General features: G+C 45.6%; 1 long non-coding RNA gene across 1 annotated transcript; it reads right to left on the reverse strand.

Moving 5' to 3' along the window:
* Positions 1–6,176: 6,176 nt before the first annotated feature.
* On the reverse strand, positions 6,177–53,607 carry LOC134970135 (uncharacterized). Its single transcript, XR_010189686.1, has 4 exons — positions 53,498–53,607; positions 52,355–52,429; positions 42,895–43,186; positions 6,177–7,597 (listed from the first exon to the last, which is right to left on the reverse strand). It is a non-coding gene; the product is annotated as an uncharacterized LOC134970135 (long non-coding RNA).
* Positions 53,608–72,089: the final 18,482 nt, after the last annotated feature.

Below are 72,089 nucleotides of genomic sequence, written 5' to 3' on the forward strand. Positions count from 1 at the left end.
TTGCCACAGACAGACGGACTCGGGAGACCTGTGTACTGGATACGCAGTCGTAGATGACAGAGGTATCATAGAAGCTGAGCCCCTTGGCCCACCGCACTCAGCACTAGTTGCTGAGCTGGTCGCTCTAACCAGAGCGTGTGAATAGGCTAAGGGAAAGTCAGCCAATATATATACAGATTCTAGGTATGCCTTTGGAGTAGTGCATGATTTCGGGGCCCTATGGCGCCTCAGAAATGTCATGACGGCAGCTGGCACACCTGTAGCGCATGCATCCCACATAAAAAGGCTTCTAACAGCGATACAAGAACCAGACAGAGTGGCTGTTATCAAGTGCAAAGCCCACACTTACAGTCAAGACCCAGTGTCACTTGGTAACAGCCGGGCAGACGAAGCTGCTAAATCAGCAGCCAGCACCCCCATACAAACAGATATCACATCACTGATGATATTCAACACCGTCAACACACAAAAATTAAGTGAAATGCAAAATTTGTGTTCTCCACAGGAAAAGGCAGTCTGGAGGTCAAAGGGGTATGGCCAGGAGTCCTCAGGACTCTGGACAGATGGACAGTGTAAGCCAGTGGTCCCCAGAGCATATCTTCCAAGCTTAGCTGAGGCGGCACACGGTCTAACTCATCTGGGTAAAGAGGGTATGTGTAAGCTGGTGAGAGCCTACTGGTGTGCGCCAGGATTCTCTTCTCATGCGGGTAAGAGAGCAATGACATGTCTTATTTGCTTGAGGAAGAATAATGAAAAGTCAATACCAACAGAACCATCCCATATCCCGCCGACAGACGGCCCCTTTCAGGTAATACAGATTGATTTCATACAGTTACCACCCTGCAGAAATTTAAAATATGTGTTAGTCTGTATTGATGTGTTTTCCAATTGGGTAGAAGCGTTCCCTCCTGCCACAAATACTGCTACGTTCACTGCAAAGAAAATTGTGCAGGAATTTGTGGGCAGATATGGTATCCCTAGGATAATTGAAAGCGATAGGGGAACCCATTTTACAGGTGAAGTCTTTCAGGTTATGTGCAAACTGATGGGAATTAATAGCAAGCTGCATACTCCGTACCGCCCACAGGCAAGTGCGAAGGTGGAGAGAGTAAACAGCACTATTAAGAACAAGCTGAGCAAAGTGATGGCTGAAAGTGGCTGAAACTGGCCAGAAGCTTTGTCACTTGTATTGTACAGCATCAGAACCACTCCCAGGTCCCCACTTAACCTATCACCCTTTGAGATTCTTTTTGGTCAACAACCCCATGTAATGATTGACCCCCAGGATGATTTGAAATGCAATAACGAAGTGACTGTAAAATATTTGGTTAAGATGAGCCAGCAGCTGAGGAATCAAAACAGAAATCTAAAGCTGGTGATTCCTGACCTACCGAACAGTAATTGTCATGACATTGAACCTGGGGATTATGTAATGATTAAAAATTTTCTACGCTCAGGTTGCCTCATTGACAGGTGGGAAGGACCGTACCAAGTCTTACTAACCAGCACAACAGCATTAAAGGTTGCCGAAAGAGAGACTTGGGTCCACTTGTCCCACTGTAAGAAGGTCGCTGACCCAGAGAGAACCCATGACAAAGAGCAGAGTGTAGAGAACATCGTATCACTGGAGTGTCTTTGTCGGGAAGGCTGAGAGGCAGTACTGTTGTCACGGCACCTAAGCGCGGAGAACAACAAGACCAGAGGCGGTTGTCGCACCAGTTTTCTTTTCCTTTATTTTTATTTTTTTTCTCCATCTCCCATTACCCTCCTTTCCTCCCCCTTCTTGTTCCCTTTCTCTCCCCCTTAACAAGATGGACTTACCCCAAGAGACTGCATTCCGGGTTTTCCTGTTAACCCTGTTGTTGACCAGAACAGTCTGTTTCGGTGAGAGTACCAGAGAGGTCGAGAAAGGATCTGGAATGGGTTCTGATGGCAAGGACGGATTTGTAGAATTCCAAGAGCAACACATCAATCGAGCAAAGGTGAGTATCAGAAAACGATCTGGTAGTCAGGGAACTAGGAGGCACTGTGAAGGGTTATTGGCAGAAGAAAATTGCATTTGTAAAAATTGTGAGAACATAGTTTAGGATGGGTGCCTCCAGAGATGTTAGTCCAGCCTTAATATCAACATGGACCGTCATCCATTGAGTGATTACCACTCACTAGTGGGTAAGGTCTTAAACCAGACAGAATGCTGGGTGTGCTCACAAGTACCTCAAGGTCAGAGCAAGTCAGGATTAGTACCGTACCCTTTAGCAATAGATGAGGTACTCGAATTACGGGGTGGGAGACCGGTAGACAAGAAATTTAATATTTCTAGGCCCCCTAGTTTGAAGCTCCACCAGTATCATGTAGATAGATCCTTAGTGTGTTTCAACATTTCCAATTCCCAAAAACCAGGAAATTGGGAGGTGACATGGAATAACCAAACCATGGCATTTTTGCACAGAGCTAATAGGATACCCGTAGACTCTGAACTTATACGCCAAATAGCCAACAATGGAAGGTATTTTCGGTATAGGTATACTCAAGGAAGCAAGACCATGCGGGTTGGAGAAGTATCACCAGGGTACTGTGCGCATATCATACAGCCAGATACTTGTACTGAACAGATGAGAGAACTAGGGATTGGGTTTTTCACTTGGAAAGTATGTAATATGGTAATGTCATATTCTGTCCCATATGTTCTCCCCGATGATGCCTATTTCATATGTGGGAGGAAGGCGTATAAGTGGCTTGCCCCAAACTCAGAGGGATTGTGTTACATTGGAAGAGTGTTGCCAGAGGTCATGACCATAACCCATGATAAGATGAAAGACGTTCACCGCAGTGCTCAAGCTCCTTATACTCATACTCATTATGAACACATTGTCAAGAGACACCTCATAGATAGGACAGAGCACGTAGCCTCTGATTTGATCCACGAATCCACCGGGATTCAATTCCTTCTCGCATTAGACATCACCCGTACTGCCAGAGGAATTATAAATTATAGGTATATCCATGCGCTAGCGAACCTGATAGATAATATCACTGAGATGTAGGACGACACCTTCAAGTATTTGGGTAGGGAGTTGCAAGCTTACAAAACGGAACTGATCCAGCACAGGATGGTCCTCAATTATATCACAGCCGTGACGGGTGGTTACTGTGTCACTTTGGCAACTCAATATGGTGTGAAGTGCTGCACGTATATTACAAACTGCACTGATGACCCAACCGAGATCATCGATCAAAAGATGGACAATATCTTGCAGTTGAAGTGGGAGTTCCGAAGGAGACACAACCTTACCCTGACTGCTGTGAGTAATGAACTGACCGGCTGGGTCTCATGGTTGAACCCACGCAATTGGTTCTCAGGTTTAGGAGAATGGGCTCAAAATGTTATTATGAATGTAGGAAAGTTTCTCCTTTGTATCCTGGGAGTCGTCATAATTATTGGCTTGATATTTAGGGGTGTTCGAATTTTAACGCGGCGCAAGCACGGCACAAAATTGATGAGTCTAAGGAGCGGGGGCATTGTTACAGCAGCAGATTTAATTTACGACCCATCCATAGAAACAATGTTATGATAAGGATTGCAAATGAGTTCCACGACCCGTTTCTTTCACCCGTTTTTCCTTTGTCTCCCCTTTTGCCCAGATACATAGACCCGGAAAAGACACCAACTACACCCAAGAATGATTACGCAAATGTTATGTGAATGTATTTTTGATATGTGTCTTATCTTCATCTCTACAACCTTCAGGTAGTGACACACATAGTCGACAGGTGATATCCATATATTAGCATTCACATATGTTCCCCCTCCATGTATCATCAACTAAATGTGCACCCCATTTGTTGGAACAAGAAGCCGAAAAGAGCTCGGTAGTGTTTGTTGGCCCACTTACAGACCCTTAATACGGGATAAGAAGGATTTAATGTATACTTCGCAATACCTCGAAGTTTATCTAGAACATATACGGCACGATAATACATGCCCCTCAGACATGAATTCATACATACATGCTTTTACTATCCCACTAGGTCATACATTTCCCACCTACACCTCTCCTCCTACCATCCAATCATCTGTAGATATTGTATTGTATATTTTTCTGTTTAATGTTTAGATAGTGGCAGTTATTGTTGACTGCCAAAGGGTGGACTGTCAAAGTCGAAAAATATTGTAATGCATACATCATGTACTAACCACACACACATGCCCGCTGCGCGTGCAATTTGCATATGGTCGCTCCCGCGATCCTGCGTGTGGTATGGGTATTTACGGCGGAGTTTGTGAGCGCATAGGGGGTTATCAGAACATTACATATTTAACCCAAATAGTGCACATTTTACACATAGCTCCCCTGCACCACATCAGCAAGTATCAACAGTTTAAATGATTCCAGGACTAAGGGATTCACCTTTGCATGATAGGAAGGGACAGACTAAGGTTATAAGGTGATGTCTAGTATCCAGCTGTAGGGTACTTTAAGGGTAACATTCCGGTGTTGGTTAGAGAAAGATTGCATGTTCCTGCGTATAGTTATGTGCAGAAGTAGAATATAGATATAAACTGTATTTACTGTATATTATGTATGCGGCGGGAATCCAGAGGAGACCACCCACAAGAGCATTTGGGAAAGACATTGCCCACCTTTTCAAATCAACCTATGACCTCTCCTGTAATGTAAAGATGCATCTCTGTGTCCAATGAACAAAGGGATTACAGTAACCATTGAATTGTTTATGGAAGTTGTATATAAAAAGCCTGTTGCTGCCTGGCCGGTCAGAAGACTTTGAACGCTATCTACCTGATGAGCGGAGGACTGGTCCAGGTTGCGCAAGCGAATATTCTCACGTATGTATATTGACTGTAGCCATTATTCTGTTGTAGATTTATCCTGTTAGCCTTGTAGTGTATAATTTGTATTGTTATCCCCTGTCAAATAATCCACTGTGGCGTTAGAACCCAGCGAACCCAGCGGTTAACTACAAATCGGTGTTGTGTCCTCATTTCCCTGCTAAGGTTTAAAGCGTATTACATTACCTAACTGTATAAGGTTTAAAAGTGTATTGATAAGGTGTGTACGCACTGCGGGTACTTTGTACCGTCAGCGCTACATAAGGTTTAAGGTGTAACATCATTGCAGTGCTTTGCTGCATAAGGTTTAAAGCGTAATCATATCATTGCATTGTATTACGAATAAGGTTTAAAGTATATCAATTGAGTGTGTACGTGCTGTGTGTACTTTGTAACCCCAGCGCGGCGTTTGTACGCAGAGTACGTACACGGTGCGGGACTCTGTACGCAAATAGCGTACGAAGTACGTAGCGTGAGTATTAAGTCTAGCAGCCGCAGTGGCTCCATGGTAAAGGTGTGATTTAAGGTATAGCTTTGTGTTTTAAGGTAATATCGACATTATCAAACTACAGGGGTGTGTTACACAATTAGGAAGGAGAGGGGAGCAGAATGGGCAGCAGGGCAGCCTCCTAATATTTGTTAGTGTAAGATAGGTGGAATAGGAGTTTGCAGCTCTGCAGAGCAAATATTCAGTTTCTTCACTTCTTTCCAACTCTTGTTAAAAATCCTTGGCTATTGACATTATATTCTTTTATGGCCTTTTCTCAGGTGCTGCAAAACAGATAGTTGTGATTTTCTTTAAAATTTTGTAAATTAATAAATAAAATAAAATGTAATTAAATTAATTAATTAATCGAATAATCATTCAATGCTTTACCTGCCTGCCACTACATACTCCACCTCCATTTACCTGTACTGCCCTGGGGCCTCTTCTTTTGAAAACATTCTTTATGTGGGGTTGTATAGTTTATTAAACTTTTACCCTGTCTGCCATTGCTTTGCCGCAGTGTTTCATAGATGTGCTATATTCTTAAAGTAACTGCAGTGTGTTTGTGCCGCTGCTCTGTCGCTTTGTCTAGTCAGCCAGCCAGCCTTTGGCCTATATTGGTGGTCAATATTGTGAGCTCAAGGTGGTCAAAAATGACTAGAAATGATTAGAAATGTATGTAATTGAGGTAAATAATATTGTAATAACAAACAGGCCCAAGTTACATGATTTTAGCTGTTTAAAAAAAATAAAAATACTGATATAAAATCAAGACCAAAACATGTGAGTGTGGTGCCAAAACCAGAAAACAAAACTGAAACACAGAGGGCTTTTATTCTTTTTGCAAAACCAAAACATCTCTAATATATTGAGTTACCAATTTTGCACTTATATTAGTTAAACAGCAGTTAACATTAACAGATTTTAAACTTAACCTCTCCAGCGTGCTACTTTGTGGATTATACAACCCTAATTATATTTTTACACAAGCATCAGAGCAGAAAGCTTTTCAGGATAACGATAAAAAACAAAAGATTTGATGTTGCTGTTCGTGAAAAGCCCAGCACTCCTTCATTGTGCCGCACACTGCAAATATTGATCCCATTTCCAAGCTAACTGCGCTCTCTCTGCGATAGCCGTCTCTCATTTCCGACATGAAATATTTTTTTTTCATCATATAAATTTTTATTTTATGATAGAAACATATAATTCAACTGCTAGTGTATAAACAGTAAACAGGAGGCTGTAAAGCCAGAATGGTTACAAATACAAAAAATGTCTCTATGAGAGCGGTAAAAGAGTGTGGTGCGATTGATAGAGAAGTTGTGTAGGAGACGAAGAACTGGAAACCAAAGGGTCCAGTGCTATGTAGGAAGGAAGAAAATAAAGGAATAGAACGGTTTCTTTAAGGGGACGTGGGTCCAGGGGAAAGGAGAAAAGAAAGAAGAGGGGGAAAAAAGAGGGGGGGGGGATATAGGGGGAGGGGCAGTAGTTGCGGAGCGGAGTCCGTCCGACATGAAATTTTAAGAGTCTAGGTTGGTCATTACTTCCCAAACATAATTCTGCAATGAATTCAAAATCTGGTTTTCACATAAATAATTTTTTCCCCTTAACAAACACTGAGTGTGGGTATTGAGAAACATACCAAATTAATATAGTGTTTATCAAAACCATCTTAGTCCACGTTCAACCCCAGAATCATTGGTGGTTATCCAATAACTCAGAGTTTATTATATTCATTCTTGTTTCATTCGTTCAATGCTGAATGGCCTTTTGTTTACAAAACAGGTTTATTGGTTTTATTTGGCAAGAGACTGATGTCCGCAAAGAGGCTTATTTCTTACCCTCCTTTCCTCATATGTAATTGCCATATACCACTGCCGAATGTAATGCCTAAAAAATATAAGATGCCACAACAGAACTGCTGTTCTATTGCCAAGCAGCTTCGATTGATACAACCACATATTATGCTGTAGTGATATTCTGTGATAGTCCAAAAATTTTCATTTTATGTTATATGGGGTCATTTTACAAAGAGTGGAGAAGCACAATGAAAAAGCCTAGGTAAAATCACATAGTTACTATAAGTAAAGATCATCTCTTACTACCAACACGTTGCATATAATTCTGTTATACAGAGAAGTATGGATTAACAAATTCAGAAGCTCAGCAGTGGATTCATGTTCTGTAGACTAGATTAGCCTTCAGCTGGATGGTGATGTCTTCTCAGTACCTTCATTACCAAGCTTTTTCTTTAATACCTGGACACAATTATAGACAGTTGTAATATATGTGTTACTTATAGTTTTGAACTTTTATAGTTTCATGTTAAAATTATGTGCTGCAGCATTATTTGTGAGATTCCCCCAAAATATCATCCATTACATTTATAAAGTTTTCTTAGTCATTATAATATGATATCATTTATAAAGAAATATTCACAGGGTTCAATCCATTACTCGTGATGATACATTTACAGTATGGTAACAAACTCACCCTTTGGGCTGCGTACAAAAATCAGAAAATATGAGCTGAGATCAAGGTATGTATTCATGAAGCAGTGAAAAGTGTGGAGAAGTGAGCCAGTGGAGAAGTTGCCCATGGCAACCAATCAGCATTGAAGTAACATTTAGAATTTGCATACTATACAATTGTACGGAGCAGCTGATTGGTTGCCATGGGCATCTTCTCCACAGGCTCACTTCTCCACTCTTTTCACTGCTTCATGAATAGACCCCCAAGTCACAAAGAGCGGGAACTGTGGTGCTGTTGCCTGCGTTTGTACACCTCTGCAATGGCAACTTGCCCCCTTCGCAAGTAATAGGATTGAACCAAAAGAATCTTGTATGATGACCATTATTAATTATTACTGCGAGGATTTCTTTGACGTAATATTTTTTCCTGATTGTATTTTAATTACTAATCAAGGCGATTAAATGATTTTTTATTTTACTCACCCAATTTCACTTGTTGATCAGGCAGCTACAGAATCCCCCCCTCCCTGAGCTGTATATTGGGCACATACTAATGACCTAGAATAGACCTGATTGCTTTGTTCTACTAATTCCTCATCCCTCCTATTTGAGCACAGCCCAATGCAGACCCTGGAATTCCTATAAAATAATTTTTCCTCAAAAGAAAATTGAATAATGGTAGACTCAGACAATACTTGGAGAAGTACAGTACACCAATCATTCGATGTCCCCAGCTGTTATGAAGACCTGTGAAGAAATATAAGACCTACTGATCAAATTTGGAATGTGTGACTTATAAGGGGGACATGTACTAAGCAATGTTAAAAGCGAAGAAGTGAGCCAGTGGAGAAGTTGCCCATGGCAACCAATCAGCTGCTCTGTATATTTTGATAGTATGCAAATTATAGATGTTACTTCAGTGCTGATTGGTTGCCATGGGTACTGCTCCTCTGGCTCACTTCTCCGCTCTTATCACTGCTTAGTAAATGTCCCCAAAGTACCAGCCAACCTGCTCCTAACTGCCATTTCACAGGCTGTGTTTGAAAAATGACATTTTAGAGCTGCTTGGTTGGGACTTTAACTCCGTCTATTTCCTTCCAAGGCTTAGTAAAATAGACCCCTTAGATGGCAGGAATTACATATACTGTAAATTTGAGTTAAACATAACTGTGTGAAACTTTTAATTAAGACAACAAGGTCATATCTTTGTAGTTTTTTCTAGTAATAATTTAACTAGAACACTGGGATTTCTCCTTCAGCAACATGTACAGCCTCAGCCACTGTTACTGAAGTTGCGACACATAGCCCCTTTTGGCGCGCCAGGTCCTGCCAATTTGGCCATTCTGACCGTCTTTCTTTCTAAAAATATGCATCTTATTCAGATAAATAAACAACTGGATGTGACAGAACTACTTTGCTAGATTACACTGTTTAATTTAATGTGTGACATTTGTACATCTGTGTGTGAATGAGTCTTAATCTGTATAAAGCGGCAGTGACTTTTTCTCACGCCGTTGTTCCATTGTGCTTCACATGCGACTTTGTACGCATCTTGCACCTTTTGGCGTATAGACATTAGATGTAGGGTTACCAGCTCATCCCTTTAATTCTGGACACATATTAATTACAAAGGTTCTGTGGCTTATAAAAACCAGGGGAAATGTAGACTTGAAGTCAGCTAGCCAGTAGCCACGGAACCTGTGTAATTAATATGTGTCCAGAATCAAAGGGATGAGGTGGTAACCCTAATTAGATGTAGAGATATGCGGCGGGCACTTTTCGTGTTTCGTGTTTTGGTTTTGGTTCTAATTCCCTGCTCGTGTTTTGGTTTTGGATTGGTTTTGCCAAAACCACCCTTTCGTGTTTCAGTTTTGGTTCTGGTTTTGTATCTGGATTATTTAAAAAACAAAACATAGAAACGGCTAAAATCACAGAATTTGGGGGTAATTTTGCTCCTACGGTATTATTAACCTCAATACCATTCATTTCCACTCATTTCCAGTATATTCTGAGCACCTCACAATATTGTTTTTAAGCCAAAAGGTTGCACCAAGGTGTGTCAGGTTCGGTTTTACTTGTGTCCCCGGAGGGGGCGCTAGTGGGTCAGTGGAGGTAGGATGGAAGAAGTGAGGAGGCTGGATTGGGTTTCTGTGCATCAGCGCAATGGTGTTTTATTAACATAAAAGTTCACACAATAAGGCAGCAGAATAACGTGCAGGAATAAACAATAAAAAGTATGCAATGGAAATGGTGCAGCTTGGAAGCTGAGAGTCTATGGAGGAAATGGTAATGATGGATAAGTTCACTGGTGTGAGAACCAGAATGGTTTAAAACGTGGAGCCAGCAGAGATGGTAATAAATGTGTAGCAAACCTGGTAGCAGATGCAGGAGACTCAGGTGGAAGTCCACAGTGTAGTTCGTTAGGCACAGGCAGCTAGCAAGCTGCTTCACAGGTGAGGTGATGGAATGCACCTGGAGAGAGTCTCTACTGCTGAGGCTGAAGCACACAGTGGTTGTAGATAGGTGTGGAGCCAAATACAAATGCAGGGATTGCTGATGCTTGTAGTTCCACGGAAATGCAGGAAGGTAACCAGGAACACAGAGGAACAGGTAGGTAACCAGGAACACGGAGGAATCCAGGCACATGGGTCGCAGGAGTGACACAAAGTTCAGGACAACCACAGGCTCACCCTGCAGCTCCTGATATACCCCCTGGTGTGCAGACATTGGTTGGAGTGGGAAAAGGAGGTGCGGCCAAGCTCCGGATTGGCCGCCGTACTCTGACCGATGGAGACTGTCATGGCGGCGCCCATGCCGCGGCCCGGCGGGAACGCGGCGTGCTCACACGCCCGCTGTTACAGGAGCGTTCCTAGGCCCAGGATGACGTCTGGTGGCAGAGGAGCGGACGACAGCAGAACGTAGGGACCCCGGACGGAGTCCGCACCGACGGACAGATGTGGCTGTGGTGAGTCGATTCCTGACAGTACCCTCTCCTTTATGGGTGGGCACTGAACACCCACGTGGCTTGGAAGGATGAGTTCTGTGGAAGACACGGACCAACCTTGGAGCATGGACATCTGACGAATTCACCCAACTTCTCTCCTCAGGACCATAACCGGACCAGTCGATAAGGTATTGTAGACGACCGTACCGGCAACGGGAATCCAGAATCTTCTCTATCTCGAACTCCACGCCCCGCTGAGTTCGCACTTTGGGGCCGACTGGAAGAGCTCTTTGGAAGCGATTCAGGACTAACGGTCTGAGGAGAGAGACATGAAAGGCATTAGGTATTCGTAGAGAAGGTGGTAACTTGAGCTTGTAGGCCACAGGACTGATGACTCTTTCGATGGAAAAGGGACCGATGAAACGTGGTGCAAATTTCATCGACGGGACTCTAAGACGGAGGTTCCGGGTGGAAAGCCAAACCTTGTCACCAGGTTTCAGGCTAGGAACTGCACGTCTTTTGCGGTCAGCAAAGAACTTATACCGGCTAGAAGCCTTCTTGAGAGAAGCATGAATCTTCCTCCAGGTTGAAGAGAACTGACTCAAGATAGCAGTGGCAGCAGGAACATCAATGTGAGGAAGTTCTTGAAAATCTGGAACACGGGGATGTTGTCCATATACAGCAAAGAACGGAGTCGTTTCTGTAGCAGTATGGTAGCGGAAATTGTGGGCAAATTCAGCCCATGGGAGCAGGTCCAACCAGTCATCTTGAGAAGACGAAACATAAAGTCTTAAAAAGGTTTCTAACTCTTGGTTTACCCTTGACAATGCTGAATTCCTTTGTCGTATAAAACACCTTAAGAAGTCTAAGAACACTGTACGCTGTTTACTTAAGAAGTACCGTAATGGTACGCTATTTGCGTAACGATCGCTCAGCCGTAGGCGAGACGCTCAAGCGTCACGTTCGCTCGCGGCCCAGTGATCACAGGACACGTTATTGGTTATGTCTAGGGAAATGATTCGCTATGGCGTAGCTTACGCTCGAGACCACGAGGAGGTCACCAGCGATGCCGACGCTCACAACACTATACCTTTATGTAAAACCTTATATCAATGAAATACACTGCATACCTTAATGTGAGTACAGGGTGTAAGTGCAACCTTGTGTAACCTGACTAACTACAAAGCTGCTTGTGCGTCACCGACGCTCAAGTGAACACTTAACACTATAGAAAATACACAGATACTGGTTTAGGGTTCCAAAGCCTATTAACTGTATTATATCTAATATACTTGTAAAAAAAGGATAACAGTACATATGATACACTACAATATAACAGAGACTTCCTAACCACAGAACTAAACAATAAATACAAATAGACAATACTACGCTGACCTAGATACAATACAATACAATACTATATTAGTCTAGGGGAGATATGAGAGAAAGGAGAAGGGAGAGAGAGAGAGAGAGAGAGAGAGAGAGAGAGAGAGAGAGAGATGAGAGAAATTGGCTCACAGAAAAAACAATGATTACGTTACATAAGAGACAACATGGTTGCAGATAAAACTACATATGTGAGAGACAATCGCTGCGCAGTTAGTCAATGCTGAATACAGCATGGGATGGAAGCTAGACTCCATTTTGAGAAACCTCCACTTGATTCCAAAGACCACACCACATGCCTGAAAGGGGGAGGGGAAGACATCCAGCAGCAGCCATTTTAGATTTGCAGGTCCAAACACATGGCACCACAATCACATAGCAGAAAACACAAGACTCCATTTTACTCCAAAATGTCCAAGCCTCAAAACAATGCATATGTTCTGATTTTACAATTCCAAACCATCTAAAACACCTTTCACAATGTAATCCAACTTCCTAGAACCATCTCATAATTTCACATTCCAAATCACCTTTCACAATGTAATCCAACTTCCTAGAACCATCTTATAATTTCACATTCCAAATCACCTTCAGTATCTCACTAACCAGAGCATATTCATCACAAGACCAGATCACAATGTACTCACAAGTATCAGCCTGCCATTGCTACCAGCACATATTCAAAACTACTGCATGGTGGTATTTATGATTAACAAGATCCCAGCTACCATCACAGATTCCACAGGGCACCAACACTAACACCCAACAATCACACAACCAAGCTACAACATCCTATTTAAACCAGAAAGCAATCTGTCTATATTCCCTTATCTAGCCATGTGGATTCAATACTTAGCCTTTGGTGCCTGGTCAGTCCTGGGGATGTAGCCTCCATGCTGCTGGGTGCCAGGTAGCTGTGTGTGTCTGTGTGTGAGTGTAGCTACATTACATCTGTTCTCTGAGGCCACACCTGACCACTACCTTCCTGTTTGACCAGTATCTGGGGGAGGGGTCTCTCTAGCTTTTGTATTGAATCACTGTTCTCTTTGTATATGCTAATCAGGTTCAGACCTGAAAACTTAGTTGATCATCCATTGTTCCCAACAAAGCTGATCTTAACTTTTATACATATAATCATATCTATCCGCTGCAATGTCCCACGACAACACAATAGGTCTCAAACTAAACCACACCTTATTCTGCTTGCTTCAATACCAAACATGATGTGTTTATCTGGTTCGGTTCAAATGATACACATCCATGACATTAATTCATCAGCCAATTCTAAATCTCCATGACGTCTGGTGTTTGCTGTGCTCGCTGCGCATATTTGCAAGTATAGCGGCTTATATGTGTGCAGTTTATATGGTCTCTCTATGTAATATTTTTCTGACTTTGACAGTCCACCCTTTGGCAGTCACCAATAACTGCCACTTCCTAAAACATTTCAAAAAGAGAAAAATATATGTCAGGGGTTAATACATTTCCATGGTTGGGTAGGGGAGGAGAGAGGAGTAGGTGTGAAAAGGGTATGACCTGGTGAGATAGCAGAAGCATGTGTGTATGCGTCCATGTTTGGGGGGGTCATGTATCATCGTGCCGAACGTGTTGTAAATCAAGCTTCGAGGTATTGCGAAGTATACATTTGAATTCCTTCTTATCCCATATTAAGGGTCTGTGGATGGGCTGTCAAACTCTACCGAGCTCATTTCGGCTTTCAGTTGCAACAAAATGGGGATGCACATTTTAGTTGATGATACATGAATGAGGGAAGTATGTGGTTGCTGATATCTGTGCCTGTATTCCCTATCGACTATGTGTGTCATTACCTGAGGGTTGTAGAGATGAAGATAAAGAACACTTATGGAAAATGCAATGATATTCTATGTCAGGGAAATGTACGTTCGTCGATTGAGGTCTTGATTGGTGTCGGTTGATTGGAGTCTTCTTCTTTGTGCTTTTGCTCATAAATCGTGAGTAAAGCAAACAACGTCCATGGATTTACAAAAAATGTTGGGCTAGCGTGATTTTAAAGTTCCTAGGGAAACTGGGGTACCCATGGCATTGTCCATCAAAATCTTGTATATCAGGTCGTCTGCTCTTCTTCTTTCCATCTTTCCGTTGTCGGCCCCTTGGCTCATCAAATCCTTCGTCTACGTGGGTCTTTGTACCTCGGAGGAAAACATAGAAATGGGTGAAAGACGGACCGTATACTCATTACATCATTACGTCATGGTTTCTAGCATTGGGTCATAAATCAAATCCAGGTTAATTACAGTTTCCTCACTCCTCAAGCTCATCACTCTTGTACTTTGTTTGCACCTCATTAAAGCCTGCCCGCATCTAAATATCAATCCAATCGATATAACGACACCCAAGATACATAGCAGAAACTTTCCAACATCCATTATGACTCCTTGAGCCCAGTCTCCCAAACCGGAGAACCTATTTCGCGGGTTCAACCATGACACCCAACCAGTCAGCTCATTACCTACAGCAACAAGGGTGAGATTGTGTTTTCGACGAAATTCCCATTTTAATTGCAGAATGTCGTCCATCTTTTGGTCTATGACCTCTACCGGATCCTCGGTGCTATTTGTGATATACGTGCAACACTTTATACCGTACTGTGTTGCCAAAGTAACACAATATCCGCCTGTTACTGCTGTAAGGTAATTAAGAACCATCCTATGCTGAACTAGTTCTGTTTTGTAAGCTTGAAGTTCTCTTCCAGTGTATCTAAACGTGTCATCATACATTTCAGTGATATTATCTAACAAATTGGCGAGTGCGGAAATGTATCTATAATTCATCACTCCTCGAGCGGTACGAGTGAAATCTAACGCTACCAGAACCTGAATCCCGGTGGATTCATGGATAAGATCAGAGGCCGGATGCTCTAACCTTTCTGACAGTTGTCTTTTAACTCGGTGTTCGTAGTGAGTGTGAGTATAAGGAGCTTGGGCACCACGGTGTATATCCTTCATTTTGTCATGTGTAACAGTCATTACTTCAGGCAATACTTTTCCAATATAACACAATCCTTCAGAGTTTGGGGCAAGCCACTTGTACGCCTTTCTCCCGCATATGAAATATGCATCATCGGGGAGAACATAAGGGACGGAGAAGGACATGACCATATTACAAACCTTCCAGGTGAAATCTCCTGACCCTAATTCTTCCATCTGCTTAATGCACGTATCGGTTTGTACGATATGTGCACAGTATCCTGGTGATACCTCTCCAACCTTTAGTAATCCTATTTCCTAAGGTATATCGATACCGGAAAGATTTTCCTCTACTGGCTATGTGGCGTACGAGCTCTGTATCTGTAGGCATTCTATCTGCTCTATGTGAAAAGGTCATGGTTTGGTTGCTCCATGACACTTCCCAATTTCCCGGTTTTCTAGGATTGGAGATGTTAAAACATAAGAGGGACCTATCCACATGGTATTGGTGGAGCTTCAAACTAGGAGGGCTGGAGATATTAAACCTCCTGTCCACCGGTCTCCCACCCTTTAGCTCAAGTACCTCCCCTACCGTTAAAGGAAATGGTACTAGCCCTGATTTGCTGTGACCCTGAGGTACTTGAGAGCATACCCAACAATCTGTTTGGTTCAACACGTTACCCACTAGAGAGTGATAGTCACTCAATGGATGCCGGTCCATATGGATATTAAGACTGGATTGGCATTTCTTTATGCATCCATCTTCAACCGTTGTCACAGAGCCTACAGATACAGTTTTTCTTTTTTAACTAACAATCCTTCAAAGAAAATGTTTACAGATAACATGGTTGTTAGATCGTGCCCGGTACTCGCCTTTGCTTGGTGATTGGGTTGCTATTGGAAATTTACACCTCCGTCTCAGTCATCAGGACCTTTCTGGATCCTTTCTCGACCTCACTGGTACTCTCACCGAAACAGACTGCTCTGGTCAACATCATGGTTAACGGAAAAATCCATATCACAGTCTCTTGGGGCAAGTCCATCTTACGGGAGGAGAAAAGAAGAAGTTTGTAAAGGGGGTATAAGAAAACCGTCTGAGGGGGAGAGAACTTGTTACGATAATAAGTTCTCTCGTCTTGTTGTTCTTCTTGTTCTGCTGTCCTCTCAAAAGGTGCTGTCTCTCAGTCTTCCAAACGAACATTCTGGTGATGCAATATTCCTTCCCATCCAGCGATCTTTCTGTTAAGGAGCAAAAATCTGGCATTACCATAGGTCCAACTGAGGGGTGACATACCATCTTTAAACCATGGAAACATGAGTGGGAAGAGAGAGACAACAAAAAAAAACAAAAGAGATAGAGAACAATTCATGTGCATATATACATTACATAACTCGACAATAACCACCAATAAGAAAAGAGAAACAAAGCATTTTTAAACATTGTCAACATTAAGAAAACATTGTTAGCATTAGAAAAACATTGTCAGACTTATTAGGCTGTCATATCTATGTGTCTAATGGTCTCCTTGAGCAGTCCCTCCCCACCAGCTCCTGCATTACTCCATTGTCTGTATCTGGCCAGAAATACATTGTGGCGGAGGTTATGCTGGGGTTTGGTAGACTTCTGCAAGGACCAAGTTGATATGCAATGTGTGAATTCTTACCAATACTCGTCATAGATGGGGATAGAGAGAGAGAGAGAGAAAAAAACATTTTTCACAAATACATTTACAACGTTTCACCTGGTCATCCCTGTGTCTTTAGTGAATGACCTCCCACTTTATTAATCGTTACCTCAGGCTTACCATCAGTCCTAATGATCACCTTTCTTGACTATATTTTATGGGTGTGGCCCAAAATTCTTCCTATATGATCCCTGATTATAATGGTGTGTCATATTCATGCTCATTTTCATGTCTAGGGGGTCTAACTTTATGTGGGTTATTACAGTTGTTGGCATAATGCCCTTCTCTTCTCTCAAGATGAAAGTTAGGTAAGTAAGTTATATTTCTTTGCATTTCACTCTCCTGTTGCCATATTTGTAAACAATCATAATGCTTGATTCGTCTCTTTGCTGATTTGATGAGACATATCCTTTGCCTTAAATTATGCAACACCTCTGAGTCAAAACTACCTATCCCGGGAAATGGTGCCTTATCCCCCGCAGTCATTCGTGTCCATTCATCACAAAAGGTCTCAGAGTGGGGACCATATTTCCCCCACATTACTAACCGAGCAGACCCTCGGGGTCTGCAAGCCTCTGGAGTCTGAATCCTGACCTCCGACCGTCTCTGTATTGTGCACTTGGCTGCCATTGTGGACCTTTTTAACACAGAAAAAAACTTCCTAAAATGCACCAAACACAGAACTTCGTTGGAAATCCTTAAAGCTCTTCCACTGAACTTCTTCTGCTCCGGGTATCTCCGTTCCGCCTTCTAGCAGATACGTGTAGCCGTTGCAGGCCCTATCTCTAGAGATTTTCCTGAGAAAATTCCCTTCCTTTTTCTTTACACAAATCACGCTTGCATGTGCTCCCTACAACACGTATGAGGGCAAGATTTACGCATGGATATACGACCTCATATCCCGTTGCGTTATTGGTCACACATACAACCGTGCGGTCCAATCGTACCACTTATAGACACTTGTTGCCCATAAATGGTAGGATCATTGGAGTCTCCCTACTGTGCTCCAAAACAGCCAGAGCGTAATACAACGAAAACTTTATCACACTCTGTTGCACGTTTTCACTCAGATCGTGCTTATCACATTCCACATAGATCACAAATTATCACATAGATCACAAAGTCCACAAAGCGGGATTATCACATAGATCACAAAGTCCACAAAGCGGGATTATCACATAGATCACAAAGTCCACAAAGCGGGATTCAATACACTCATACCGTTTTCAACCCACTATCATTCTTATAGTTTTCTGATCAGAAAAATCATTTCCCGTAGTCTGATAGCTCTCCCCAGAGGTACTACAGTAAAACAAGGTATTTAAACTAAGTTTTGGAAAGCTGAAATCAATTTGTGTTATTTATCGCCTTGCGTTACTTCACTTTTGCGCTACTTATCGCTTTTGCGCTAATTCAACTTTATCACAACTTGAGCTACGTGGGCGTAACCAGACGCTACGTTGCGTAATGTACGCTGCGTGCGTCTGCCTTTCGGATTGCGTACGCTAGTCTTTGTTAGTGACACGTGTACGCAATGCAAAGGATCCACCGTAACACAATATATATTTTATCAATGTAGATGATCCCTGATCATCTACCGCAATCCACACTGCACACTGGCTGCCTCGTCTCTCGGACAAGCCGTGTGTTGTTCTATACTTTAACTATTACCTCTACTTATTAAATAACAGCAAATCTCCTTTTAGCCCTTTCTATCAACTATAAAATTTGGCAGACAGGAATAGTGATATACGAAAATGAAACAGAAATGCAGATATATGCGTGCGTACGCAAGACAAAAGAAAAATAAACAGTTTTAAAAAAGACACAAGCGTTTTGTTCTTACTTCCGGTCCCGGATTCCTTCAGCACTCTTAATCTAAGCGAAAGCAGACGCTTATCCCGTCAGCAACTGCGAGACAACCTCCCACCCTTTGCTGGAGGGATAATGTCTGCTGATCTACCCAGTGCAGATATGAGAAGGATAGGACACGCCCCCAATTGACAATGCTGAATTCCTTTGTCGTATAAAACACCTTAAGAAGTCTAAGAACACTGTACGCTGTTTACTTAAGAAGTACCGTAATGGTACGCTATTTGCGTAACGATCGCTCAGCCGTAGGCGAGACGCTCAAGCGTCACGTTCGCTCGCGGCCCAGTGATCACAGGACACGTTATTGGTTATGTCTAGGGAAATGATTCGCTATGGCGTAGCTTACGCTCGAGACCACGAGGAGGTCACCAGCGATGCCGACGCTCACAACACTATACCTTTATGTAAAACCTTATATCAATGAAATACACTGCATACCTTAATGTGAGTACAGGGTGTAAGTGCAACCTTGTGTAACCTGACTAACTACAAAGCTGCTTGTGCGTCACCGACGCTCAAGTGAACACTTAACACTATAGAAAATACACAGATACTGGTTTAGGGTTCCAAAGCCTATTAACTGTATTATATCTAATATACTTGTAAAAAAAGGATAACAGTACATATGATACACTACAATATAACAGAGACTTCCTAACCACAGAACTAAACAATAAATACAAATAGACAATACTACGCTGACCTAGATACAATACAATACAATACTATATTAGTCTAGGGGAGATATGAGAGAAAGGAGAAGGGAGAGAGAGAGAGAGAGAGAGAGAGAGAGAGAGAGAGAGAGAGAGATGAGAGAAATTGGCTCACAGAAAAAACAATGATTACGTTACATAAGAGACAACATGGTTGCAGATAAAACTACATATGTGAGAGACAATCGCTGCGCAGTTAGTCAATGCTGAATACAGCATGGGATGGAAGCTAGACTCCATTTTGAGAAACCTCCACTTGATTCCAAAGACCACACCACATGCCTGAAAGGGGGAGGGGAAGACATCCAGCAGCAGCCATTTTAGATTTGCAGGTCCAAACACATGGCACCACAATCACATAGCAGAAAACACAAGACTCCATTTTACTCCAAAATGTCCAAGCCTCAAAACAATGCATATGTTCTGATTTTACAATTCCAAACCATCTAAAACACCTTTCACAATGTAATCCAACTTCCTAGAACCATCTCATAATTTCACATTCCAAATCACCTTTCACAATGTAATCCAACTTCCTAGAACCATCTTATAATTTCACATTCCAAATCACCTTCAGTATCTCACTAACCAGAGCATATTCATCACAAGACCAGATCACAATGTACTCACAAGTATCAGCCTGCCATTGCTACCAGCACATATTCAAAACTACTGCATGGTGGTATTTATGATTAACAAGATCCCAGCTACCATCACAGATTCCACAGGGCACCAACACTAACACCCAACAATCACACAACCAAGCTACAACATCCTATTTAAACCAGAAAGCAATCTGTCTATATTCCCTTATCTAGCCATGTGGATTCAATACTTAGCCTTTGGTGCCTGGTCAGTCCTGGGGATGTAGCCTCCATGCTGCTGGGTGCCAGGTAGCTGTGTGTGTCTGTGTGTGAGTGTAGCTACATTACATCTGTTCTCTGAGGCCACACCTGACCACTACCTTCCTGTTTGACCAGTATCTGGGGGAGGGGTCTCTCTAGCTTTTGTATTGAATCACTGTTCTCTTTGTATATGCTAATCAGGTTCAGACCTGAAAACTTAGTTGATCATCCATTGTTCCCAACAAAGCTGATCTTAACTTTTATACATATAATCATATCTATCCGCTGCAATGTCCCACGACAACACAATAGGTCTCAAACTAAACCACACCTTATTCTGCTTGCTTCAATACCAAACATGATGTGTTTATCTGGTTCGGTTCAAATGATACACATCCATGACATTAATTCATCAGCCAATTCTAAATCTCCATGACGTCTGGTGTTTGCTGTGCTCGCTGCGCATATTTGCAAGTATAGCGGCTTATATGTGTGCAGTTTATATGGTCTCTCTATGTAATATTTTTCTGACTTTGACACCCTCTCCGTCTGCCCATTCATCTGAGGGTGGTAGGCTGACGAAAACTTGAGGTTGACTTGCATGGCAGAACAAAGGGCTCTCCAAAATCTTGCCACAAACTGAACTCCACGGTCAGATATAATTTCAGTGGGTAGTCCATGTAAGCGGAAAATCTCCCGTAGGAAGATTTGGGCAAGCTTTGGTGCGGAAGGAAGACCCTGGAGTGGTACAAAATGGGCCATTTTGGTAAACCTGTCAACCACAACCCAGATGGTGTTGAATCCTTGAGAAGAGGGAAGGTCAGAGATGAAATCCATGGACAAGTGTGACCAGGGACGGCTGGGAACAGATAATGGTTGTAACTGACCTGCTGGAGATTGTCGAGGAGTCTTGTGCTGCGCACACTTCGGGCAGGATGCCACGAAATCTTTGATGTCAACTTTCATCTTCGGCCACCAGTATGTCTCAGAGAGGAACTTGAAAGTTTTCAGGACACCAGGATGCCCAGTGAATGTGGACTGATGAGCCCAAGACAGCAACTTGGAACGGAGTTCTGGGGAAACAAAAGTCTTACCAGGAGGTGGAGCAGGAGAAACTTGAGACGAAGCAAATACCACTGGACTCAGGATGGAATGCGGAACCGAGTCGGACGTCTCCTCTTCGGACTCCATAGATCGGGATAAAGCGTCTGCCTTGATATTCTGAGAACCTGGGCGGAAATGAAGCTTAAAGTTAAAACGAGAGAAGAACATAGCCCACCGGGACTGGCGAGGATTGAGGCACTGGGCTGCCTTCAAATAAAGCAGATTTTTATGATCCGTATAGATGTTGAACGGAAATTTGGCCCCTTCCAGGAGATACCTCCATTCCTCAAGGGCCAGCTTGATCGCTAGTAGTTCTTGATCTCCAATGGAATAGTTAGCTTCTGCAGGGAGGAATTTACGAGAATAAAATCCACAAGGGTGAATCTTCCCATCAGTTCCCTTCTGGGAGAGAACAGCTCCCACTCCTACTGTGGAGGCATCCACCTCCAACTCGAATGGCTTGTTTACATCCGGTTGAGAAAGAACTGGAGCAGACATAAAGGCCAGCTTGATCTTTTGAAATGCCGCTAAAGCTTCTTCTGACCAGTTGGAATGATCTGCCCCTTTCCGAGTTAAGTTGGTAATAGGAGCGATGAGAGTTGAAAATCCTCGGATAAACTTCCTATAATAATTGGCGAATCCCAGGAATCGCTGAATAGACTTGAGACTACTTGGAATGGACCAATTGGCAATGGCTTCCAACTTTGTCGGGTCCATCTGGAGATCCGATCCGGAAATTATATACCCCAGGAAGGGTATGGAGGGAACTTCGAAGGTACACTTGGATAATTTGCCGTAGAGACAGTTCTCACGAAGACGTCGGAGGACCTCACGGACTTGCAGACGATGAGAAGAGAGATCTTGGGAGAAGATGAGAATATGGGCCCTCATTCCGAGTCGTTCGCTCGGTATTTTTCATCGCATCGCAATGAAAATCCGCTTAGTACGCATGCGCAATATTCGCACTGCGACTGCGCCAAGTAATTTAACAATGAAGATAGTATTTTTACTCACGGCTTTTTCATCGCTCCGGCGATCGTAATGTGATTGACAGGAAATGGGTGTTACTGGGCGGAAACACGGCGTTTTATGGGCGTGTGGATGAAAACGCTACCGTTTCCGGAAAAAACGCAGGAGTGGCTGGAGAAACGGGGGAGTGTCTGAGCGAACGCTGGGTGTGTTTGTGACGTCAAACCAGGAACGACAAGCACTGAACTGATCGCACAGGCAGAGTAAGGTTGAAGTTACTCAGAAACTGCAAAGTAGTTTGTAATCGCAATATTGCGAATACATCGGTCGCAATTTTAAGAAGCTAAGATACACTCCCAGTAGGCGTAGGCTTAGCGTGTGTAACTCTGCTAAATTCGCCTTGCGACCGATCAACTCGGAATGAGGGCCATCATCCAGGTAAACTACGAGGTATTTGTACAGAACGTCACGGAAGATTTCATTAACAAAGTGCTGGAACACTGCTGGGGCATTGCTCAACCCGAATGGCATTACCAGGTACTCGTAATGACCATCTCGAGTATTAAAAGCTGTCTTCCATTCGTCACCACTACGGATTCTGATGAGGTTGTAGGCACCGCGGAGATCTAACTTGGTGAAGATGCGGGCTCCCTTAACTCTATCAAACAATTCAGTGATGAGTGGTAATGGATAACTGTTTTTGATGGTAATGTCATTGAGACCCCGGTAGTCAATGCATGGACGTAATACTCCATCCTTTTTTTTAACAAAGAAGAAGCCCGCACCAGCGGGTGAAGATGAGGGACGGATAAATCCTTTCTGTAAGTTCTCCCTGATGTAGTCGCTCATCGCCTCAGTTTCAGGAACGGATAACGGATAGGTACACCCCCTTGGTGGTTTCTTGCCGGGAATGAGGTCAATGGGACAATCCCACTCTCTATGGGGCGGCAGAACATCAGCGGCCTTTTCACTGAAGACATCAGAGAAATCTTGGTAAGCCGCAGGAAGATTTGACTGAGTTTTGACTTCAGAAGACTTGATAGGACAAACTTGGGCTAAGCAGGACTGGCGACAATGCGAACCCCAGGAAGTGAGTTGTAACGTAGACCAATCAATTTGCGGATTATGTAGTTGGAGCCAGGGCATTCCCAACACGATCTCCTGGGTTGCCTGAGGAATAACTAAAAACTTTATTAATTCAGAATGCAGGAACCCGACTCCCAGAACCACTGGTCTGGTTTGGTGAGAGATATTCCCCTTGGAGATTCGGCTACCATCTACTGCAGTGATGTAGACTGGATATGAGAGTTCGCAGATAGGCAAACGAAACTTATCTACCGCAGCTTGAGTGATGAAGTTTCCTGCGGCTCCAGAGTCCACTAACGCAGATGCAGACTGAAGACCATCTGTAGTCTCTAAAGTCACAGGAAGAATGAGGTCTTGGTTTGAAGGAGCATGTCTAGAAGATCCCAACTTGACTCCTCCTTTACAAGTCAGGATCTGGCATTTCCCGAACGCACTGTACAAGAATTGATCTGGTGACCTGCAGCCGCACAATAAAGACACAATCTCTCACGGAGTCTTCTTGACCGCTCCTCAGGAGTTAGACGGGACCTATTGATTTGCATAGGCTCATCAGAAGGTGGAGACTGAAATTGTACTGAAGGTACCATTCTTGACTTGCGCGGCTCACTACGAGCACGCTCACTGTTGCGTTCGCGGATGCGAGAGTCCAACTTGATGCATAGAGAAATCAGTTCAGGCAATTGCTCAGGGACATCGCAGGTTGCCAGTTCATCCTTGATCCGATCTGAAAGTCCATGCCAGAAGGCTGCTACCAGGGCTTGATTATTCCACTGAATCTCTGCGGCTAACGTCTGGAACTGGATGACATATTGTCCCATACTCAGGGTACCTTGACGAAGCTGAATAAGGTCTGCCGAGGCTGATGTTGCACGACCTGGCTCGTCAAAGATACGTCTGAAGGTTGACACGAATTCAGCGTAGTTGTTCATCAGAGGGTCAGCACGTTCCCACAGAGAAGACACCCAACTCAAGGCAGAACCAGAGAGCAGTGAGATAATGTAGGCAACCTTGGATCTTGACGTGGGGAAATTGTGTGATAATAATTCAAACTGGATTTCACAATGGTTAAGGAACCCGCGACATAACTTCGGACTGCCATCATATTTGCTAGGCACGAGCAGGTGCAAGCGTGACACTGGAGCTGATGCAGCCGGCGTAGAAGAACTCACAGCACTTGCAGGTGCTGGGGTAACTGGAACTGGAGTAGCAAGTACACTAGGCAGGGTTTGCTGTAGTGTATCAATCCGGGAGGACATCCCTTTCAGAAACTGGAACATCTGCTGCTGCACAGCCTCTTGACCATCCAAGCGGGAGACCAGATTTTGTAAGGCCCCTGACCCCACACTCTGACCACCGTCCGAGTCCATCGGTCCTGAACTTACTGTCAGGTTCGGTTTTACTTGTGTCCCCGGAGGGGGCGCTAGTGGGTCAGTGGAGGTAGGATGGAAGAAGTGAGGAGGCTGGATTGGGTTTCTGCGCATTAGCGCAATGGTGTTTTATTAACATAAAAGTTCACACAATAAGGCAGCAGAATAACGTGCAGGAATAAACAATGAAAAGTATGCAATGGAAATGGTGCAGCTTGGAAGCTGAGAGTCTATGGAGGAAATGGTAATGATGGATAAGTTCACTGGTGTGAGAACCAGAATGGTTTAAAACGTGGAGCCAGCAGAGATGGTAATAAATGTGTAGCAAACCTGGTAGCAGATGCAGGAGACTCAGGTGGAAGTCCACAGTGTAGTTCGTTAGGCACAGGCAGCTAGCAAGCTGCTTCACAGGTGAGGTGATGGAATGCACCTGGAGAGAGTCTCTACTGCTGAGGCTGAAGCACACAGTGGTTGTAGATAGGTGTGGAGCCAAATACAAATGCAGGGATTGCTGATGCTTGTAGTTCCACGGAAATGCAGGAAGGTCACCAGGAACACAGAGGAACAGGTAGGTAACCAGGAACACGGAGGAATCCAGGCACATGGGTCGCAGGAGTGACACAAAGTTCAGGACAACCACAGGCTCACCCTGCAGCTCCTGATATACCCCCTGGTGTGCAGACATTGGTTGGAGTGGGAAAAAGAGGTGCGGCCAAGCTCCGGATTGGCCGCCGTACTCTGACCGATGGAGACTGTCATGGCGGCGCCCATGCCGCGGCCCGGTGGGAACGCGGCGTGCTCACACGCCCGCTGTTACAGGAGCGTTCCTAGGCCCAGGATGACGTCTGGCGGCAGAGGAGCGGACGACAGCAGAACGTAGGGACCCCGAACGGAGTCCGCACCGACGGACAGATGTGGCTGTGGTGAGTCTATTCCTGACAAAGGTGGCTGTATGACTACGCTAAGTGACACAAGTGTGCTGCAAAAACACCTGGCCCATCTAGGAGTGGCACTGCAGTGGCAGACAGGATGGCACTTAAAAAAACTAGGCCCCAAACAGCACTTCATGCAAAGAAGAAAATAAGAATTTACTTACCGATAATTCTATTTCTCATAGTCCGTAGTGGATGCTGGGGACTCCGTAAGGACCATGGGGAATAGCGGCTCCGCAGGAGACTGGGCACATCTAAAGAAAGCTTTAGGACTAACTGGTGTGCACTGGCTCCTCCCCCTATGACCCCCCCCCCAAGCCTCAGCTAGGACACTGTGCCCGGACGAGCGTACACAATAAGGAAGGATTTTGAATCCCGGGTAAGACTCATACCAGCCACACCAATCACACCGTATAACCTGTGATCTGAACCCAGTTAACAGCATGATAACAGAGGAGCCTCTGAAAGATGGCTCACAACAATAATAACCCGATTTTTGTAACAATAACTATGTACAAGTATTGCAGACAATCCGCACTAGGGATGGGCGCCCAGCATCCACTACGGACTATGAGAAATAGAATTATCGGTAAGTAAATTCTTATTTTCTCTAACGTCCTAAGTGGATGCTGGGGACTCCGTAAGGACCATGGGGATTATACCAAAGCTCCCAAACGGGCGGGAGAGTGCGGATGACTCTGCAGCACCAAATGAGAGAACTCCAGGTCCTCCTCAGCCAGGATATCAATTTTGTAGAATTTTACAAACGTATTTGCTCCTGACCAAGTAGCTGCTCGGCAAAGTTGTAAAGCCGAGACCCCTCGGGCAGCCGCCCAAGATGAGCCCACCTTCCTTGTGGAGTGGGCATTTACAGATTTTTGGCTGTGGCAGGCCTGCAACAGAATGTGCAAGCTGAATTGTACTACAAATCCAACGAGCAATAGTCTGCTTAGAAGCAGGAGCACCCAGCTTGTTGGGTGCACACAGGATAAACAGCGAGTCAGATTTCCTGACTCCAGCCGTCCTGGAAACATATATTTTCAGGGCACTGACAACGTCTAGCAACTTGGAGGCCTCCAAGTCCCTAGTAGCCGCAGGCACCACCAATAGGTTGGTTCAGGTGAGACGCTGAAACCACCTTGGGGAGAAACTGAGGACGAGTCCTCAATTCCGCCCTGTCCGAATGGAAAATCAGATAAGGGCTTTTTCAGGATAAAGCCGCCAATTCTGACACGCGCCTGGCCCAGGCCAGGGCCAACAGCATGACCACTTTCCATGTGAGATATTTTAACTCCACAGATTCAAGTGGTCCAAACCAATGTGACTTTTGGAACCCAAAACTACATTGAGATCCCAAAGTGCCACTGGAGGCACAAAAGGAGGCTGTATATGCAGTACCCCTTTTACAAACGTCAGAACTTCAGGGACTGAAGCTAGTTCTCTCTGGAAGAAAATTGACAGGGCCGCAAATTTGAACCTTAATGGATCCCAATTTCAGGCCCATAGACACTCCTGTTTGCAGGAAATGTAGGAATCGACCCAGTTGAATTTCCTCCGTCGGGCCTTACTGGCCTCGCACCACGCAACATATTTTCGCCAATTGCGGTGATAATGTTTTTGCGGTTACATCCTTCCTGGCTTTGATCAGGATAGGGATGACTTCATCCGGAAAGCCTTTTTTCCTTCAGGATCCGGCGTTCAACCGCCATGCCGTCAAACGCAGCCGCGGTAAGTCTTGGAACAGACAGGGTCCTTGCTGGAGCAGGTCCCTTCTTAGAGGTAGGGGCCACGGATCCTCCGTGAGCATCTCTTGAAGTTCCGGTTACCAAGTCCTTCTTGGCCAATCCGGAGCCACGAATATAGTGCTTTCTCCTCTCCATCTTATCAATCTCAGTACCTTGGGTATGAGAGGCAGAGGAAGGAACACATACACTGACTGGTACACCCACGGTGTTACCAGAGCGTCTACAACTATTGCCTGAGGGTCTCTTGACCTGGCGCAATACCTGTCGAGTTTTTTAATCATGTGGACGACTTCTGGGTGAAGTCCCCACTCTCCCGGGTGGAGGTCGTGCTGAGGAAGTCTGCTTCCCAGTTGTCCACTCGCGGAATGAATACTGTTGACAGTGCTATCACATGATTTTCCGCCCAGCGAAGAATCCCTGCAGCTTCTGCCATTGCCCTCCTGCTTCTTGTGCCACCCTGTCTGTTTACGTGGGTGACTGCCATGATGTTGTCCGACTGGATCAACACCGGCTGACCTTGAAGCAGAGGTCTTGCTAAGCTTAGAGCATTGTAAATGGCCCTTAGCTTCAGGATATTTATGTGAAGTGATGTCTCCAGGCTTGACCCTAAGCCCTGGATATTCCTTCCCTGTGTGACTGCTCCCCAGCCTCGCAGGCTGGCATCCGTGGTCACCAGGACCCAGTCCTGAATGCCGAATCTGCGGCCCTCTAGAAGATGAGCACTCTGCAACCACCACATGATGGATACCCTTGTCCTTGGTGACAGGGTTATCCGCTGATGCATCTGAAAATGCGACCCGGACCATTTGTCCAGGAGGTTCCACTGGAAAGTTCTTGCGTCGAATCTAACGAATGGGATTGCTTCGTAGGAAGCCACCATTTTTTACCCAGAACCCTTGTGCATTGATGCACTGAGACTTGGTTCGGTTTTAGGAGGTTCCTGACTAGCTCGGATAACTCCCTGGCTTTCTCTTCCGGGAGAAACACCTTTTTTCTGGACTGTGTCCAGGAACATCCCTAGGAAACAGAAGACAAGTCGTCGGAACCAGCTGCGATTTTGGAATATTGAGAATCCAATCGTGCTGCCGCAACACTACCTGAGATAGTGCTACACCAACTTCCAACTGTTCCCTGGATCTTACCCTTATCAGGGAATCGTCCAAGTAAGGGATAACTAAAATTCCCTTCCTTCGAAGGGATATCATTTCGGCCATTACCTTGGTAAAGACCCGGGGTGCCGTGGACCATCCCTACGGCAGCGTCTGAACTGATAGTGACAGTTCTGTACCATAACCTGAGGTACCCTTGGTGAGAAGGGTAAACTTTGACATGAAGGTAAGCATCCTTGATGTCCCAAGACATCATGTAGTCCCCTTCTTCCAGGTTCGCAATCACTGCTCTGAGTGACTCAATCTTGAATTTGAACCTCTGTATGTAAGTGTTCAAAGATTTTAGATTTTAGATTTAGAATCGGTCTCACCGGGCCGTCTGGCTTCGGTACCACAATAGTGTGGAATAATACCCCGTTCACCGGTTGCAGGAGGGGTACCTTGATTATCACCTGCTGGGAATACAGCTTGTGAATGGCTTCCAAAACTGCCTCCCTGTCAGAGGGAGACGTCGGTAAAGCCGACTTTTGGAAACGGCGAGGGGGAGACGTCTCGAATTTCAATATGTACCCTTGAGATATTACCTGAAGGATCCAGGGGTCTACTTGCGAGTGAGCCCACTGCGCACTGAAATTCATTGAGAACGGGCCCCCACCGTGCCTGAGCTTGTAAGGCCCTAGCGTCATACTGAGGGCTTTTGCAGAGGCGGGAAAGGATTTCTGTTCCTGGGAACTGGGTAATCTCTTCAGCCTTTTTCCTCTCCCTCTGTCACGAGCAGAAAAGAGGAACCTTTTGTCCGCTTGCCAACAAAGGACTGCGCCTGATAATACGGCGTCTTATTTTGAGAGGCGACCTGGGGTACAAACGTGGATTTCCCAGTTGTTGCCGTGGCCACCAGGTCTAAAAGACCGACCCCAAATGTCCCCTTTCAAAGGCAATACTTCCAAATGCCGTTTGGAATCCGCATCACCTGACCATTTTACTGGTAGAATTGGACAACGCACTTAAACTTGATGCCAGTCGGCAAATATTCCGCTGTGCATCATGCATATATAGAAATGCATCTTTTAATGCTCTATAGGCAATAATATACTATCCTTATCTAGGATATCAATATTTCCAGTCAGGGAATCCGACCATGCCAACCCAGCACTGCACCTCCAGGCTGAGGCGATTGCTGGTCGCAGTATAACACCAGTATGTGTGTGAATACATTTTTGGATACCCTCCTGCTTTCTATCAGCAGGATCCTTAAGGGCGGCCATCTCATGAGAGGGTAGAGCCCTTGTTCTTACAAGCGTGTGAGCGCCTTATCCCCCCTAGGGGGTGTTTCCCAACGCACCCTAACCTCTGGCGGGAAAGGGTATACAGCCAATACTTTTTAAGAAATTATCAATTGTTATCGGGGGGAAACCCACGCATCATCACACACCTCATTTTATTTCTCAGATTCAGGAAAACTACAGGTAGTTTTTCCCTCACCGAACATAATACCCCTTTTTGGTGGTACTCGTATTATCAGAAATGTATAAAACAATTTCCATTGTCTCAATCATGTAACGTGTGGCCCTACTGGAAATCACGGTTGTCTCTTCACCGTCGACACAGGAGTCAGTATCCGTGTCGGCGTCTGTATCTGCCATCTGAGGTAACGGGCGCTTTAGAGCCCCTGACGGCCTATGAGACGTCTGGACAGGCACAAGCTGAGTAGCCGGCTTTCTCATGTCAACCACTGTTTTTTTATACAGAGCTGACACTGTCACGTAATTTTCAACAGTACATCCACTCAGGTGTCGACCCCCTAGGTGGTGACATCACTGTTACAGACACTCTGCTCCGTCTCCACATCATTTTTCTCCTCATACATGTCGACACAAACGTACCGACACACAGCACACACACAGGGAATGCTCTGATAGAGGACAGGACCCCACTAGCCCTTTGGGGAGACAGAGGGAGAGTATGCCAGCACACACCAGAGCGCTATATATATATATATACAGGGATAACCTTATATAAGTGTTTTTCCCCTTATAGCTGCTGTATGTTTTAATACTGCGCCTAATTAGTGCCCCCCTCTCTTTTTTTAACCCTTTCTGTAGTGTAGTGACTGCAGGGAAGAGCCAGGGAGCTTCCCTCCAACTGAGCTGTGAGGGAAAATGGCGCCAGTGTGCTGAGGAGATAGGCTCCGCCCCCTTTTCGGCGGCCTTATCACCCGTTTTTCTGTATATTCTGGCAGGGGTTAAATGCATCCATATAGCCCAGGAGCTATATGTGATTTATTTTTTATTTTTTTTGCCATGTAAGGTATTTTTATGTTTTATTGCGTCTCAGGGCGCCCCCCCCAGCGCCCTGCACCCTCAGTGACCGGAGTATGAAGTGTGCTGAGAGCAATGGCGCACAGCTGCAGTGCTGTGCGCTACCTTATTGAAGACAGGAACGTCTTCTGCCGCCGATTTTTCCGGACCTCTTCGCTCTTCTGGCTCTGTAAGGGGGCCGGCGGCGCGGCTCCGGGACCCATCCAGGCTGAACCTGTGATCGTCCCTCTGGAGCTAATGTCCAGTAGCCAAGAAGCCCAATCCACTCTGCACGCAGGTGAGTTCGCTTCTTCTCCCCTTAGTCCCTCGATGCAGTGAGCCTGTTGCCAGCAGGTCTCACTGAAAATAACAAACCTAAACTAAAACTTTCACTAAGAAGCTCAGGAGAGCCCCTAGTGTGCACCCTTCTCGTCAGGCACAGAAATCTAACTGAGGCTTGGGGGGGGGGGGGTCATAGGGGGAGGAGCCAGTGCACACCAGTTAGTCCTAAAGCTTTCTTTAGATGTGCCCAGTCTCCTGCGGAGCCGCTATTCCCCATGGTCCTTACGGAGTCCCCAGCATCCACTTAGGACGTTAGAGAAAAAGAGGTTCAATGAGGTAGCTGTATGACTAAGCTAAGCGACACAAACAATTGGCCCATCTAGGAGTGGCATTGCAATGTCGACAGAAGGGCAGATATAAAAAAAGGCCCCAAACAGCACATCATGCAAAGATGAAAAAGAGGTGCAATGAGGTAGCTGTATGACTAAGCTAAGCGACACAAACAATTGTCCCATCTAGGAGTGGCATTGCAGTGTCAGACAGGATGGCACTTAACAAAAAATAGTACCCAAACAGCACATCATGCCAAGAAGTAAAAGAGGGCAATTAGGTAGCTGTATGACTAAGCTAAGCAACACAAGTGTGCGGCACAAACACCTTGCCCATCTAGGGTTGGCACTGCAGTCCCACTGCACTAATGGCAGATACCGGACACGCGTCTAACACCAGCATAGTTGTTATGGCCTCAGTAATCTGCTTTGCAACAGGGTATATATATATCTATATATACGGCAGTATCACTGAAATTATATGGCAGTACCACTGGACATATACGGCAGGATCACTGGAATTATACGGCAGGATCACTGGACTTGTACGCCAGTACCACTGGACATATACGGCAGTATCACTGGACTGGACTTATACGCCAGTACCACTGGAATTATACGGCAGGATCACTGGAATTATGATGCAGCACAATTCTCCACCATTGAACTGATGCAGCACAACACAGTACCACTGGACTGGACTTATACAGCACCACTGGACATATGGCAGCAGAGGACACCACCACTGTGACTGAACTGATGCAGCACAAGACACCACCATTGAACTGATGCAGCACAACACAGCACCACTGGACTGGACTTATACAGCAGCACTGGACATATGGCAGCAGAGGACACCACCACTGTGACTGGACTGATGCAGCACAAGACACCACCACTAGACTGATGCAGCACAACACAGCACCACTGGACTGGACTTATACAGCAGCACTGGACATATGGCAGCAGAGGACATCACCACTGTGACTGGACTGATGCAGCACAAGACACTAACACTGAACTGATGCAGGACACTGAGGACGGAGACACGTCCTCTCGCTACACTCTCCAATGCCGGAGTGAAAATGGCGGCGACACGCGGCTACTTATATGGAATCCAAACCCTGCGAGAATCCGACAGCGGGATGATGACGTTTTGCCTCGTTCTGGTTTCCGAGTTAGGTGGGAAAACCCGAGCCTGACTCGAATCCGGGCTCGGGCAGTGAAGTCCGGTAGCGTTCAGTTCTCAGGGAACCGAATCCGCTCATCTCTAATTAGATGTAAGAGGACACATCTGTAAGTTAGTACAATTCATAGAGTATATTCATACATACGGTGTCATCTGTGCATAAAATGTAATTCTTTTAAATGGAAAATACATAATGTATATACTGTATGTACACCATTACTTACATGAACCCATTCCCTAACTATGACTCTAACCTTTGTTAAGCTCACCCAATTATGACAGTACCTGGCAATAGTATAAGATTCATCTTGCTAGAGGGAGTTAGGGCCCTATTTATTATTTACAGTATTTATTTTCCCATTAAATAATGCATCAATATAATTTTTTTCAGAACAGATTTATTGGTAGTGGTACCATTACAATGCTTGCATACTGGGACAGGATATCTGAAAAAGAAGCTGTCCTGGTGATCACTTTACCCACTTTAAAGCATTTCAACTGAAGACCCCGATGCCCTGACGGCTGGGGCAACTAAATATGCGCACAGACCACTGACGTGTGGTGGGGTGAGGCAGAGCCTTTCCTGTCATACTCCAGTATACTCCACAGAGTTTTTACAATAAAAGTATATGAAAAATACAAAGGAATATATTAGAATTAACTTATTTGTATTATTCTAATAATTTTTAGTCAAAACTCTGGAGTAAAAAGTCTATGACAGGTGAGGCACTGCCTCCCCTGCCTACCGCACATCTCTGATCAAAACTCACCAAATTTTCAGCACTATATACTGCTGCACCTGTGTATAATGCCTACAGGAACCCTTGGGATCATATATTGTGTGTAAATCTGTCTCTGGTACTAGCTAGTGCCTCCTGAGCAATTTACCTCACCACAGTCACTGGCACAGACCAGCTGCCAGTTTGGGATCTGAAGAACTCTCTCCAAAGAATCTCGAGCCAGAAAATGGTGTTATTTACCTGGTCAAGCTCTGAAAAGGTAACTCAGTTAAAGTGACCATACCACAGTCTCCATATCTGATATTTCCCACGTCATGCTCTTCTTATTTTGACCCACTACTTAAATAATGAAGAATCAAAGGCGTTTCTATAATGGGTACAATGTTTGCGGTGCACATGGGCCCCTGGGTCCAGGGGGGCCCAAACCGCACACATATGTTAATACTAACGTCTCCGTAGTCCAGCGCCAGGTGCTGCAGCCACAGCCGTCGTGACAAAACATCACATCCAAAATGGCTGCCGCGCACGCGCAGTACGAATTTTGTCTCTGGAACATGGTTGGCGCCATGTTTCCGGAGACCTGTGCATGTGCAATGCCGGAGCCTACGGTGCTGTGGAGAGGAGGGGGCCCACCAGAAGTCTGCACATGGCCCCCTCCTTTCTTAAGACGCCCCTGTGCAGAATCTACCGATTACACATGATTTTAAGAAAAAAGAAGTTACTAAATACAGTAGACTCCTTAATGTGTTTATAGGGCTAGACATGCTAATAGTACAAACTGAAGTATTTATTGAGACATAACCATTTTTAAGATTAAGTAATTCAGAGGTAAACATATTAATAATATGCAAATAATTCTGTTGTGGTGCAAGTTGGTGAGTACGTAGGGTCAGTACGTAGTTAGCACTATCAGCTAACAAATTTGCTGCTGCGATCAACTCTGAATTACCCCCGTAGGGTAAATATATCAAACCTTTTAAAGGAAATAGGAGAAGTTGCCAATAGGAACCAATCAGATTGTACTGATAAATTTATAGAATGTTGTTGATAAATGATAGCTAGAATATGATTGGTTGCTACAGTATGTACAACGCCTCCACTTGTCCTCCTTAGAAGGTTCAATACATCTCCTCCTTGGTCTTATAATTCTATAGCTAATGGCAGTGAAATTCTGGGGATACAAACAGAACACTGGCCCCTCACTCCAACCAACATTGCCACGCCATAAAGCACTATAATTCTTGACGATGTGATCATGTGTACAGCCAAACATCACAACTGCACGTCGCTGAGAATTGTGCCCTAAAGGCCCATACACACTTGACGATGCACACATCGTTAACGACCGTCGTTAACGACTTCCCTTGAACTTTCCTTGAACAGCTGAGCAAACGACATGAGCATACACACTACCAACGACCAAAGACGAAAGACCAAAGACGAAAGACCAAAGACCATAGACCATTCATCGTTGAAGCATCCAAGCTGAACAGTTTATTAAAATAATGAGCTGGGAACAGGGCTGGTGAACAGTGGCTTGGTCGTTGGTCGTTGGTCTTTCACACCATACACATTCAACGACGTCTCTGGTCGGTAACGACCATAGTGGAAATTGAGCATACATGCTCCACAGATAAGCGAGGGTCGTTAACGTCCCGCGGGGCCACGCATTGGTGGTCGTCGGATGCATACACACTTGACGATATAATGAGCGACGTCGTTGATGAGGGCTGAAATGAACGACGTCGTTCATTTTATCGTCAAGTGTGTATGGGCCTTAAGTGTATAACCATGCATGTAATTGATGGAATCTCCATTTACTCCATTCCCACCAAAATACAATTGGAACAAAAGAGGCTACTCCCAGGCCAGAACAACCTAGTTTATGACCTAATCTACCCAGCTGCTTTAGTAAAATCCTGCCTCCAATCTAATAGTGCCTACCCCTTTCACAACAGCTGGGGGCTATCGTTCCTCATTCTACTGTATATAATGGGGCTGATTCTGTTAATGTTTGTGTTATAAAAATATGTATGATGACTTTGAGCATCAATCACTGGCAGCAGGGTCGGACTGGCCCATAGTGGCATAGGGGGAAACACCCGGTAGGCCCCACTGCCTGGGGACACATCCACTCTAGTGATCAATTTCCAGACTGTGCACTTAAATTATACTGTACATATACGTTACGTTATATTGCACAGTACTATGGTGTATTCTCTACAGTGCATTGGTGTTATTATCTGCTACATGATCATGCATGCACTAGCAGTATTTACTCTATTTACTCTCTCTCTCTCTGTATATATATATATATATATATATATACACAACTCCAATGCACAAACGGCAGTAAGAGGATACGGTGTACTTGCACAATGACGGTGTATTCATATGGTCTACATTTCAGTGCCTAAGCCCCTTCAACAGGACATACCATCAGCATTACTGTTGTTAGTGTGTCCTAATGAAGGGGCTTAATGTGCAAGTGAGTGCAGTTTGTCCATTGGAATGATTCAGGCACCGGGACCAGTTGTTTTTAAGAAATGAGTGCCAGCAGTGCTGGAGTAAAATAAATAAAATGAGTTTTATGGTAAGAACTTACCTTTGTTAAAACTCTTTCTGCGAGGTACACTGGGCTCCACAAGGAAAGACATAGGGGTGTAGAGTAGAATCTTGATCCGATGCACCAACAGGCTCAAAAGCTTTGACTGTTCCCAGAATGCATAGCGCCGCCTCCTCTATAACCCCGCCTTTCTGCACAGGAGCTCAGTTTTTAGTTAACCAGCCCAATGCAGCAGCAGGAAAAGAGACGACAATGGTTAGTAGCCACATACACCACACTCTCACGACAGGAGAAGTGTCAGCAGCTAATGCCATACCAACCCAAAGAAGCTAAGTGCGTCAGGGTGGGCGCCTTGTGGAGCCCAGTTTGCCTCGCAGAAAGAGTTTTAACAAAGGTATGTTCTTACCATAAAACTCGTTTTCTGCTGCGGGGTACACTGGGCTCCACAAGGAAAGACATAGGGGATGTCCTAAAGCAGTTCCTTATGGGAGGGGACGCACTGTAGCGGGCACAAGAACCCGGCGTCCAAAGGAAGCATCCTGGGAAGTAGCAGTATCAAAGGCATAGAACCTTATGAACATGTTCACTGAAGACCACGTAGCCGCATTGCACAATTGTTCAAGGGTCGCACCACGGCGGGCCACCGAAGAAGGTCCAACAGACCGAGTAGAATTGGCCATAATGTGAGCAGGAGCTGATAGACCAGCCCTCATATAAGCATGTGCAATCACCATTCTAATCCATCTGGCCAAAGTTTGCTTGTGAGCAGGCCAGCCCCGTTTGTGAAATCCATACCGCACAAAGAGAGAATCAGATTTACTAATAGAAGCAGTTCTCTTCACATAGATACGGAGAGCCCGTACCACATCCAAAGACCGCTCTTTGGGAGACAGATCAGGAGAAACAAGTGCCGGAACCACGATCTCCTGGTTAAGGTGGAACGAAGAAACCACCTTAGGTAAATATCCAGGACGGGTCCTAAGAACCGCCCGGTCACGGTGAAATATCAGATATGGGGAACTACAAGACAAGGCACCCAAATCCGACACTCTTCTAGCTGAAGCAATAGCCAGCAGAAACACCACCTTAAGGGAAAGCCACTTAAGATCAGCTGAACCAAGAGGTTCAAACGGAGACTCTTGTAACGCCTCCAAAACCACCGACAAGTCCCAAGGAGCCACTGGCTGGACATAAGGAGGTTGGATACGCAACACACCCTGAGTAAAGGTATGCACATCAGGTAATGTCACAATCTTTTTCTGAAACCACACCGACAAGGCAGATATTTGAAGCTTGAGGGACGCCAGACGCAGGCCTAAGTCCAGGCCCTGCTGAAGAAAGGCCAACAACTTGGCTGTACTAAACTTGGAAGCGTCATAATTGTTAGATGCGCACCAAACAAAGTAAGAATGCCAGACCCTATAGTAAATCCGAGCAGAAGCCGGTTTCCGGGCCCGCAATATAGTTTGAATGACCGCCTCAGAAAACCCTTTAGCCCTCAAGACGGAAGCTTCAAGAGCCACGCCGTCAAAGACAGCCGGGCTAGGTCCTGGTAGACACAGGGGCCCTGAACGAGGAGGTCTGGGCATTGTGGAAGTAGAATTGGACGCTCTGACGATAGGCCCTGCAGGTCTGAGAAGCGGTGCCGTCTGGGCCACACTGGAGCTATGAGAAGCAGAATTCCTCTTTCTTGCTTGAACTTCCGAATTACCCTGGGCAGGAGTGACACCGGAGGGAACACATACGGCAGCCGAAACCTCCACAGCACCACCAGTGCATCCACGAATGCTGCTTGAGGATCCCTTGACCTTGCTCCGAAGCCCGGAACCTTGTAAATGTGTCGAGATGCCATCAGATCTACGTCTGGAAGGCCCCACTTTTCCACTAGGAGTTGAAACACTTATGGATGGAGGCCTCACTCTCCGGCATGTACGTCCTGACGACTGAGAAAGTCCGCTTCCCAATTCAGGACTCCCGGAATGAATATTGCCGATATGGCCGGTAGATGGCGTTCCGTCCAATGTAGAACCTGTGAGACTTCCTTCATTGCCAAACGGCTTTGAGTGCCACCTTGATGATTTATGTAAGCCACTGTGGTGGCGTTGTCCGACTGTACTTGAACAGGACGGTTCTGAATTAAATGCGGGGCCAGGTTTAGCGCATTGAAGACCGCCCGCAATTCCAGAATGTTGATCGAGAGGAGAGATTCCTCCTTGGTCCACCGACCCTGAAGGGAGTGTTGCTCCTTTACCACTCCCCAACCTCTCAGACTGGCATCTGTTGTCAACAGGACCCAATCAGATATCCAGAAGGGACAGCCCCTGCACAATCGTTGGTCCTGGAGCCACCAGTGCAGCAACAGACGGACCTCCAAAGTCAATGAGATCATGTGAGACCTGATCCGGTGAGGCAGGCTGTCCCACTTGGCTAGAATCAGCCTCTGGAGGGGGATAGAAGGAAATTGAGCATACTCCACAATGTTGAATGCTGATACCATGAGGCCCAGCACCTGCATCGCCGAATGTATCGACACTTGCGGACAAGAAAGGAAGCAACGAATCCTGTCCTGAAGCTTCAGGACTTTCTCCTGAGACAAGAACAACTGCTGGTTGTGAGTGTCCAAAAGCGCTCCCAGGTGCACCATGCTCTGAGCAGTGACCAGGGAGGATTTCTTCCAGTTGATGAGCCACCCGTGGGCTTGTAGAAACCGGACAGTCATATCCAGATGACGCAGGAGAATTTCTGGGGAATTTGCCAGGATTAACAAGTCGTCCAGATACAGCAGTATCCTGACCCCTTGACGGCGGAGTACCACCGTCATCACCACCATAACTTTGGTGAAGACTCGCGGAGCCATAGTTAAACCAAAAGGTAATGCCCAAAACTGGTAATGGAGGTTGCCAATCGCAAACCTCAGGTATTGCTGATGTGACACTGCTATAGGAATATGCAGGTAAGCATCCTGTATGTCCAGGGAGACCATGTAGTCCCCAGATTCCAAGGCCAGAACTATAGAGTGAAGGGTTTCCATACAGAACTTGGAAACTTTCACAGACCTGTTCAATGCCTTGAGATTGAGAATGGGCCGGGAGGACCCGTTCGGTTTCGGGACCAGAAACAGCGGAGAATAGTACCCCCGGCCCCTCTGAGCAAGAGGCACCTGTACTACGACTCCTGTATCCAGGAGGGTCTGTACCACCGAATGTAGAGTGTTTGCCTTTGTCTGGTCCAAACGGGACGTCTGTCCGGCAAAATCGATGAGGGGGTCGGTTTTTGAAGGCTATGGCGTAACCTCAAGTGTTGACTTCCCGTACCCAGGCATCTGAAGTGGTCTTCAACCATTCCTGGGTATACCCTAGAAGCCGGCCCCCCAGGGGGAGGCCCGCCCCATCATGCGGCAGGCTTATCGGTCTTGGAAGCTGGCTGACGGGCAGCCCAGGCTCTTTTGGGCCTCGGCTTACCAGGTTTGGAAGTGCGGGCCTGCTTGTTGTACGCCTGACCTTTTGCTTTACCTGAAGGACGAAAGGGGCGAAAGGAAGTACCTTTAGCCTTCGACACAGAAGGAGCAGTACTCTAGCCACATGCGAGTCTACTGGAGGAGGCTTTTCCCAATTTTTAGACAGCTCTGGGGTGAGGGGATAGAGAGCCAGCATCTTCTTTTGAGGCACAAACTTCTTTCCCGGGTTTCCCCAGGGTTCCTGACGTATATTCACTAGGTGGTCAGAGTGAGGTAAAACTTGTTTAACCACCTTCTGATGCTTGAACCTATCTGGTTTCTTAGGAGAGGCGGATGGCTCGGGATCATCCGTAATCTGTAAAATTAACTTAATAGCCTCCAAAAGATCAGGAACATCCACATGTGAACCACCCTCCCCATCAGCAGTATCTGTGTCAGAATCTGTGGGGTCAGTGTAAGCGCCATCTTCATCAGACGAGGTGTGAGTGACAGCAGTGGATTGTGAGGAGATAAGAGCTCGCTTAGAGGACCCCTTGGTCTTAGGCGAGCGAGGGTCAGACTTTTTAGTAGTCAACGACTGGTTCAACTTCTTCAATTGAGCAGATAAATTGTCCGCCCAAGGCGGGTTAGCTGCGGGGACTACATACGGTTGCACCAGCATAGGAGGTCCCATAGTGGGTGTTAGTTTAGTAACTAGCGTATGTAGAAGCGTGGAGAAAGTAGCCCACGGTGGGTCATTATGTACCCCCGTTGCCACAGTCCCACTGGGGGGCAAGGAGCCCCTAGAACCAGAGCCCACAGCTGCTATAGTCTCCTCTTAGGGGTCTGTGGCTTCAGCAACACAGGCAGTGTGTTCAGCCCCAGAACCGTTACCTTCAGAAGCAGACATGATATAACTTGCAGTATCAGGTAACACAGTACAATTGGCAGCAGCACAATACCTCTTACCAAAACCCCTGCGCAGTGTAGTCAGCACAAGCAGAAATACAGGAGAGATAAGGTGACTAAAATCACAGAGAAAAATAGGTATTGGAGTATATCTTTGTGAAAATCCTATATAATTTTAAAACCTGACGCACCAAGCCCCTTCAGGTTATAAAAATAGGGATAGCAAGTTGAGTGAGAGACACGAAATGGAAACCACTCAGCAAGCTAATGCACACACATATAGTCACATGTATTTAATGCAGAGGTTATTACTAACAATAATACTGCACTGGACCAGCTTATATAGCTATGTAGTCAATAGCTATAACACTGCACAGTAAGAACTGGATGTATATCACAGAGTACTTGTACCAGAGAACCCTGACTAAATGCACTCTTTCTTAACTAACACTGTCTAATTGACATGTAGAATACTTAAGTGTCAGCGCTGACAACCAGGCGGCTTTACACAGGAGAATTTGCCCAAGCAGTCCCAGGAACAGTGTAGCTGAGAGAAATGGCGCCCAAACACTGACAGGGAGTGAGGGAGAGACAGATATGCAGCTCCAGGGCGGGAACATTTGCTGGAAATGGCGCCCTGGGGCTGGGGAGGGGCTCCAGGTCTAAGCCTTATCCCCCTGCTGGCAAAACCACCGGGTACTGTGGGCTACTAATAAAATGGTTTTAAGGGAAAACCTGACCTGCACCCATGCCCTGGTGATCTAGTGGCATCGCCTGTACTGCCACAGTGTCCACCGCCAGCGCGCGCGGCCCGCCTCCCACTGACCGTGCCAGATCGTGATAAAGTACGGGTCCTGCGAGCAGGACCCACTCACCACCTCCCGAGCGCAGCCACGCGATTCAGGAGAGCCCCCGTCGTGTGTGCCTGACTTTAGAAGAAAACCGGAGCCTCCTGCTGTAGTTCCCCGGCAACCAGGGCTCGGGAGTGTACAGCGCCGCTGGGGAGAGATGGAGCTGCAGCAGTGAATGTCACTAGACATGTACACACTGCTGCAGCCCTTGAAGTCTTCACTTTTCTTCTCAAAAAGCTCTTCTTAGGGCTGCCCAGAGCAGCCCCTCTGTTATGTGCCTGCTATCTGCGGCACCAACTACAAAACTGAGCTCCTGTGCAGGGAGGCGGGGTTATAGAGGAAGCTTTTGAGCCTGTTGGTGCCTCGGATCAAGATTCTACTCTACACCCCTACGTCTTTCCTTGTGGAGCCCAGTGTACCCCGCAACAGAAATATATATATATATATATATATATATATATATAGACATATCAAGGGGCTTTGACCATGCACTCTCTAATAGTTAGCTGAGTCTCTGTGGTGGCTGTCCACACCCCTAAGAATGGGTCCCTACCACTGTATTCCACCGGTGGACCCTTCATGCTCCAATCCGACACTGACTGGCAGTATTTTTTTTTTAACTCAAAAACATTTTCCTTTTTGACACACGGTTGTGTTCTCCTCTACCTGACCTCTACTGATCTGAAACGATTTGAATGGTGCAGGCTGCTTTCAGAAAACTTCAACCTGCTGCAATAATCTCAAATAAGATATATATTGCAACTGGTAATGCGGTCAAAGAAAAAATGGTTCCAACTTTTAGACATACTTCCATACATTGGAGATTTATGAAAGCTTGGAGAGAGATAAAGTGGAGAGAGATAAAGTACCAACCAATCAACTCAGGGAGGAATTCAATTGCTTGTGGGAAAATTGAAGAGTTTTCCAATTCAATTAGTGGACTGAAAATGGGATACAGTGTCTATTTTCTCGTATTTCTAGAGCACGTGTGAGTTCTCCTAAAATCATTATTTTTATGAAGAATCACCGGGACTTGCTTTGGCACCCCAGTGCTCCCCCCTCCACCCCCAACCCTGGGGACTAATTAAACAATTGGAAGTTTCCAATTAGTTTAGTCAGTTATTACTCACCTTCTGAAGCGGTGTCTTCTTAATCTAACATTGGGAGACGGTCTCCTACAGCAGGTTGAGTATGTGAGTGATGCGTGTGAGTCCCTGAGTGTGTGTAATGTATATGAGTGTGTGAATGTGCATGAGTGTGTGTGTGACCCCCCCCCCCTCATCCTCTTCCTGTGTAGCGTATCCCCCACCCCCGGGGCTAGCCACTGGGAGAACTACATCTTCCAGCAGCCCTTGCGCCTCTCAGCAGCTCAGAGCCTCCCAGCAGCCCCCTCCCCAGTGTGAAGGTGGCGGGGATCCCACCAGGAGCACCAGAGGGAGTTTCCATTTTTTTACTCGCACCTCAGGGTTTTTAGTGCTGAAAACCCTGCAACCATTTTTTTCAATTTGGATGCAGAGGATATTGGGAGCACACATACCCGCAGTTAACCAAAATTGAGCACGAGGTACACAAAGTTTTTTTTACTTACGTCCAATTGAATTCCCCCTTAGTATCTGATTGGATGTGCATCTCTCTCCAAGCTTTGATAAATCTCCCCCATTGTATAGCGTGTTAAATAACACAAAGGTGGGTATGAGACCTAACACTTTAATTTATACTTTTCGTCATGTAGACGTTAAGTTACTGTATATACAAAACAACATTGTATTTTCCTACTAACCTTAATGCCGATATAAGCTTTCTGTCCCTTGCGTGTTCTTCATACTCAAAAGAACAGACATATATGATGTTTGTCTTCACCGCTGTGTTGTTTTCGCACAAGTTTGACAGCCAAAAAAATAATGATGATGATAGCTACAGCTTTCTCCATGCCAGTGATGTAACACGCATTACATCATTCCAAGAGATAGATTCTGCATTAACTTCAAGAAAACAGGATGCTTTGATTTCCTATGTTTTCTCTTAAAAGAGATCTGGTGCAGTTGTTGATGTCCTTCCATTTTCTGAAAAATCTGAAACATATAACCATCAAAAAGAAAATAGATATAAACATGATCTAGAAGAGCCAAGTGCGAATCTCCTCTCCCTGGAAAAAAAACAAAAATGGAACATATTGCCGTGAATTACAAGCGCTAGTGGCAATGACATTGTTAATATTTATTACAGACATATGCCATTACATTAAAGGCAGGTTATTTAGTTGGATGAAAATAAAGATTTCCTTTCTGTGAGCCAGGCCTAGAAATGATTAATGCCAAACACTGCATAAGTTATGCTGGATCATACCTAAGAGATAAAGCACAAAGGTACAAACAGAATGTGACACCATAAAACAGCAAAACTGAACACTGTAACTCTTCACTGCCTAGATCTTTATACTTTCTGCGTTCTTATACCTTTTATTGTTACATTCAAGCTATTCTCCGCTGTTATCTGGCATATTAGACCCGAAAAGACCTGAGTGGAGTTACCAATAATATATATACTCTGATATAAAGATGGAGTTTATAGCTGTGGCTAAAGGACCTTGGGGGCCATTCCGAGTTGATCGCACGCTAGCTGTTTTTAGCAGCCGTGCAAACGCATAGTCGCTGCCCACAGGGGAGTGTATTTTCACTTTGCAAGTGTGCGAACGCATGTGCAGCCAAGCTCTGCTAAAACAGTTTGTGCAGTTTCAGAGTAGGTCTGAACTTACTCAGCCCTTGCGATCACTTCAGTCTTTTTGGTGCCGGAATTGACATCACACACCCACCCTGCAAACGCCTGGACACGCCTGCGTTTTCCCACCACTCCCAGAAAACGGTCAGTTGACACCCATAAACGCCCTCTTTCTGTCAATTTTCTTGCGATCGGCTGTGCATATGGATTCTTTGTTAAATCCATAGCTCAGCAACGATCCGCATTGTACCCATACGATGCGCGTGCGCATTGCAGTGCATACTCATGCGCAGTAGAGACCTGATCGCAGCGCAGCGAAAATCGGCAGCGTGTGATCAACTCGGAATGACCCCCCTTATTCAAGTTTTCTTTAGCAAACCAAAAAAGTTAGCAATTGGTCAAAACCATGTTGCACTGCAGGTGGGGTAGATGTAACATGTGCAGCCAGAAATATTTAGATTTGGGTGGGTTATATTGTTTCTGTGCATGGTAAATACTGGCTGGTTAATTTCTACACTGCAATTTAGATTTTAGTTTGAACACACCACAGCCAAATCTAAATCTCTCTTACATCTGCCCCACCTGTAGTGCAACATGGTTTGCCTAGTTGCTAACTTTTTTTTGGTTTGCTTACAAACCTGAAAAAGGCCTGTAGTACCAAAGAACAGAAAATAATTTGTACTTAACATGAATTTAACATTGAAACATAGAATTTGACGATCGGTAAGTGCCACTTAAACCATCTAGTCTGCAAACAATTGGGTTATTATTTTTTGTTGTTGTTGTTGTTGGGAGCCATTTAACCTATCAGTATATTTTTGTATTGTTGAAGAAAACCAGAGTACCTGGAGGAGATCCACGCAAGCAGGGGGAGAATATACAAACTCCACACAGCGAAGCAGTAATGCTAACCATACACTATCTTACTGAATATCCTGAGCTAAACACAGCTAAGCTAATCACAGATCCTTTGCAATATATTCTCCACTTAACAAAGTCCTATATAAATCTGGTATTGACAGCAATCATCCATGAGAGGTTTTTTAGTGCCGGAAAGGTGTCATGTGATTGGTTGTGACCTGTACCAATAAACACGTCCCATCTTTCAAATTTCTGTCTATGGTCTCGATCAAAACTGATGCGCTGCATTTACCGCAAGGGGTGTTGACATTCCTGGTAATCCTTATTTATGGTCTATCATTTGCTGCAGTAACCTCTCCACCATGTACATACATATCAAACATACCTTCTCTCATTGCAAAACACTTCCTTCACATCATCAGTCCTGATACATTTCTGTTACATATTTATTCTGGAATAGGTATTGCAAATATATAGTTCTACATAAATCCCCTTTAGTACTTCTCATTCAGTATACAAATATCACGATGGCAGAAACAGAACCACTAATTCAAGGACCTATTTGAAAACAAACCAGAATAGTAAAAAAGGGGGAAGGTTTGTCATCTAAATGAATGTGAGCTGTATCTAAATGCTTACTGTACTTAATGAGTCAGCCAAAGAATACAATACGGTATTGACTAAGTGTGACTTAGCGAGGTGCGTATTGGAAGGTGAAATGTTCCGTAAAGGACAAAGTTTTAGATACAGTGCCATTACCCATCAACAGCATATTAGTTAAGTTGACGCCGTCACAGACGTCTGTAAAAGAATCAATATGTCAGCATGCAAGTATGGAGCACACATTGAGGCAATCACGTAGGGATAATATAGCAGGAAACAAATATGAGTCTGATTTCTTTCATTACACAGTTTTTGCCTGTTCTGTCGTGCTGTTTCCTATGAACTGCTGTTTGAAGTTAAATTGAATACTTTACCGGATAGAGAGCGATATCTATATTTTTATTGGAGAAGCAAGAACAAAATAGCACTGTTTACCGTATGGAGAAAAAAAAATCTGTGTATTAATTGTCCTCACTTGAACCAGTGTGGTTTAACCTGCTCTACGTAAGAGGTCTGAATAGGGCTGTCATATCACAAAAAGATGCCATTTTTTTGTAGTCCTCATTCAACCCGTTATGCTCAGTTATAAAAGTTGTTGAATTTTCCTGCTTCTGAGATCTTGCACTGGGACTGGATATAGGGTCAGATTCATCAACAAGTGATATTCTTGTTATCACTCATTACGAATGTTAAATTGTGCTCCAGCCAATCAGCTCTTGTCATTTTTCAAAACATGAGAGTTAGGAGCTGTTTAGCTGGAGCACAATTTAACAAGTGATATTACTAAGAAGAATATTACTCATTGTACAATCTGCCCAATAGTCCTGCTTGAACCTTTGCTGTCTCTCATCCTGGTTTCGGATACAGGTACTGTACAAGGAATAGTGAACATAAATTCTGATTTATAACTAGAGATGAGCGGGTTTAGTTCCCTGGATTCAATATAAGTCACCGACATTTTGACTCCGGCATTGGAGAGTGTAGAGAGAGGACGTGTCTCCGTCCTCAGTGTCCTGCATCAGTTCAATGTTAGTGTCTTGTGCTGCATCAGTCCAGTCACAGTGGTTGTGTCCTCTGCTGCCATATGTCCAGTGCTGCTGTATAAGTCCAGTCCAGTGTTGCTGTGTTGTGCTGCATCAGTCCAGTGGTGGTGTCTTGTGGTGCATCAGTCCAGTCACAGTGGTGGTGTCCTGTGCTGCCATATGCCCAGTGCTGCTATATAAATCCAGTCCAATTAACTTTGCGGTTAACCGCAGACCGCAATCCTCGCGATCCTCCATTCTAGCCGCTGTGCTCTGCCTGATTGACAGACACAGAGACGTGGAGCTCCCTGATTGACTGGCGGGTTCTCCAGTGACAGTAGTCACGGGGGGTCCCGGCATTCGGAAAAAAGGGTTTCATGTGTAAACATGGAACACCTTTAGTGCGTGGGTTCATTTTTTTCCCGACTTTTTTTTAACCCCCTGTATGCTACATGGACTGAAGAGGACCGAACTTTACCGGATAATAGGTAAGTATTTTGGGCATTTTTTGACAGGTCCACCATGGATTCTACTGGACAAGGGGACCGAGGATATCCGTGGGCCACTAGGTAAGTATGTGTGTGTAAGTGTGCATGTATGTTAATTAAAGCTTTACTTTCGCGGTGTGTGTTTTCTGTTTTATTTGGGTATTTTTGTTGTTGTAGAACTACAGGTACAAGCGGGCCCGTTATTTCCCCACATGCTGGTACTTGTGGTTCTTAAAGTATCAGCTTGCGGGGGAGGCTTGCTGGGACTTGTAGTTCTATGACAAAAAACAATACTCTTTTTTTACACAAAGGCTGTCAGCCCCCCATCCACCGCCCAGGGATGGGGGGACAACCTCGGGCTTCACCCCTGGCCCTTGGGTGGCTAGAGGGAGTGACCCCTTGATTTAAGGGGTCCCCACTCCTCCAGGGAACCCTGGCAAGGGGTGACTAGTTGGGGGGGTAATGCCAAGGGCGCAGGGACCTATATAAAAGTCTCCCCCAGCTGTGGCATTATCTCTCTGGCTAATGGAGTCCGGTGCTGGTTTAAAAAATATGACGGACCCCTAGATCTTTTGTCCCCCATATTAATTGAACAAGAACCGGACGCAGAGCCCGGTGCTGGTTGTTTAAATATGGGGGGACCCTACGCATTTTTCCCCCTGTATTTTTACAACCAGAGCCGGCTCAGGAGGGGGGACCCCACACAATTTAAAAAAAAAATTTTTCACTCTTAAAAACTACTCATAATGTACACAATGAAGCCCTGCATGGATCTCACTGATCCGGCCGGGCTTCATTGTGTTATGTCCGGCAGTGTTTTACTCATCACTCCCGTAAAACACTGCCCGACAATACGAATCACATTGACATCGGAAAACACGAAAAACGAAAATTCGGCAGCTTAGTAAATTTCCGAAAATGGATTCAAAAAGTCGCCAAATCTTACAGGTTTTGGACCTGGTTCCGACAATGTCATTCCAACTTTTTTTAAAGTCGGACTGACAATGTCGGTACCAGGGAGATGAAACGGGGGACAGGTCAGCGGGGACGGGACCATGTGAGGAGATGAGCAGGGATGGAGCAGCGTGGATGGGTGAGGAGCGGCTGTCAGGACGGAGTGACTTGGATGGGTGAGGAGCGGCTGTTGGGACGGAGAGGCGTGGATGGGTGAGGAGCGGCTGTCGGGACAGAGAGGGTTGGATGGGTGAGGAGCGGCTGCCGGGACGGAGAGGTGTGGATGGGTGAGGAGTGGCTGCCGGGACTGAGCGGCATGAATGGGTGAGGAGCGGCTGTCGGGAGCGGCCAAATCAGACAGTTGGATTTAGTCAGCTCATTGAATACTGACCTGTCGGATCGACAGGTATTGAATACACCCTTAAAGGCTTGTAGTCTCTGGAAAAGCTGGTGAGTTTCATTTTCATCTAAGGCTAGATATGAGGAGCACTACTGCATATGGCTTGCTGAGCGTTATTTGTACTAAACATGTAAAAGAAAATTCTTTATTTTTTTACTTAAAGGTATCATTTTTTTATTTAAAAAAAACCTGCTTAGATATCACGTTGCAGAAAGCTGTAAAGTTTTCGTCATTTCAAACAAGTGTTTCAACGATAGATCTACTCTAAGGGGGAATTTACTAAAGCTCGATTTTGGACGATTTGTAGGTTTGCTGTGAAGAAGATGCGATTTTGCTGATCTCTAATTTACTAAGGATAGTAACAGTCTGCTTCTGTCTGTAACAGACACCCCCCATCAAAGGCATATCCAGCACCGGGCTCTTTGAGCCAATCACGGTTAAAAAAAATACAGAGGAAAGAAATAACCGAGGTCCCCCTGTATTATTTCAAGCAAAACCGACTCAAAGAGCCTGGTGCTGTTTATGCTTTTGGGAGGGGACACCACATCTATTTTATAATATTTTTTTAACTCTTACTTTGCGGTTACAGACAGAAGCATGCACGGATCTTACTGATCTCTGCATGCTTCTATCAAACATGCACATGTTACAGGTGCATTGAGGTGCGATTTTTGTATGTCTTTTTTATTGTGAGCTGAGATGGGATTTCTGCAGGAAAAACAACAAAATCTCACCTATACACACACGTTACAACTTACAATGTGACAAAATACAAAATCGGAAGACAAAGATGCAAGTGAAAATACTTGTTAGTAAAATGTCTGTTTTATGCAATTTATGGTAATTTGTTAAATTGCCCAACATCAATTCTTAGTAAATTGCCCCTTAAATATTATTTTACAAATATTTAAATTAATAAAATGTTATTTTTTTTATGTCCCGTGCCTTAATAAAGAGTAATTAAAAAAAATAAAATCAATTTTCTGCCGTTACAAGATCTGAAGTAAACATACATTGTTTTATAAACCTTATTTATTTATTTATTTGTTACCCTATTGTAGTATATATTATTATACCCTAAATGTAGCGTTCACCCACTTCAAACTGTTTTGATTTAAACACCCTTCTAACGTTTTCATATTAGTACAGCCGAAACAATGAAGCATAATCCAAAATATAGCACAGAATTGTTAGAAATTAATATAAAACAAAGCTATAAAAATATTTTACAATAATTTTTTGTATTAAAAATACAAAATGTTAACCATATTTAAAAACTCTAATATTCTAGTGTGAGAAATAATTAAACATCTAGTGTTATTATCTCTCATTTTATAAATATGCTGAGAGTTCTTTTATCTAATCTTACAGTATGATAGAAATGTGTCTGGTGTCTGTACTTTCTATTGTGTTTCTGTAGACCACAGACAGAAAGGACTCTTTCCCATGTTCAACTACTGAACTATTAGTTAAAGGAGTCTTTCTTTTCTGACTTTTGCGTAAGAGTTTTCTTCACCTACAGTACTGTATATCACATTTAAAAAGTAAATAGCACACTTACAAAGTAGGTTTGCACTAGAAGCAAGTCAAACTGACAAATAGAAACATAGAAACACAGAAACATAGAATTTGACGGCAGATAAGAACCACTTGGCCCATCTAGTCTGCCCCTTTTTTTTTTTTTAATCCTTTAGGCAATCTCAACCCTTTTTGAACCTTAATTCTTTGTAAGGATATTCATATGCCTATCCCAAGCATGTTTAAATTGCTCTACATATAATAGTATACAGTTTAATACTCCTTTTTGATCAAAATAAATAATATCAAATAACTGTAATAAAAACTTGCACTTGAACATTGAACATTTGGGATTATTCAGATGTGGAAGCAAACCAAAAAAGTAATCAACTGGGCAAAACCATGTTGCACTGCAGGTGGGGCAGATGTAACACATGCAGAGAGATTTGGGTGGGGTGTGTCCAAACTGAAATCCAAATCGCAGTGTAAAAATAAAGCTGTCTGACATTTGTGGGCTACATGCAAAAGCAGTCAGTATTTACTCTGCACAGAAAAAATGAAAATGTACTTCCTTCCGTTTCTTCCAGATGCAAACTTACGTGTTTTTTTCTGCCTTGTTTCCAAATCCAAATCAGGTCCTTTGTGAATCGATTATGAAACTGATTCAACAAATAGATACAAAAATTCAGAAATGTGCTGCAACCCTTCAATGCATATGGCAGACACAACAACATGCAAATTTTGAATTGCAAGTTGAAAAATCAGTCTCTGTACTGTTGATGATTGTACAGCAAACATGTTCAGATCCATTGAATGAATCCGAATGCTTTGAACATCTCTGTTATTAGGTTTAAGACCTGATTCAGAGATCATGTTCTGTCCTTCATTAGCATACCACAGGGCACTAGCGAAATCGTCAGGTGATGTGCAGCACATCAAACCTGATGACATCACTAGCGAACGCAGGCCCCCACATATTGGGCAAACATACTGCCTGATATGCGCCGTTGTGAGCGATATGTCGGTCAGACAACATATAGTTCAGTGTGTACTCTACCTAACCTTCCTGCCCACAGCCTAACCCTAATGTCTACATTCTGACAATGTCCATATTTCACATGACAACATTATGAGAATATCGAGAGGTTGTTCTGTTGACATTTTAACAAAGCTGACATAATAACTATTGACATTGTGATGTCATTATTATGAATGCTAACATTGTCAACGCTGACCTAATAACTACTTCCACAATAAGGAAAAAGAATTGGGAACCACTTATCAAAAAACCCTTTCCGAACAGCAGCTATGACAGACGCCAGTCCCAGGCTGGAAGTAACGTTGTAGGTTCTCATTATACGTCACTCCTGACTAGCACACCTGTAAAATGTGATAGCCAGGTGGGAGGAGCATGTAGGCTCCGCTCCATAAGGATAAAGCGGCTAGCTGACCGCAGTCTATAGAGACTGTTCCGCGGAACACAGTATGTACTTCATTCTGCTGTGGATTTCACGTGTTTCTCTGTCACAACATTGCTTTAGGCATTCTGCATGGCATTTCCCCAACCACAGATCAGACTGAACGGCCCATTGTCTTCCCAGCTCTATTTTTATACAAAGTGTGAACTTACAAATGCATTGTGAAACTGCAAATCTGCGGAATGGGCTAGCAAGAGCTGCACTAATTTACTCTACTGCTGGAACTTTTCACTTCTGCAAAATCTGCTGTGAAATTTGATTTGCACAAAATGTTGTTGTAAATTTTTTCATCTCTAAGAATATATTTTCCCTTAAGACTTAAATCTCAGTTTGGGTATTCAGAAACTGAAGGGGGATACACACTAGGCGATTTCAGCCTAAAAAATAAATGATAACGACATAAATGTCATTATCATTTATTGTTAGGCTTTTATCGTCCAGTGTGTATGGGGCAATATCAGTGACCGATGAACGATGCACGCTCCCGCACGACATTCAGTGATCACCAATATTGAGCTGATATGCAGCTCAACCCATTCAGACCTGATCGTATCCGTGCAAAATTCAGCCACCCTGACATGTGGGGTGACGCCCAGTGCGATGCTTTTGTACCTGAAGCTACCCGTCGCTCTCCAGGTCGCAGCGGCTGTGTGTGACACCACGCAGCCGCCACGGCCTGCCCCCCGCATGGTCCGGGCACGCTTGTGTTGCCCGGACCGTGCCCCCAAAACGGCAGCCCAACGTCGCTGGCCCGCCCCCTCCCGCCCAGAGAACACCTCTGCCTATCAATCAGGCAGAGGCGATCACTGGGCTGAGATGCTGCTAGCATCTCTGGCATGCGCCGGTGCACTGCGGCGCCTGTGCATGCGCAGTTCAGACCTGATCTTCCGCTGTGCGAAAACGCACAGCAGCGATCAGGTCTGAATTAGCCCCAATGTCGGGCTGAGCTGCATGTCTGGGAATGCCGGCGATGATGTCACTGATCATTATCGTTGAACAATAACATTCAGTGTGTATGCGATATATCATTGAACGCTACTGTATATCGTTCAACGATATAGTCGCTCATCGCTGGCATTCCTGCATTGGCTAGTGTGTACCGGCCTTAAGCAAACACCTTGTGCTACCAACATGGAGCTACAATAGTTACCATTTCAACAAAAAAGTAAGAAAAATAAAACACAGATTGTTATAATACCTTTACAATGCGCACTGGCGGGAGACGTCTCTCAGTGTAACAGAATAACATGGGAGCCAGGATACAAAGGCAGCCCTGTAAGTGTGGAACTGAAGTTAGACTCTCAGTGACTCTATAATCATCCAAACTTGTTAAAGAATGAACTTTCATCTCAGCATCCTGCGTATCGTTATTCCCTGTCTCTTCTCCAGATGTAATTGCTTTTAGTCCGTTAAAACCACATATAATTCCAGACCAAGAAATATTCCTTTAAATTACATCTGGAGCAGTAGAAGTATTAGTATCTCTGGCATGACAGTGATGTCCTAACAATCTATACATATTGATTTAGGTTGATAATAAACAATTTGATTAGCCTCTATCTATTGTGTGTCATTTCAATCACTGTCACAGGGCCAATAGAGTGGAAGGGAAGCTTTGCAAACACCTAGGCCGAGATTTCTCAAAATAAGAAACTCTGTCCTGATTAGAGGCCTAGATTCAGTGAATTGGACAAGACAGTTCAACTGCCAGGTTATTAACTCCCTCAGAAAATACTCTGCTTTTTTCCCCCAAGGCCGAGCTGAATATTCTGATCTGGATCGATAAGCAATCTCCACAGTGTAGAAAATGCCAAGCAGAATCATTTGTCTCGATGTATCTTTCCTACAAAGGATGGAACACCTGCGAGGGGAAAAAAAATGTCCTCTGATCCCCTCTCGTCTCTGCACATTTTAAATAATGACCCGCCACCTCCAACACAATAACTAAATCCATTTTATCAGGGAAAATGTTCTCTAAGGTTCTGTCTGCCGATATGTAATAGCAACCTCTCAATCTGATAAAAATTATATCAGTCTTTGTATCCCGATGGCATATTTATGGGAGTAATGTGAGTAGCGTTGTAATGACAAGTGTACAGATGTCACACTAACTGCGCCCTTGGCTAGGAGATATTTCACCATGTCACTATTTTTTATTAAACAGTCATAGCGTCTGTACAGTTTGTGGATATTACGTTTTCGTCTGTGGAACCCATCAAATGCTTTATCACGTTGCCTCACAAAGAGTATTGAAGGCGCTGGGTGCTTACCATGATACATTTCTCAAGATATACTAGTGGGATATAAATTGCATTCCAGTGTATACATTTATCAGAATTACCTTTTATTTATTGGTGCAGGTCACTTTGCTTTGTACACACAGAGCTGTGCAGAGGGAATTGTAGGAAGCAAATTCACACTGGAAACAGAATAGAGTGCTATCCAATGTCTTGGCTGCTAGAATGAAATGTCAATGTTATGTAGGATAATGCACCCCCTACTGGGAAATATAAGGATACTAGAAATAGTGGCATTGTTTCTGCCCGGTATGAAATTGTCATTGATTTGCAATGTGAAGATGTCTGGGGTTTTTTTTTTTTTATGTTTTAAAAAAGTTTCCTGCAAAACAAGACCAGGGTAACTTGCCCTGTGCGACAGATCCAGCGATGAAGCTCCCAGTCCTGACGTCAGACATCCGCCCTCCAAATGCCTCGACACGCCTGCGTTGGACTCACCACGCCTGGAAAACGGTGAGTATCCACCCCGGAACGCCTCTCGCCTGTCCATCTTCTCGCAATCGCCGCTGCGATCACATTTTTCGCTGGCGGCGGCGTTGCCCAGCGACGATCGTCACCAGGCAACGATGCACGTGCGCAGTGCGTCAACCGTGCATGCGCATTTCCAACCCGTTCGCACCGCAGCGAAGAACCTCAGAGTGCAAACGTGTCGTAATAACCCCCATTGTACAGAAACCAATGTCAGCAATTATGTAGTATAATTAGATCTACATTGCATAGAAAATACAAGGCATTAGCATTTCATAAATACCTTTGGCATTCACCTGCAAGGAAGTGGAGCTTATTTGAACACCTGCAAGAGATGGCACAGCTTAGAGGGCTGCTGGGGAAGTCAGTGAAGCATAGCTCAAGCCCTTCGCTTTCAATGGGAATAAGAGCTGCCAGGTATGTGAAGTGTGAGGTCAGAAGGAGCAGGGCTGGAAAGAGAAGTGATTGTGCTTGGTGGGACTATCACTGCAGGTGGCAAACACTCCGACTGAAGCAACTAAGGGACCAGTGAGGAATGAAGCAAAGAAGCTATTGTTTAAATAAGAGATGAGCGCCAACACACATATTTTGGTTTTGGATCAGTATTAACTTTGGGCCTAATTCAGAGTTGATCGCAGCAGCAAAATTGTTAGCAGTTGGACAAAACCATGGGGGTCATTCCGAGTTGTTCGCTCGGTAAAAATCTTCGCATCGCAGCGATTTTCCGCTTAATGCGCATGCGCAATGTCCGCACTGCGACTGCGCCAAGTAAATTTGCTATGCACTTAGGAATTTTACTCACGCCATTTTCATCGTTCTGGCGATCGTAATGTGATTGACAGGAAATGGGTGTTACTGGGCGGAAACAGGCCGTTTTATGGGCGTGTGGGAAAAAACGCTACCGTTTCCGGAAAAAACGCAGGAGTGGCTGGAGAAACGGGGGAGTGTCTGGGCGAACGCTGGGTGTGTTTGTGACGTCAAACCAGGAACGACAAGCAGTGAAATGATCGCAGATGCCGAGTAAGTCTGGAGCTACTCAGAAACTGCTACGAGGTGTGTAATCGCAATATTGCGAATACATCGTTCGCAATTTTAAGATGCTAAGATTCACTCCCAGTAGGCGGCGGCTTAGCATGAGCAAATCTGCTAAAATTCACTTGCGAGCGAACAACTCGGAATGACCCCCCATGTGCACTGCAGGTGGGGCAGATATAACATGTGCAGAGAGAGTTAGATTTGGGTGGATGGTGTTCAAACTGAAATCTAAATTGCAGTGTAAAAATAAAGCAGCCAGTATTTACCCTGCACATAAACAAATAACCCACCCCAATCTAACTCTCCCTGCACATGTTATATCTGCCCCACCTGCAGTGCACATGGGGGGTCATTCTGACCTGAGCGCTCGCTGCAGTTATTCGCAGCGCAGCGATCAGGTCAGAACTGCGCATGCACCGGCACCGCAGTGTGATGCTTTTGTACTTCAGCAATAGGGCAGGGACTGACATGCAGGGCGGGCTAGCCCTGTGCTGGGCGTCTCCCCGCATGTCTGTGTTCCTGATCATAGTTGTGCTAAATTTAGCACAGCTACGATCAAGTCGGAATCACTCCCATGGTTTTGCCCAATTGCTAACAAATTTGCTGCTGCGATCAATTCTGAATTACCCCCTTTGTGTTTTTGTTTTGCCAAAATTGCCCTCACGTGTTTTGGTTTTGGATCTGTATTTAAAAACAAAAAAACAGATAAAAACAGCTAAAATCACATTTTTGTTCCTATAGTATTATTAACCTCCTTAACATTCATTTCCACTCAATTTTGACCACCTCACATCTCACAATATTGTTCATGAACATAGGGGGTAATTCCGAGTTGATCGCAGCAACAAATTTGTTAGCAATTGGGCAAAACCATGGGGGTAATTCCAGGTTGATCGCAGCAGGAAATTTTTTAGCAGTTGGGCAAAACCATGTGCACTGCAGGGGAGGCAGATATAACATGTGCAGAGAGAGATAGATTTGGGTGTGGTGTGTTGAATCTGCAATCTAAATTGCAGTGTAAAAATAAAGCAGCCAGTATTTACCCTGCACCAGTGCCAGATTAAGGACCACATGGGCCTGGAGCTGAAATTTATGAAGGGCCTATTGCGTACCGTCACAGGGGCAGTGACCAGCAACAGCAGGATTGTGACTAGGGGTTGTGTCACGCAGGGCCCGCCACACATTGTCCTTTGAGTCAAAGCTGCCAATAATTACAGCAGCCAGTCTCAAGCCCACAAGTAACAGCAGATACTTTTTGGCTTGAGAGTGGCTGCTGTAATTGTTGGTGGTCCTGAAATTGGTCCGGAAGGGGACCGAAGCATTGACAACTGTTACCACAGCATGTGATGCAGGTTATACTATTTCTGTTGGTATTACATTTCCATTCTTCTATCTTTCTCTCTCTCTCTATATATAATAGGGTTGGGTATGTGTTACTGGCAGCCGGGATACCGGCTACGCTCGCCACAGGTTCTATTTCCACTCTACGGGTGTTGTGGATACCCACAAGTGGAAATAGTCCCTTTTAGTCGACATGCCAACTGTTAGGATTGTCAGGGTTTGGGATGCAGGGGGAGGTATTGTGACCGGCGGTCACACAACTACATTCCATATATATCTATAGCTCTATCTCTTTATTTTTATATATATATATATATATATATATATATATATATATATATATATATATATAGCTCTCTCTTTCTATATATACGCTGGTATATTTTATTAGTAATAAATCAATACAATTCAATCCAATCAATGTATTGGCCCAGAAGTGAGTATCAAAACGATCTAAAAACCTATTAAGGTTGGTGATATAGGTGCTGGCCAGTGTCTAATAGATGTGCTAGAATGTAATATTTGACAGTATTCAGGGTGGATGTGTGAGGGAAGTGTATGAAGACAGATATGGGTGTGGGGAGCGCCAGCGGTAAGTAGAAGTTCACTAGGGGAACACTTGTATAGCACTGTCCTTGAGATAATAGCTAGACGTCTGGCTCTGAGTGTGGGCTTGCGGTGTTGTGGTGCCTTGCTGATGTTATATGCCGGCTGACAGGTGGTATAACTTACGGTTGGTTGGAGGTGCATGCCTCTGTCTGTGCAGCAGTTATTTATCCCGGCTTCCCTTAGCAATAAGCAGCAGCCAAATAGCTCAGTCACGATCTCCCGGGCCATCTTCACGGAGCTCCTTTTATTCACGTTATGCCACATAGAGCCCCTTTTATACACGTTACACCAGGTAAAGCCCCTTTTATACATGTTGCCCCAGGTAGAGCCAGATATACACAATGCGTCAGGTAGAGCCATTATACAATCTGGCCCAGGTAGAACCCGTTATACAAACTGCGCCAGGTAGCCTCTTTTATACACTGCGCTAGGTTGCCTCTTATACACACTGTGCCAGGTAGCCCATTTTACACACTGTACCAGGTAGCCCCTTATATACATTGCGCCAGGTAGCACCTTAAACACATTGCACTAGGTAGCTTCTTTACACATTGTGCCAGGTAGCCCATTATACAAATTGCACCAGCTAGCCGTCACTCACCATCCGGCGCATGTGGTCCCGCGGCTCTATGCTCTCCTCATACTTCTGCCCAGCATGAAGCTGAAGGGAAGTAAGTAGTGGCAGGAGGCGGCCGGCAGGAAGCGTCCAGGAGAGGGGGGTAGTCGGCAGGAGGAAACGGTGAGGTGGGGGCAGTGTGAAGTGGCCAGTACAGGGGCCGGCTGGCCGGCAGCAGGAAGTGGTGGGGGGGTATTGCAGTGCAGGCAGCAGACGGGTGCGGATGGCGCTGGTGGGGTGACTGCAGCCTCAGGCCACAGCGCCCTGGGTGCCTGCCCTGCTAACCCACACCTAAAACCGCCACTGGCGGGATTCCCTAAGCTGGATGACCAGCGACCCTCCCCGCATCCCCTTCCCCCGCAGCCAACACTCCAACGTCGACAACAAAGCCCCTTCCAGTGCACATAGTGCAGCCAAATGCACGGGGACCGAGTGTCCACAGACATGCAGATCACCCACCCAAGCATAGCCTCCAATGTGAGGTATTCAGTCTGTGAATGCAACTAATCCCAGCAACATACCCATGTCACCACAGGCACACAAAGCCTGCCCCCCCCCCCCTACCTACACACACACACACACACACACACACACACAGACTGTTTCCCCTGTCCCTACACACACCACACACATACAGTACATACATACAGACACACAAAGCCTGCCCCCCCCCCTCCCTACACACACACACACACACACACACACACACACACTGTTTCCCCTGTCCCTACACACACCACACACATACAGTACATACATACAGATGCACAAAGCCTGTTCCACGCAGCCTGTCCCCTCCAATCACCATATACACACTCTCACCCTGTTCACCCCAGTCACTACACAGTCACACACCCCCAGCCTGTCCTTTCCAACACAAAATCCCTGTTCCCCACAGCCCTCCCACTCTCCCCCATTACCCCCAGTCACTGAGCCTTCCGGATCTGGACACAGGAGCACTAGACAAACCGGGGGCGTGGCCTAATCACGGCCCCGTGACCACGCCCCCTTTGAGGGAAAACCCTCCTACCATTAAACAAGCATCACTAGCCGGCCCTGCACGGGGAACACGGGACCAGATAAGTTGCTAACAGGCTGTATCCCGGCAAGCAAGGGGAGGAGAAGAGAAATGTTCAGCGCAGGATGGCTTTCTGGTACTACTGACTTGCTGGAACAGGAAAAACATTTTTCCTGTTTCCAGCAGCAGGGGATGCTGTGGGCCTATTTTGATGGGGTGGCTTGGAGCTGCAGCTCCATCCGCCCCATTGTTAATCCGGCTCTGCCCTGCACAGAAATAAAATAACCCACCCAAATCTAACTCTCTCTGCAAATGTTATATCTGCCTCCCCTGCAGTGCACATGGTTTTGCCCAACTGCTAAAAAATTTCCTGCTGCGATCAACTTGGAATTACCCCCCCATGTGCACTGCAGGGGAGCATAGGCGTGCACAGCACATTTTATTAGGGGGTGCACCATTGGAGGGGTGTGTCTAGCACCGCCTTTTGGGCGTGTCTAGTACCATCTATTGATGGTCAACGCAATATAAGATATCCACCCTTGTACCAATCCTAATAATGCAGATGCATTGTCAGATGTTGTGGTGTGCACCAAACAAACACCCCTGATGGCACTCACTGCAATTACACTGCTCCTCCTCAGCCTGGTCTGGCTCCCTCTCTCTTTCCCCTGCAAGCTGCAGCAGCTTACTTACAAGTCAGCCACTCACTGACACTGACAGTCACAGACTAGTACTGCTGCTGCTGGAAAAACGAGTGACGTGTCAATTCTGCTGCTGACCGCCTGCCAGTATTGAATTTGTCTTCCTAAGAGGAACGCTGGCTGCATTCTGATCCTCATCAGTGGCTGGCTTTGGCATAGCATAGAAGGAAAGAGGTGGGCGTGTGGCGGGTGTGACGGGTGGGCGTGCGAGCAGCATGACGTCATCACGTCACATAACGCTGTTTTTGTACATGGAGGTGGAGCCGGGAGTTTGAAAGCCGGTGGCATTGGCACCCTTGATTAACCTAGGTGTCCGGTCAGTAATGCAGTCCTGACAGGGTGCAGCGCAGAGGGGACAGTAATCAGCCTGCCTGGCAATCACTGCATCAGGCATGTGAGATCGGGGTGCTGGACATTAGGGGGTGCCTGTGCGCACCAGGCACCGCCCCTACGCACGCCTATGCAGGGGAGGCAGATATAACATGTAAAGAGAGAGTTAGATTTGGGTGGGGTGTGTTCAAACTGAAATCTAAATTGCAGTGTAAAAATAAAGCAGCCAGTATTTACCCTGCACAGAAATAAAATAACCCACCCAAATCTAACTCTCTCTGCAAATGTTTTATATGCCCCCCCTGCTGTGCACATGGTTTTGCCCAACTGCTAACAAATTTGCTGCTGCGATCAACTCAGAATTACCCCCATAGTCCAAAGGCTTACTGGCTAAACTAAGCAACAGAGCAGCCGCACAAACACACGGCAGCTATTTCTGTTTAAAAATACTGTGAAAATTAGTACTGTATTAGCAATAACCTATTAAACCAATTCCAGTTGCGGATCTTGCCACAGGCAAGCAGGACTTTTGCCCGGGGCGCCGCCTTCCGGAGGGCGCCGGCGCCATCCGGAGGGCGCCGGCGCCATCCGGAGGATGCCGCACCATGGCAAGATCCGCTGCTGTGCCCCCACGCTGTGTCCCGCTGTGTGTCCCGCTGGTCCCCCGCTGTGAAGGGAACTAGATGCGTGGAGAGGACCTTTGCTGTGCGGTGCGCGATGACATCATCGCTCCGCACAGCATTGTGGGACTGACAGACGCTAGGGGTCATATTTGACATCTAGTGTCTGTGTATGTTGTGCTATGGGAGAGACGTCATGACGTCTCTCCCATAGATCCGAGGAGAGGAGCGGCACCGGCGAAGATCTGCAGCGGTCAGGAGCGGGGATTGTAAGTATTTTTTTTGTGTGTGTGTGCAAGCAGCGCTACGCTACAGGGGGCACAAATGGGGGCACAACTCTACAGGGGGCGTAACTGACCACGCCCCCTGTATGAAGCCACGCCCCTATTCTCCACCCGGGGTGCCAAAAGAACTACAAACAGACCTCACAGACACCCAAGTGCTGTCTGTGAGGATGATGATGATGGTCTGAGAGTTGCAGTGTATACAGTGCTCTCTCTGTGCATGTCAGCTCAGCAGCAGCAGCTTCTGGATGGATGAGAATGCAGGGAGACTATTGGTTGAGAGCTGGGTCCACTAGGAGCCTTGGGCACTCCAAGAATTTGATAGTCTGTGCTGGCCCCTCCCTCCAATCCCTTCTCACCAGACCCAGTTCAGGAAACTGTGCCCGAGGAGATGGACATACTTTGAGAGAAGGATAGATAAGGAAACTGGTGAGATTACGAACCAGCACACACAGAACAAATGGAAAGCCATGCTAACCAAACTTGAAACCAGGAACAGCGACCGCTGAACCAACCAGAATGTTTAACGTAGTAACAGTGCAGGGAGAACGAAGCAACGGGCTGGTGCCCAGTATCCCCTACGGACTACGAGAAAAGGATTTACCGGTAGGTAATTAAAATCTTATTTTCTCTTACATCCTTGGGGATACTGGGATTCCATTTAGTACCATGGGGAAGTACCAAAGCTCCCTAAACCAGGTGGGAGAGTGCTGAGGGTCCTGCAGAACTGATTGACCAAACTGAAGGTCCTCAGAGGCCAAAGTATCGAACTTGTAAAACTTTGCAAACGTGTTCGAACCTGACCAAGTATCTGCTCGGCAGAGCTGTAAAGCCGAGACACCCCGGGCAGCCGCCCAAGAAGAACCCACCGACCTAGTAGAGTGGGCTTCTTGTTACCGGCAATCCTGCCGTGGAATAAGCATGCTGGATAGTGAACCTGATCCAGTGTGCAATAGACTGCTTTGAAGCAGGACACCCAATTCAAACAGCCGTTCAACTTCCATGCCGTTAAACGTAGCCATTGTAAGTCTTGATAGATGAATGGGCCCTGTTGCAGAAGATCCTCGTGAGGAGGTAAAGGCCATGGATCTTCGATCAGCATCTCGAGAAGATCTGCGTAGCAGGCCCTTCGAGACCAGTCCGGAGCAATGAGGATTGCTTGAACCTTTTCCCTTATTATTCTCTTTAGAATTTTTGGGATCAGAGGAAGTGGAGGAAACACATACACCAGCTGGTAGACCCACAGAGTTGTAAGAGCATCTACTGCCACTGCTTATGGGTCTCTCGACCTGGAACAAAACCGCTTTAGCTTCTTGTTGAGTCGAGAGGCCATCATGTCGATCTGTGGATATCCCCACAGATGTGTCAACCACCGGAACACCTCCAGGTGGAGGCCCCACTTCCACAGGTGCAGGTTGTGTCTGCTGAGGAAGTCTGCTTCCCAGTTGTCCACTCCCGGAATGAAGACCGCTGACAATGCCACGACATGTTTTTCCGCCCAGAGTAGAATTCTTCACACCTCTAACATTGCTGCTCTGGTTTTCGTTCCGCCCTGTCGGTTTATGTACATTACCGCCGTCACATTGTCCAACTGGACTTGAATGGCCTTATTCCGAAGTAGAGATGAGGCCTGCAGAAGGGCGTTGTAGATTGCCCTGAGTTCCAAGATGTTTACTGGAAAGACGACTTCCCGACTTGTCCATCTTCCTTGAAACTGCACCACCTGAGTGACTGCTCCCAAACCTCTGAGGCTTGCGTCTGTGGTTAGCAGAATCCAATTCTGAATCCCGAACCTCCGACCCTCGACGAGGTGAGAAGTCTGTAGCCACCAAACAAGGGAGATTCTGGCTCTTGGTGACAGACAGATTCTCTGGTGCATGTGAAGATGCGATCTGAACCATCTGTCCAACAGATCCAGCTGGAAGGGCCTCGCATGAAACATTCCGTACTGAAGCGCCTCGTAAGAGGCCACCATTTTCCCCAGAAGGCGAATGCACAGATGCACCGAGATCCGGGTTGGTTTCAGGACAGGCCGAACCATCGACTGGATTACCATAGCCTTCTCCAAGGGAAGGAATACTCTCTGAGACTCCTGTATCATTCCCAGGAAGGAAGCCTCTGTGTCCATTCCAGGTGAGATTTTGGTATGTTCAGAATCCACCCGTGATCCAGGAGTAGTCTGATTGAGAGGCCAATGCTGTCCAACAACCGCTACATGGACGGTGCCTTTATTAGAAGATCGTCCAGGTACAGAAATATGTGCACTCCCTGTTTGCGGAGTAGAAACATCATCTCTGCCATCACTTTGGTGAACACTTTCTCTGCCGTGGAGAGACCAAATGGCAGGGCCTGGAACTGGTAATGACAGTCCTGCAGTGCAAACCATAGATAAGCCTGATGAGGCGGCCAGATCGGAATGTGAAGGTACGCATCCTTGATAGGATTTCCCCCTCCTCCAGACCTGAGATCACCGCTCTCAGAGACTCCATCTTGAATTTGAACACTCGTATGTATGGGTTCAACGACTTGAGGTTCAAAATCGGGCTTACTGAACAGTCCGGTTTTGGTACTACAAACAAGTTGGAATAATACCCCTTGTTTTGCAGATGAGGTGGAACTGGAATAATGACCTGAGCCTGTACTAGTTTTTGAATGGCATCCTGTAAGGTTATACTTGCTTCTTGCGAAACTGGTAAGCCTGATTTGAAGAATCTATGAGATGGGAGCTCCTGAAACTCCAGTCTGTAGCCCTGGGAAATAAGATCTATGAACCAGGGATCCTGGCCCAAACCTGTCCAGATGTGACTGAAAATTTTTAGTTGGGCTCCTACCCGCCAGTCTTCCAGGAATCGCGGTCCACCGTCATGCTGAAGGCTTTGAGGAAGCAGAGCTTGAGTTCTGTTTCTGAGAACCAGCAGTTGCTGGTTTGCGTGGTTTACCTCTAGCGCCTCTGGTGGCTGTAGAAGAACCTCTGGTTTTTCCCTTAAACTTGGCATTCCAAAAGGACTGTAGATTACAGTAGGTCCTGAGTAGACCTTCCTGGCTGGGGGAGCTGCAGAAGGAAGATATGTGGACTTACCCGCAGTAGCTTTGGAGATTCATTTGTCTAGTTTATCTCCGAAAAAGGCCTATCCTGTGAAGGGTAGGCCTTCCACGCCTTTCCTGGAGTCCGCGTCAGCAGTCCACTGGCATAACCATAAGCCTCTGCGTGCTGACACTGCCAGAGCAGTGGTGCCTGCATTAAGCAAGCCTATTCCACCATAAAGTTTGGAAAGTCCTGTATATGTTGCAGGAGTAAAATAATCTCCCCCTGAGGCAAGGTATCTAACCTCTCAAGTAGGTTACCGGACCATTTGGAAATGGCTTTAGTAATCCACCCACATGCTATAGTGGGTCTCTGGGCCACCCCAGCAGTGGTATACAAGGATTTGAGGGTAGTCTAAATTCTACGATCAGCTGTGTCCTTTAGAGAGGCTGCACCCGGGACAGGCAAGACAATTTTCCGTGACAGCCTGGATACTGCTGCATCCACTATCGGTGGATTTTCCCATTTTTTCCTATCCTCAGGAAGAAAAGGAAAAGATGATAGCAACCTTTTAGAGATTTGAAATTTCCTATCAGGCTTAACCCACGGTTCTTCAAACAGGGCATTTAGGTGGTCATTCCGAGTTGATCGCTAGCTGAAAATGTTCGCTGCGCTGCGATTAAGTGAAAAAACGGCACTTCTGCGCATGCGTATGCGGCGCAATGCACACGTGCGACGTACTTTCACAATGGCCAATGTATTTTCACACAAGGTCTAGCGAAGCTTTTCGGTCGCAATGGCCGCCGCAGAGTGATTGACATGAAGTGGGCGTTTCTGGGTGTCAACTGACCATTTTCAGGGAGTGCTCGAAAAAATGCAGGCATGCCAGGAAAAACGCAGGAGTGGCAGGAAAAACGCAGGCATAGCTGGGCGACCGCAGGGCGTGTTTGTGACGTCAAATCCGTAACTGAATGGTCTGAAGTGATCGCAAGCGCTGAGTAGGTCTGAAGCTACTCAGAAACTGCATAATATTTTTTTGTAGTCGTTCTGGGTTGCATTCGTTTGTGCTTCTGCTAAGCTAAGATACATTCCCAGAGGGCGGCGGCTAAGCGTTTGCATGGCTGCTAAAATCTGCTAGCGAATGATCAACTCGTAATGACCCCCTTAGTTCCATTGACACAGGAAAAGTGGCTGAGGATTTCTTTTTTATATTAAAATAAGATTCCTCAGTCTCCTCTGTTACCTTATCAGGGATATGCAGAACTTCTCTGATAGCCTCTATGAGAGCCTCTATTCCCTGTGACAGAGTAGCCTCCATCACCCCTGAGTACACCTCCTCCTCCTCCATGTCTGACCCTTCATCATCAGAGTCAGACGGCAGGATATGGGCCAAAGTACGTTTTTGCGGACAAATGGCAGGGGACGCTGGTTTGGGTACTGAGTTTCTTTTCATAAACTCTGCAATCGATTGTCTTAAGTATTGCGTCTCTTTCTCATTGGGGACAATTTAGTAGAAATATTGGAAATCATTCCCTTAATTGGGTCCAGCCAAGCTGGCTCTGCCCCGCTAGCCTGGGAAGGTACACTGCACTGAGTACACAGTAGTGAACCCCCCGGAGAAGAGGCACACTGGTGGTCATTCCGAGTTGTTCACTCGCTAGCTGCTTTTAGCAGCATTGCAAATGCTAGGCCGCCCCCCTCTGGGAGTGTATCTTAGCTTAGCAGAATAGTGAACGAAAGATTAGCAGAACTGCTACTAAATATTTTCTTGCAGTTTCTGAGTAGCTCCAGACCTACTCCTAGATTGCGATCAGCTCAGTCCGTTTAGTTCCTGGTTTAACATCACAAACACGCCCTGCGTTCGGCCAGCCACTCCCCCGTTTCTCCAGACACTCCTGCGTTTTTACCTAACACGCCTGCATTTTTTAGCACACTCCCGGAAAACGCTCAGTAACCTCCCAGAAACACCCTTTTCCTGTCAATCACTCACCGATCAGCAGTGCGACTGAAAAGCGCCACACGAACACCAGCAAATCTACGCATGCGCTTTTAGCTGCAAATCGCAGCATAGCGAAAATCGGCAACGAACGAACAACTCGGAATGCCCACCTAAGTACCTAGATTAGGGACTCAGTACACTAATATTCGCTACCCCCCCTGCTATGACCCCCTGGTACCGCTGAGGTAATCTGGAGTCTCTCCGGAGGAGCTGCGCGTACCTGCCAGTCAGTGTATGTGTCCACTGCAGAGGGAAAATGGTGCTGGTGAGCTGCTGGATCCACTCATAGTGAAGCCCTGCCCCTTCAATGGCGCGCGGTCTTCCCCCTTTTTTTTTATACTGGCTGAGGTAATTTTGTGCCTAAAATGGAGTCGGACCCCTTTTAAGTCTGTGATGCCAGTCTGGGTACTGTGTACACATATAGTGTACTGAGACTCAGTTCGCCCCCTCAGAAGCTGTGCATTTGCACTGTGTACTGAGTCTGGAGACCCAGCTGCCCCATGTAGAAGCTGTGTGTCTCCGTACCCTCATGCCGGCATAATGGCCGGCGACTCGCTAACCGGGACGCCGGCTTAGTACTCACCACTCTTCTATCTTCTGGCTCTGTTAGGGGTGTCGGCGTGCTGCAGGAATGTACGGTCACCGTGGTGTGGCTTGCGAATAATTCCCTCGGGAGCTAGTGTCCTGTCAGCGGGGAACGGGACCATTAACCCTTCAAGAGGTTGGGCAGTCCCCCCCCCCCCTAAGTCCCACGAAGCAGGCAGGCTGGTGCCCAAGGCTCCTAGTGGACCCGGCTATGCCCCATGGTACTAAATGGATTCCCAGTATCCCCAAGGACGTAAGAGGTATGTAAAAATAAACATGTCCATTATGTATGAGCTACATGCAGAAGCTGCCAGTATTTACCCAGCATGCAAAAAATATAAAATGTTTATACCCCTTGCATTGCAACATGGTTTGTTCATAGTGCAAAGTTACTGTTTTTTATTTTACCCCCAACTCAGAAGCACCACTTTGCTAATCTTAAAGAACTTCTTTTTAATATTCTTTCCTAACAGGGCATGGTTGTTAGTATATGGTGCACTCTGTACCTGTCTCCTTCTGTGTATTAGTCTATAGATGCATCCCCTAGTGTTAGACCTCTAGAGTCACTCAGAGGCGGAGTCATATGATGTAAGTTCCTGTTCCTCCATCTCAGAGACAGAGGGGCAGATTTATTAAGCTTGGTGAAGTGATAAAGTGGAAGGTGATAAAGGACCAGCCAATCAGATCCTAACTACCATGTCACAGGCTGGGTTTGAAAAATGACAGTTAGGAGCTGACTGGCTGGTGCATTATCACCTTCCAATTTATCACTTCACCAAGCTTAATAAATCTGCCCCAGAGTGACACACATACTGAGAGACAAAGTCCTGGTGTACACGTGTGCAGAGCTGAGACTGGGAGCAGATTTCAGCTACAGAGACTCACAGGGGTAGGAGTTCTAGTTAAGATGGGATGTTGCCCATAGCAACCAATCAGATTCCAGGTAATATCTTTTAGAAGGTGCTAGATAAATGAAAAGTAGAATCTGATTGGTTGCTATGGGCAATATCCCATCTTAAATAGAACTCCCATCTTAGTAAATTTACCCCACAGTGTTCCAGTGCATGCATCATCTTCTCTACAGTGGGAGTCAGACTGCACGGCTGTGCAGTCCTCCATGCTTCACCACCACAGACATCTACTGATAACTACCACTGCCTAATGCTGTTACCTTGTGTGATATATGGGCTCCTGATTACCGATATCAGTGTTACATCTGAGTCACCTGTGTTCACTAAATAAACCTGCATTACTGATAAAGTTACTGACGTCACTGCACCAGATATCCCAAAACACTCTGCCAACAGTGGTTACATCTACCACGGTTAGGCCCCCCCAAAAAAAAACTACCTGGGTCCAGCCAGGCTCACTACTGCTATGGATGTTTACTACATTGTCAGGGGACGCTTGTACATTTGTCATTCAATGACAAAGAAGGTGTCTTTGGTATACAGCCCTCCCAACATGCATACTCTCCTGACTTGCATGAGTTACTGTACATGTAGTTTCAAATGTGGATATAACAACCACATTTTTTGTATACTGGGTATATCTGTGCAATGTGCATCTGTATCTTTGTGAATGTATCAGACAAATGTCTGCCCTTTCTTGCTGTATGTGCTGTATGCTGTTCTTGGTGTCAACAGGGTCAGAGGCGTCGGAACGGGTAGGGCAAGGGGGCAGCACCCCCCCCCCCCCCCCAAATATGAGAGAGGCGCCGCTGCACTGGAGGAGGCAATGTGCGGTCAGGTGAAAGACCGCACACTGCATCCTCCGTGCAGTGTGAGAGAGGCGCCACTGTACAGGAGGCAGAGCCGTCACTAGCTGTAGGCAGACTAGACAATTGCCTACGCTAGGGACAGGCTCAGCTAACGGAGGTGGTCAGTGGGGCACCCGATCGTCAGCTTCGCCGGCGGCTCTGCTCTTGCACATCTGAGCAGAGCCACCTGCGATAGCGCCGGAGCGGGTGCGGTGTCAGTCCGCTGATGCGGGTTGCAGCGCTGGACACAGTATGCAGTGTGGGAATGCCGGCGTCAGACTAGGCACTCCTGGCTGCCCCTAAAAAATATGGCTGCCGATCGGGGTGGAGGGCTGCTGCGCATGCCCAGCTGAAGCAGCTCCTCCTCCCATGGTCCTTATGGAGTAAGTCGGACTCCGGCCATTAATCCGCCAGTCTCCTCCTCCCTCCCCACTGCAAAGCAGCCAATGCAGGGGTGGACCGAATACAGAATTGCTGCACTTTAAAAAAAGTAAGATTTACATTTATGCATGTGTATATTTATTATATATGTACAGTATTATATTATATTATATATATATTAGAGATGAGCGGGTTCGGTTTCTTTGAATCCGAACCCGCACGAACTTCACTTTTTTTTTCACGGGTCCGAGCGACTCGGATCTTCCCGCCTTGCTCGGTTAACCCGAGCGCGCCCGAACGTCATCATGACGCTGTCGGATTCTCGCGAGACTCGGATTCTATATAAGGAGCCGCGCGTCGCCGCCATTTTCACACGTGCATTGAGATTGATAGGGAGAGGACGTGGCTGGCGTCCTCTCCATTTAGATTAGATTTAGAAGAGAGAGAGAGAGAGAGATTGCTGTGATACTGTAGATTAGAAGAGAGTGCAGAGTGCAGACAGAGTTTAGTGACTGACGACCACAGTGACCAGTGACCACCAGAGACAGTGCAGTTGTTTGTTTTATTTAATATATCCGTTCTCTGCCTGAAAAAAACGATACACAGTCACACAGTGACTCAGTCTGTGTGCACTGCTCAGCCCAGTGTGCTGCACATCAATGTATTGTATATAAAGCTTATAATTGTGGGGGAGACTGGGGAGCACTGCAGGTTGTTATAGCAGGAGCCAGGAGTACATGATAAATAATATTATATTAAAATTAAACAGTGCACACTTTTGCTGCAGGAGTGCCACTGCCAGTGTGACTAGTGGTGACCAGTGCCTGACCACCAGTATATTAGTAGTATTGTATACTATCTCTTTATCAACCAGTCTATATTAGCAGCAGACACAGTACAGTGCGGTAGTTCACGGCTGTGGCTACCTCTGTGTCGGCACTCGGCAGGCAGTCCGTCCATCCATAATTGTATTATATACCACCTAACCGTGGTTTTTTTTTTCTTTCTTTATACCGTCGTCATAGTCATACTAGTTGTTACGAGTATACTACTATCTCTTTATCAACCAGTGTACAGTGCGGTAGTTCACGGCTGTGGCTACCTCTGTGTCGGAACTCGGCAGGCAGTCCGTCCATCCATAATTGTATTATAATATATACCACCTAACCGTGGTTTTTTTTTCGTTCTTTATACCGTCGTCATACTAGTTGTTACGAGTATACTACTATCTCTTTATCAACCAGTGTACAGTGCGGTAGTTCACGGCTGTGGCTACCTCTGTGTCGGAACTCGGCAGGCAGTCCGTCCATCCATAATTGTATTATAATATATACCACCTAACCGTGGTTTTTTTTTCGTTCTTTATACCGTCGTCATACTAGTTGTTACGAGTATACTACTATCTCTTTATCAACCAGTGTACAGTGCGGTAGTTCACGGCTGTGGCTACCTCTGTGTCGGCACTCGGCAGGCAGTCCGTCCAACCATAATTGTATTATATACCACCTAACCGTGGTTTTTTTTTCATTCTTTATACCGTCGTCATACTAGTTGTTACGAGTATACTACTATCTCTTTATCAACCAGTGTACAGTGCGGTAGTTCACGGCTGTGGCTACCTCTGTGTCGGCACTCGGCAGGCAGTCCGTCCAACCATAATTGTATTATATACCACCTAACCATGGTTTTTTTTTCATTCTTTATACCGTCGTCATACTAGTTGTTACGAGTATACTACTATCTCTTTATCAACCAGTGTACAGTGCGGTAGTTCACGGCTGTGGCTACCTCTGTGTCGGCACTCGGCAGCCCGTCCATAATTGTATATACCAGTGACCTAACCGTGGTTTTTTTTTCTTTCTTTATACATACATACTAGTTACGAGTATACTATCTCTTTATCAACCAGTCTATATATTAGCAGCAGACACAGTACAGTGCGGTAGTTCACGGCTGTGGCTACCTCTGTGTCGGCACTCGGCAGCCCGTCCATAATTGTATATACCACCTAACCGTGGTTTTTTTTTCTTTCTTTATACATACATACTAGTTACGAGTATACTATCTCTTTATCAACCAGTCTATATATTAGCAGCAGACACAGTACAGTGCGGTAGTTCACGGCTGTGGCTACCTCTGTGTCGGCACTCCGCAGCCCGTCCATAATTGTATATACCAGTGACCTAACCGTGGTTTTTTTTTCTTTCTTTATACATACATACTAGTTACGAGTATACTATCTCTTTATCAACCAGTCTATATATTAGCAGCAGACACAGTACAGTGCGGTAGTTCACGGCTGTGGCTACCTCTGTGTCGGCACTCGGCAGCCCGTCCATAATTGTATATACCAGTGACCTAACCGTGGTTTTTTTTTCTTTCTTTATACATACATACTAGTTACGAGTATACTATCTCTTTATCAACCAGTCTATATATTAGCAGCAGACACAGTACAGTGCGGTAGTTCACGGCTGTGGCTACCTCTGTGTCGGCACTCGGCAGCCCGTCCATAATTGTATATACCAGTGACCTAACCGTGGTTTTTTTTTCTTTCTTTATACATACATACTAGTTACGAGTATACTATCTCTTTATCAACCAGTCTATATATTAGCAGCAGACACAGTACAGTGCGGTAGTTCACGGCTGTGGCTACCTCTGTGTCGGCACTCGGCAGCCCGTCCATAATTGTATACTAGTATCCAATCCATCCATCTGCATTGTTTACCTGAGGTGCCTTTTAGTTGTGCCTATTAAAATATGGAGAACAAAAATGTTGAGGTTCCAAAATTAGGGAAAGATCAAGATCCACTTCCACCTCGTGCTGAAGCTGCTGCCACTAGTCATGGCCGAGACGATGAAATGCCAGCAACGTCGTCTGCCAAGGCCGATGCCCAATGGCATAGTACAGAGCATGTCAAAACCAAAACACCAAATATCAGTAAAAAAAGGACTCCAAAACCTAAAATAAAATTGTCGGAGGAGAAGCGTAAACTTGCCAATATGCCATTTACCACACGGAGTGGCAAGGAACGGCTGAGGCCCTGGCCTATGTTCATGGCTAGTGGTTCAGCTTCACATGAGGATGGAAGCACTCAGCCTCTCGCTAGAAAACTGAAAAGACTCAAGCTGGCAAAAGCACCGCAAAGAACTGTGCGTTCTTTGAAATCCCAAATCCACAAGGAGAGTCCAATTGTGTCGGTTGCGATGCCTGACCTTCCCAACACTGGACGTGAAGAGCATGCGCCTTCCACCATTTGCACGCCCCCTGCAAGTGCTGGAAGGAGCACCCGCAGTCCAGTTCCTGATAGTCAGATTGAAGATGTCAGTGTTGAAGTACACCAGGATGAGGAGGATATGGGTGTTGCTGGCGCTGGGGAGGAAATTGACCAGGAGGATTCTGATGGTGAGGTGGTTTGTTTAAGTCAGGCACCCGGGGAGACACCTGTTGTCCGTGGGAGGAATATGGCCGTTGACATGCCAGGTGAAAATACCAAAAAAATCAGCTCTTCGGTGTGGAGGTATTTCACCAGAAATGCGGACAACAGGTGTCAAGCCGTGTGTTCCCTTTGTCAAGCTGTAATAAGTAGGGGTAAGGACGTTAACCACCTCGGAACATCCTCCCTTATACGTCACCTGCAGCGCATTCATAATAAGTCAGTGACAAGTTCAAAAACTTTGGGTGACAGCGGAAGCAGTCCACTGACCAGTAAATCCCTTCCTCTTGTAACCAAGCTCACGCAAACCACCCCACCAACTCCCTCAGTGTCAATTTCCTCCTTCCCCAGGAATGCCAATAGTCCTGCAGGCCATGTCACTGGCAAGTCTGACGAGTCCTCTCCTGCCTGGGATTCCTCCGATG

This window comes from Pseudophryne corroboree, chromosome 11 (genome assembly GCF_028390025.1).
Source record: "Pseudophryne corroboree isolate aPseCor3 chromosome 11, aPseCor3.hap2, whole genome shotgun sequence".
NCBI lineage: Eukaryota > Metazoa > Chordata > Amphibia > Anura > Myobatrachidae > Pseudophryne > Pseudophryne corroboree.